General features: G+C 42.9%; 2 protein-coding genes across 9 annotated transcripts; one reads left to right on the top strand and one right to left on the bottom strand.

The window, feature by feature from the left end:
* Positions 1-11,631: 11,631 nt before the first annotated feature.
* On the bottom strand, positions 11,632-48,559 carry cngb1a (cyclic nucleotide gated channel subunit beta 1a). 6 transcript variants are annotated; one of them, XM_012923129.5, is made up of 40 exons: positions 48,375-48,553; positions 45,840-45,966; positions 45,244-45,283; positions 45,094-45,145; positions 42,973-43,075; positions 41,771-41,790; positions 41,641-41,655; positions 41,241-41,340; positions 40,719-40,743; positions 40,562-40,634; positions 39,885-39,979; positions 39,283-39,340; positions 38,903-38,932; positions 38,655-38,715; positions 38,529-38,556; positions 36,012-36,145; positions 34,972-35,069; positions 34,680-34,817; positions 34,450-34,491; positions 32,758-32,877; positions 30,920-30,934; positions 29,846-30,059; positions 27,638-27,674; positions 26,328-26,469; positions 24,108-24,209; positions 23,872-24,020; positions 23,396-23,623; positions 22,034-22,242; positions 21,895-21,945; positions 20,850-20,936; positions 20,706-20,770; positions 17,907-18,029; positions 17,139-17,280; positions 16,885-17,044; positions 16,695-16,792; positions 16,455-16,538; positions 16,251-16,369; positions 15,775-15,921; positions 14,642-14,834; positions 11,632-13,368 (listed from the first exon to the last, which is right to left on the bottom strand). In XM_012923129.5, exons 2-40 carry the CDS (start codon positions 45,963-45,965, stop codon positions 13,108-13,110), a joined length of 3,984 nt encoding a protein of 1,327 aa, XP_012778583.3. In that variant the 5' UTR covers position 45,966; positions 48,375-48,553; the 3' UTR covers positions 11,632-13,107. The 6 variants fall into 6 exon arrangements, with proteins under 6 accessions (XP_012778583.3, XP_076741606.1, XP_012778584.3 ...); XM_076885491.1 differs by lacking the exon at positions 41,641-41,655 and having other exon boundaries at positions 48,375-48,559; XM_012923130.5 differs by lacking the exon at positions 30,920-30,934 and having other exon boundaries at positions 48,375-48,554.
* Positions 48,560-52,744: 4,185 nt separating this feature from the next.
* LOC101477800 (annexin A2) lies at positions 52,745-62,046 on the top strand. Of its 3 annotated transcripts, XM_004565760.6 has the most exons (14): positions 52,765-52,894; positions 53,318-53,474; positions 55,629-55,690; positions 56,230-56,323; positions 57,900-57,994; positions 59,055-59,168; positions 59,296-59,386; positions 59,493-59,572; positions 60,064-60,123; positions 60,577-60,670; positions 61,025-61,120; positions 61,318-61,376; positions 61,469-61,591; positions 61,700-62,046. In XM_004565760.6, exons 3-14 carry the CDS (start codon positions 55,640-55,642, stop codon positions 61,757-61,759), a joined length of 1,017 nt encoding a protein of 338 aa, XP_004565817.2. In that variant the 5' UTR covers positions 52,765-52,894; positions 53,318-53,474; positions 55,629-55,639; the 3' UTR covers positions 61,760-62,046. The 3 variants fall into 3 exon arrangements, with proteins under 3 accessions (XP_004565819.1, XP_004565817.2, XP_012778570.1); XM_004565762.6 differs by lacking the exon at positions 53,318-53,474 and having other exon boundaries at positions 52,745-52,894; XM_012923116.5 differs by lacking the exons at positions 52,765-52,894; positions 53,318-53,474 and adding an exon at positions 55,399-55,550.
* The last annotated feature ends 9,395 nt before the right edge of the window (positions 62,047-71,441 follow it).

Below are 71,441 nucleotides of genomic sequence, written 5' to 3'. Positions count from 1 at the left end.
GCTTTCTGTTTTATTGGAATCCCACTGAGCAGGAAATGAAGTCCCCAGACCCAATCACACGTACAGCAGAGATGCCCCAAGGCATCATGGGAGATCTGACTCAGCTGCTCCGCCTGCTGGACTCAGCCCGGCTACAGCCGTCTGGTTTTAATCACACGCCTTACATAACACAGTCACATCTGTATACACATCTTTGTGAGCACTGCCGCTGACATAATTCTCAGGCCACGTGGCTGATCTGCTTAGGGGGACCCGGCATCCAAAAACAAGTCCTGCAGAGTGACTTCATTTACTAAACGAGACGTTAGCAACATTTTCAACGGTGAATAACAAACAAATACAAACTCAAAGACTGAAAGAAAGCACAAATGTCTTTCAGATTCTCAGTTTTTCAAAATAAACTGTTTAAACTTTGCAGTAGAAAAACTCAAGTCGCTGAATCTGACAGTGTGCACTTTGCAAACCAGCAGTAGGAGAGTGGCTCTGGCTCAGGATGTCAAACAGATCATTGACCAATCAGAAGGCTGGTGGATGATCCCTCCAGTCTGCATGTTGAAGCATTCACAGGCAGGACATAGCGCTGTTCGATACGACGATATGAAAACGTTTATCGTTTCATGTTATACGCGACCGTTTGTTTCGTGGTGTCAGAAAATAAACTGTTTACAGAATATTGCTTCATGGTTTTGATGGTCACTGTAGCAGCTTGGTCATTTCTTAAACTTCGCTCTAAGATTTAAATAACCACATTACAGACAGACAAGCAACTGTTTTTACGCGTTGTCGTTAGCAACAATGACAGTAAGACTATCGTGTGGCTCCGGAGTCCGCTTGTTTATTTTCCATATAAACCCTTCACAATAAAGCTCAAGATCCTGTTGAGACTTTTCAAAATAAACTGAAATGACAGAAAAATACATTATTCTCAATCATCAAATTTCAGAATATGCATCAAACAAATGACCTCAAATACAAACATGACGTGACTATAAATGGCGCTTACAGTCACCACGTGGATGCACGCACAGAGAATCCCAGCATAGCCAGTGACGACGAGGCAGAACCAGGGAGCTCCAAACAGAAGGACCAGTCCAAGCAAATCGAGGACCTTATTCCTAAACGAGGGGCTGCCTCTGTAGCACGGACATGGGTTGGTTATGAAATGTCTGACACGGACCAGAAAACTGTACTCCGTAAATTACGCCGCAAACCGGCCCCCACCACAGACTCAAACACGACAAACCTCTTCAACCACCGACGCAAGAATCACGTGAAAGAGTTTGTAGAGAGTTTACGGATGAAAGCAAAAACGAGCTGTCAGGTGCTCCAAATAAACCTCAGACTCAAACGTTAAAACGGGCGTTGCCCCGACGCACGCCATGTAATAAATACAAAGAAAATGACGGCGGTTACAACTTCTGTCTAAAAACGTATTGCTTTAGGCATCAGACAAAACACTCGACTCCAGGTACACGACGCACAGCTGAAAACACTTCACACAGGTCGAGCTGCCCGAGATCCACAGAATTTACCGAAAATGTAAAATTTGTGCGATATATATCGTTATCGGGATAAGAAGTGTTATATCGGGATATGAGATTTTGGTCATAGTGCAGAGCAAGACACCCCAATGCATACAGAGTGATGGAGTCACATAAAGTTAGAAATGACAAGAAAAAACAAACAAACAACTACTACATTTTTGAATCTGGACTCCGTCTTGCTCAACAAAAAGTCCTCAAAATGTCTCAAATTTATTCAAGTCCCCACTAAGACACACAAACAAGAGGGGGAGTGTGTGAGTGCACACACTCCCCCTCTCATGCTGGGTTCAGTCTCTCAGCGTGAAGTCAAGATGACATAATAACTATCATCATCATCGTTGTCATCACCATACTTGAAAAGACGTTACACATTAAGCACCACACCCTCCCTGCAGGCCTGCGGGCGTCTCACAGCAGCGTCACATCTGACGAGTAAATCGAGTCCACGAACAAGTCAAACGGCAGTAAACTAAATTTCCTCACACAACAGAAGAGCTCGTGCTGCCTTCACGACTCCTCTGTGATCTCTGCTGTCAGAAATCAGATTTAGAACCAAACCGAAGCAGCGACGGCAGAAACCAATAGAAAGACACCAAACAGGAGCAAACGTGAGCTTTCATTTAAGTCATCTTCCTGATAAAGCAGATGTGCTAACAGCTGCTGAGACGAGGCGTTCGCTGGTATCCGGTTTAACTGAGCATCACACTAGCTCTGACTCCAGCTGCTCAACTTTACAGGAACCAGCTTCAGCCGCTCGGCTCATTAAAGGTTAACCGGCTGTTTGCTGAGTTCAGAGTCTGAAGTGTAAAATCACTGCTGACCTGCCAACATGTTCACTGACACATCTGCAGCTCCCGCCTTTATCCCGCTACCCCAAAAAGACGACATCTGACCAACTCCTCTGTGCCCTCAATGACGAGTTTTGACACCTCTGTGTATATCAATAAAGTTGTGCTTTGATGACCATTAGAATCGTTTCCAGATGTTTTGATGGGTAGCTGCACGGGCAGAGCTCACCGTCACCAACTTCTGATGCACGCCCAATCATTTCGTCCTGTAAGCAGCCTGAATATGAAAGACACACAAGCTGTGAGGCCGGGCGAGTTCAGGCAACAAAGTAAAACATAAAAACAGATTTAAGAAGGAAAATGACGAGCTCTTTTTTTTGGCTCTGACGGGCGCCGTAAAAGGATCCACGCAGAGACGGTCGCTCTGAAACGTGGAAGTTAGGCTGATGCAGGAAGTCGGCGTAAACACACGTGAGCCTGCAGAGGCCGTCCTGGGAACGGTGCAGTAAACAAGGTGCAACTCCCTGTTACCTGGAAGCTACAAAACCCAACAAAGCTTTGTGGTCACTCTTGTCTGAATTGTGGCAGCACAGTGACGCAGCACACCTGGCGAAGCTTTCACAATCGACCTTTTGTAGGCCACGCTTCGGTCGTAGCCGGCTGGATAAAAGCGGTGCTGTGTGTACGCTGCAGACTAAAAACACGTCACGTCAGACGTGACGGGGAATCGAACACTAAGAACAGAAAAACAGTTTTCTGAAGAACGTGTGCTGAAAGACGCCCGACAACAAAACTGTTTAATTTGTTCCTTTTCCTGCTTTTACGTGAAATATTTGGAGCTGTTGGTGAAATTAAAAGAGACCGGTCATAGTCGGGCTCCTGTGGTGACACTGTGTGGGGTTCCTGCTTCTCCTGCTCTCATGTTAAAGGACATTTTCTCAGTTATCACAGGAGAAACCGGAAAGCTCCAGAGAGAGAAAGAAGCTCCGAACTCTGGAAACCTGGAAGTTTAAGGGTTAAAGAAGGAGTCTGTCCACGCCAGTGAAGTGTGACGAGGCTTCTTCGGAGAGGAGACTGTATTTATAGAAGGTTTTGTGCTGCGGTGGTCAGCGTGTGCAGACACACCCTGCAGGCCAACCTCCTCCATCACTGCAGGAACAGGAAGCGTCTGACTCCAGAGGAAAAACTTCAGCAGCTTCTCGTGCAGTTCGCTTCAGGCCACACACACACACACACACACACACACACACACACACACACACACACACACACACACACACACACACACACACACACACACACACACACACACACACACAGCTGAAAAGTTTCCAGCATCTTTCCTGAGCCGAGCTCTCGGCCCGATTCAAAGCGCCGCAACGGCGAATGTTTGACTTCAGGTTTAAACAGTTTATTCAGCTGAAAGAAACCCGCAAAAGACCAGGAAGCAAGACCAACACGCTGAAGCAACTCCTGCAACCACGGCAACCAAAGCAACAACAGCAACGACCACAGAGTGGTAACAGTCAGCTGACTCGGCGTTTACAGGTGCTCAGATGTGAAAACGTGACACCTTTATTGGTTCTGCTTTCTAAGACTTAACTGTGAACATCAATGATGAAGATCCAGAACATTTCTCATTGATGCGTCTCAGCAAAAACGATAATCGATCATTTTTAACAGAAGTCAGAAGACTCCTGCTCTCCAGAAATAAATGTAAATAGATCACCATCCCACCCCAGGCCGACCTGATGGTCCTAAACGTGAGGTTGTAGGTCTACTGTTCTCCTCAGAAGTTCTTTAAACGCGTCACTATATTTAAAAATGAATTAAAGTTGTTCTGACTTATGACCATTTTGCTCATTCTTGCTCCAGTTATTGATGGATATCAGATAAAAGAAGGCAAATTTATTCCCTCCGTCTGTAAACTGCCTTAAATGTGACTGTTTCTCCTGCTGCTGTTTAAATGCAACTTTCAGTAAATAAACTCCTCGCTGTTCCTCCTCCGCTCTGCACAGCTGCTGCTCAAGGACACGAAACCACAGCAACGACAAACCGAACCAAATATTCATTTTTATTTTTCTGCTCCGATGATCGTTTAGATCAAGTTTGAAAATAAGTTTAAGATCTTTGAAGGAGAAAATCCAGATATTTGTTCTCCTGCATCTCTCCCTCTTCAGCGTTTGTACACTCACAGACTAAACCTGCGATCTGCTGATCAAAGCTAACAGCAGGGCAGACGATTAATCGATTAGTCGATGAGGTGGACACCGTCTGTGTCATTTCCACGAGCATGCATCTGCTGCCACTCTGAGAATAAACTCTAAAAACAAACCGGACGCGAAGCAGAAGTTTTCTGTGATGTGGACAAAGTGTCCGAGAACACGTGCGTGCAAATATTTCACTTTTCTGACTTTTTACTGAAACTCCGATGAGCTGAAAACGTGTTTTCCCAGCAGTAAAGCAGAGAGCTGCTGCTTTCTGCTCCTGTGAGGTAAAGAAGCTGCTGCTGACAGAAACTTGGTCGTCTGCTGATGGTGAAGCTGAGCTCTGATCAGCGGGATTGCGTAAACGCAGGTTTCGGACCTCTGTGCTGCAGGTCAAACTGAACCCCTGCCATCGATCAGGGCATGAACTGATGGAGCGGTATTGACAGCCGGCGGGCCTGTCGTCATCATCACCATGGAAACTAACACGTGGAGAGCTGGCCAGGTGAGGCCGCGGGGCTTTTGTCCGCGTAAAAACCGCTGAGAAAGAAAAGAGCTTTGAAGCGGTGGAAGCTGCTGGACGGCCGGATGAAAAGAGGCAGAAACAGGCGGGCCGAGCCGGGTCAGACCCGGGTCATGTGAAGGACAGCACCCAGAACCCAGACTCTGAACAGCTGACAGCCCGACGGAAGGAAAAGTTTAGAGGAAGCAGACTTCTCCTTACCTCCCGGTCCCGAGCAGCGCCTCCTCTCCCTCCTTCTCCTCCTCTTCTCCCGCTCCTTCCTCGCAGTGAAGTCTTCTGCAGACTCGGGCAGACTCTCCAGCAACCAGACGCGGATTCAAAGTGAAACCTGCGGATCTCCGAGGCCCCGAATCCGTGTGCGCCTCCTGCCCTGCGCCGCTGGAAACTCCGGACTGCTTGCTTGGTGCTGCTGCCTTCACGGACTGTGGGATATGCGGTGACTCTGTGGTTGCGTGTGTGTTTGAGCGCGCATGGGCGGAGTGGAAAAAATGGCACTTTTATAGACGGAGGGCGGGTCTGACTGTGAGACTGTCAGTGAAAAACAGGCTAAGATCTGGCACACACACGTCATCAGCTCAGATGAGCTCTTTAAAATTTAGATTTTTCTTTATTTCATGATTATTCTTTTTTGTTTTCTAAAACATCAGCATGACCCGCACATGTGTCAGTATGTATCACTGCAAAGAGTCAAACAGGTGACAACATGTCAGTAATATGACTGATACAGACATCTTTACAGACAGTACAAAGTGGCCAGTGTGTCACGTTGACCCACTGCAGCTGAAACTGTTTACATAACAGAAGCTCTCATCTTGGTGTTTTTGGGCAAATGTGACATATTTTTACATAAAACCTGCAAAGAGAGCGCGAGACATGTTTTCACTTTGTGAGATAAAACCACAACAATAAGACTTCAGACTTTATATAAATGCATCTATTTATGCAGTATTTGCAGATGCAGGTGAGCGGCACATTAAGGGAAGCTTGAAGAAAGGAAGAAATAACAGGTGTGGGGGTGTGACTTAATCCGGACTTTGGACCTCAGTGCCACCCTCCTGAATGCATCACTGTAAATGTACACACCAGCACAATGTTTGGACACACCTTCTCATTGAATGGTTTTTCTTTATTTTTACTTCTCTCTAAAATGTAAACACAAACTGAAAAAAATGACAACTAACTCTAAATATGTTTTAGATTTTAGTTTCCTGTAGCCGCCCTTTGCTTTGTTGGCAGCGCTGCAAACCTCGCTGCCTTCTCTCAGTGAGCTTCATGATGTAGTCACCTGAATGGTTTCACTTCACAGGTGAGCCTGTCAGGGTTCATTTGTGGAATTTCTTAATCTGGTTGGGACCATCAGTTGTGTTGTGCAGAAGTCAGGTTGGTTCACAGCTCACAGCCCTACTTGACAACTGTTAGAATTCATATTATGGCAAGAACCAATCAGCTAAGTAAAGAGAAACGACAGCCCATCATTACTTTAAGAACTGAAGGTCAGTCAGTCCAGAAAACTTTGAATGTGTCCCCAAAAACCATCAAGCACTACGAGGAAACTGGTTCACATGAGGACCGCCCCAGGAAGGGAAGACCAGGAGTCACCTCTGCTGCTGAGGATAAATAGAATTTTATATATAATTCTAAATGCAAAAAAGTCAAATTTAGAAAGTGTTTCTAACTTCTTCACTTGAAAAAAAGTGACACAGTGATCTTCATCCTTCATCTTGGTGAAGGAAGCAGATTTAAAGATTTAGGATTCTCGTTTAAATCGGGCTTTTCCTGCTTGCTCATAGGAGGATGTTTGAGTTTGGGGGTCTTCTCTGTATTATTAGCATCTTAACCTTACAATATAAAGCACCTTGAGGTGATTGTTGTTGTGATTTGATGATGTGTAAATGAAACTGAACTGAACTGGCACTATGTTAACCATTTGAAAAAAGATGCAGGAACCTGCCCTGCAACGGTGCGCTGCATAGTGCTGCTCCTCTGGCTCAGTGCTGCCATGGGGTTTATGAGGAGGCCAGGTTTACCTTCATGCAGAAATCCCCAAATCAATATGAAGGAGAACAGGAGAACGTTCATTCTGAACATCTGGATGTGTCGCTTCCTGTCCATGCAAGTAAACGGAAAGGACCTGAGGTCACGCAGAGCTTCATCTTTAAGCCTCGGAGAAAGAAATGCATCGTGTGTGCACCGAAACAAGCAGCTGGTCCTCAGACTGTCGCCACAGCAGAAACCTGTCATTACCAAGGTGAGCGCACAGTTATCCATGAGGCAGAGCGAGCAGCAAACTGACCCACGTGTTCTCTGGATCCAGCAGCAGTTTATCTAACAGCCCAAACAGGCACAGGGAGAAGATGCAAACAGCAGCGTGACGCCTCCTCCTGAATATTCTGTTTTATCAGACTAACCTTTAAAATGTTGTCAGCGGCTATTTCAGTCGCTGCTTTGTGTAAAAATCTTTCAGCATCTGTCAGCAGGCACATCTGTTGCTGAGCTGCAGGTTTCAAGATTCACAGGAAAACTGATGAACACATGAAAATGCTCTCCAATGCACCTCCCACCAGTTTCATCCAGCAACTGGAAGCCTCCCAGTCTGTTCTGCTGCTGCTGCATTTCATTTTACTGGTGGTGGAAGTTTCATCATATCCCACAGACGTCTGTGTGGCTTCAGACTTTTGGTGATTTTCCACCTCAGGCTTCGTGGAAAAAGACGGCGACGTGGAGGCTGGAGGCCTGTGGGTCTGTTATAGGGCTGAGTCTCAAACACTGCAGCCAATCAGGACGTGCGAGGATGACCCGCAGGTCTCTGCTGTGAGAAAAATTCCATATTCTCTGAGGTTATGAAACCATTACTCAGTCAGAGCTGAACATGTGAAGCGCATGTGTTTGGGCTGAGAGTCATTTCCACTTCCTGTCCTCGTCTCCTCACTGATATCCATCAGGAAGCTTCAAAAATCACTTAGAAATAGTTGCCGCGATCCAGCAAGAAGTCTGAAATCTAAAATCGTCTTATTTTAATCAAAGCACAATTAAACCTTTGAACTAACTCAGCGTTTTCTGTCTAAAGAAGCCAAAGACTTCACACAACACCCACGTTTAAAGGAAGCTTTTTATGTTTGTATTGTTCATTTGTTCACTTTGGTTTGAGGACGTGCAGGTTTGTTTGTTTCAGTTTCATTTTCAGCTTCTTCACGTTTGATCAAACTAACAGAAACTAAAACTGACATGTTAGATTTTGGTAAATGGCCTGTATTTGTATAGCGCTTTACTTATTCCCTAAGGACTCCAAAGTACTTTACACTACATTCAGTCATCCACACATCCACACACTGGTGATGGCAGCTACATTGTAGCCACAGCCACCCTGGGGCGCACTGACAGAGGCGAGGCTGCCGGATACTGGCGCCACCGGGCCCTCTGACCACCACCAGTAGGCAGTAGGTGAAGTGTCTCGCCCAAGGACACAACGACTGAGACTGTCAGAACCGGCAACCTTCCAATTACAAGACGAACTGCCAACTCTTGAGCCACGATCGCCCATTTTACTTTGCAAGTATAGTTTATATTCTATTTCTACTAAGAAAGTATTTTTTTCACATCTGGTTTTAGTTTTTAGTTTAGTTTCAGTTAAGAGAGTTTATGTTTACCCATGGACCCTGAAGGCAGCACCTCTTACCTCACACAAACACGTGAAACACATCAAGGCCTCAAACAGTGAAGCAGTTAAAGACAGCAGCCTCTTTAAAGGTAAACTGAAGGGTTTCATAGTTTTTCCATCAGTGCTGAAAACAAGGAAACGCAGAGATCGTTAATCGACTCGAGATCACAAACCGAAACCCCCCAAATACCTTCCTGTTTTCTAAAACAACAGTTTGCATCCATGCAGTGTTTATAAGAGACACACAGCCTCTGAGTGACGACCTAGACCTGCATTGTTTGCAACAGCCAGCAGGGGGCTACAATAACACAGAGAAAACCTCAACAATCACGCAACCCCTCTATGAGCAAGCACATGGCCACAGTGGGAAGCAAAAACTCCCCTTTAACAGGAAGAAACCTGGTAATCATCTGCTGTGGCTGGTCAGGAGTGAGAGGAGGACGTCTATGAGACAAGGAGCCTCACCTCAGCTCAGTGAACACTTACCTGATGACTTTGGTCTCAGTGCCTTCAGGTTTGTAGAAGCTATCTGCATTTCTACACCTGTGGTCATGGAAGTGATGGAACACATCCGGATGGTTGAGTGACAGAGTGCGAGCTTTAAAGGACCGACACTTGGAAGCAAAGTCCATGCTGATATTAAGCAGTCAGACTTGGTGTCACGAGGTTCATTTCCAGTCTTTGGGATGACCATTCTCAGAGGAATGCTTTTGTTTGCTTAAACCTCTTAATCCCAATCTATGAATCATTCAAGCATAAAAAGGCTCCCAACTGAAGGGATGAATTGGTGTTGTGTCGACACGTAACAGACAAGTTAGCAAAGAACCTGTTTGAGCTTCAGGCTCTTTGTTACGAGCCGCCTGTCACAGAAACACATCACTGACGGCTAATAAGTTTCTTAATTATTTTGTGGACAAGGTTGCTAGTTTGAGACCTCCGACTCTACCTATTGCTGACCCAGCCATGCATGGTTCTTGCTCAAGTTTGTTCTCTGCTTTTCTACCAATTGTTTTATCTGATTCAGAGAAACTTGTGCTGAATGCTAAACCGTGTGGCTCTCCAAATGACGTTGTTCCTCCCCGTTTTCTTAAAAAGGTATTTCCTATCATCAGACCACACATTCTGAACATTATTAATACTAGTCTTTTGTCTGGTCAGGTACCTAGGTAATTTAAGCATGCAGTCATGCATCCTTTACTTAAGACAGTTCAGTCATGTCAAATTTTAGACCCATCTCTAAGCTTCCCTTTCTTAGTAAGATTCTGGAAAGGATTGTTTATACTCAGTTGATGGACTACTTGAATGACTCTAAATTGTCAGAAATCTTTCAGTCCGGCTTTAAGCCATTCCACAGTACGGAGACAGCCCTCGTAAAAGTTATGAATGACTTCCTGATAGCAACAGACTGTGGTAAATATGCAGTGCTGGTCTTGTTGGACATGACCGCTGCATTTGACACAGTGGATCACGATTTGCTGATCTCCAGCTTGCAGCACTGTGTGGGAATTTCTGGTTTGGCACTTTTGTGGTTAAAGTCCTATCTCTTATGTAGGACCTTTTGTGTTAAGTTGGGGTCGGCTTCATCCTCTGTGGCCCCTCTGCTTTGGGGTGTGCCACAGCGATCTATTCTTGGGCCGTTATTGTTTTCGTTGTACCTTTTGCCTCTTGGCGCGATTTTCCGAAAGCATAAAGTGCCATTCCATCTATACGCAGATGACTGCCAGCTCTACTTACCTTTTAGTCATTCTGATAGTCTCCCAACTGGACCTCTGCTTGACTGCCTTACTGATGTCAAAGCATGGATGGCAAAAAACGTTTTAAATTTTAATGATCGGAAGACAGAAGCAATTTTATTCGGCCCAAATCGTTCTTCTCATACTCTGGATGTTGATCTTGCAGCTTTGACTTCCCAACTAAGGAGTTTGATCACAAATCTCGGAGTTAAAATTCTGCACTTCTGTACAATCAGCATTTTATCAACTCAGACGTTTATCAAAGGTTAAGCCCTTTCTTTCCAAGCGTGACTTGGAAAGTGTTATTCATGCCTTTATTACCTCACGTTTAGATTATTGCAATTCTCTTTTAATAGGGGTTGGGCAGGGCACTTTGTCACGCTTGCAATTAGTGCAAAATGCTGCAGCACGATTTTTAACTGGCAGAAGGAAATTTGATCACATCACTCCGATTTTGGCCTCTTTACACTCGCTTCCTATTGAATTTAGGATCCGTTTTAAAGTCCTTTTATTGGTTTTTAAATCTCTAAATGGTCTGGCACCTGTTTATTTGTCTGATTTGTTGAAGCCCCACGTCCCCACTCGTTCCCTTCGGTCAGCTGAGCAGTTGCTGCTTTCGGTCCCAAAGTCACGGCTGAAACTTAGAGGAGACCGAGCGTTCTCTGTTGCTGCGCCGATGCTTTGGAATAACCTTCCTCTCCATATTAGACAGGCTGCATCAGTGCCAGTTTTAAGTCTTTGTTAAAAACCTATTTTTATTCCCTGGCTTTTAACTCTGTGGATAACTGATTCATTATTATTTTTTATTTTATTGCTATGTCTGGTTTTATTACTATGTGCATATTGGCAGCAGCTTCATTTTCAGCATAACAATGCCGTAAAAGCACACCTGGTCTATCGGTCATGGGTCGGCCTCCCCAGAGTCGGACCTCAGCGTTACTGAAGCAGTGTGGGATCATCCTGACAGAGAACAGAAGGAAAGGCAGAAACACCCAAAGAAGAGCTTTGAACATCCTTCAAGAAGCCCTGAGAATAAAGGTGCTACACCAAATATTCGCTTTAAGCTCACCGGAGTCGCGCAAACTCTGATTTTGCCTTTATTTCCATGTGTGTTTGCATGTTTCCCTACAAAATATGAAGAAATGAAATGTGCAGCAATCTTAGCTGAAACACAGACGCTCGTTATAATCATTTTATTTACAAACTGGTTTTTAATTCTTACAGTGACGTCGTTGCTTCAGTACAAATACAATAAAACCTGAATTCTGAGCCAAAGCAGCACTGTCACATGTTTCTTCTTCTACTCTCGACAATCAGCAGTAATCACGAAGCTTCCTGTGCTGCATTGTTTCTGTTTTCCCGCCTTTTTCTCGGCTCGGCCGACACAGTTTCCTGCGCTTCCTGAAGCTTTTCCTGTCCTGTATAAACACTGCAGCAGCTCTGTGGGCAGGAGCTTCTACCCCCAGGCTCTTTATCCTATCATAAAGCTCAGCAGCGCCCTCCAGCAGCTACAGCTAAAATGACTGTAGGCTTTATTGTATTAAAGCTTGCCTCATGATTTCATTTTTAATTGCTTATTTTAGATTTTTCATGTGCGGTTTTTGTTATGAACAGAAGCTTGTTTCAGTACATTTTTTACATCATAAATTCAAAATTTCAGGTTCAGTATCCCCAAATTTTATCTTACTTAGTCAAACTTTTTGGGCAAATTTTGGTTCATAAATGGCAGAAAATCTTTTTTTCTATGATAGAAACAAGCTTCCAGAGTTCAAACAGTGAACCATTTGTTCTAACTATGATATTTTTTACTGTGTTATAGGAAAAGCAACATGTTCAGACATTAAAATATATGCTGCACTTTTGTGCGTGCTGATGAAGACCTCATGACTCAGAGGTCCAAACTGACCCGCTAACCCTGAACCGTCATCCTGGTGACCCTGAATGACCTGGAAGCTGCCGGCTAAAATCATTGGATGTCCTCAGAGCTCAGCTGATGTCAGACAGCGTTATCGAGCAGCTCTCGGTGGAAAATCAATCAGCGGCTGTCAGATCTCTCACACGCCACAAATACATGTTCAGTCTGTTTTTACATGAAGAAGACGCAGCTCACGCCTTTCTTCTTCTTCTTCCCGCTGCTTCCTGTAGTTCCCAACACATGCCTCTAAAATCAGCTGAGGGAGGGCCCCAGAAAGTCAGTGGTTAAGAAGCTGCAGGACAGAAACCGGGGATTCTGGGAAAATGAGTTTCTTTAATCATTTCTGTTACAGACACACTCCTCCTGCGTGGTGAAACAGCGCCCCTCTGGGTTCTAATGGCTGGTACATGTAAGTCAGTTCGTGTGGCCAAAGACGGTACTGCAGCCAGACAGTAACCTCCGTGAGATCAAAGTTCTCTGAAGCTCTGAGACCTGAAAAAACCTGAATTAAGGTGGGAGGAAGGAAGAAAAGAAGGAAGTATTCTTTCCGTCCTTGCTTTATTTCCTGCTTCCTTTCATTTACATCATTCTTCTCCTTCCTTCCTGTCATGTGACAGTTTAGATGAAATGTGTTTTTCTGTGACAATAAAATCCACCACAGAAGAAGAAGCATGTCCTACACCTGAGAGTGTCCTGTTTCCTCCTTGGAGCAGGTGGAGGGCAGCAGCTTCCTGTCAGCTCACTCCTTTGACGGCTCCTCTTCCTTCTCCTTCGTCTCCTCCTTCTCCTCCTTCTCCTCCTCCCCCCCTCTCTCTCCTGCCTTCATCTCCACGGTGAGAAGCTCCTCCCCTTTGTGCCGCGGCGTCATCCTGATGATGACCGAGCTGTCGGCTGTTTCTGCCACCGTTTCCTCTCCGTCTTCCGGAGCTGGACTCAGGGGTACCGGAGACCGGCGGTGCATTGGAGAAGGGGGCGGGATTGGAGAAATGGAGGGAGGAGCCTGAAGAACAAAGAAGGAAAGGACAGGATGAAAGATGGAGGACAAAATGACTTTCCTTTGCTGCTGGTCTCTAAGGGCGTCTCCAAAACACACAGGAAAAATCCAAATCCTGAAAAACCCACGATTAATTTTTGATCCCTTTTATCTTCCTTCCTTTCCATCTTTCCTTTCCAGTCTTTCTTTTTACTTCCTTCATGCTTTTCTTTATTCCTTCTTTCCTTTCCAACTTTCATTCTCCTGTCCTTCCACCCTTCCTTTCTTCCTTCCATCTTTTCTTTCTTCCTACCCACTCTTCTTTTCTTCTTTTTACCTTCCATCCTTCCTCACTTTCTTCCTTTCTAACTGCTCCTTTCCTTTATTTCCTCTTTCCTTCACAAACATCCTTCCTTCCTCTTTTCCTTCCTCCCTTCTTTCCTTGCTTTCTTTTCTTTCCACCTTTCCTTTCTTCACTTCTTTATTATTTCCTTTCTTCCTTGCACCGTTACTTCCTTCCTCACCTCCTCCTTGCTTTCTTTCATCATTTCTACTTTTTTTCTAAAATTCCTTACCGCCCCCCACTGTTCCTTCCTTCCCTCCTAGTTTGTGCTGTCTCCCAGGTGCTTTGCTCCTCTACAGAACTCCATGGCTAACATTAGCTAACATTAGCTGACATGAGCTAACATTAGCTAACGTTAGCTACCTCTACCTAAGAAATGGAGTCTGCTAATTTGAGAAAACTCTATGTGGGCACAAAAATAAAAGCTGATCCAGGTTCTGAGAGCGTTTAACGTTATCAAGTAAGTTAAGGTCAAGCAGTTTTAGTGATTGAGGTGAATGTTTCCCGAAAACAAACGAGCAAATTAGCTTTTATATGAACATTTCTATCAAGGGATGATGTTCTAAATCTGTTTCTTACCAATCAGCACGCATTAGGACATGAATCGTTTCATTTCAGTTTTGACACATTACTGATATTCCTAATATGGCAGTGGACGCAGTAGCCCCTCCCACCTGCTGATCAAACCTTCTGTCTATGAAGAAGACCCAGTCAGAATAAAGCTGGTTTAAAGAGGAGGAGTTAAACAGCTCATTTCAGACAAGGGATAACGTGAGGGCCTCCACAACAGTGCAGCATCAGATTAAGGTGGCTTATTATAAACTGTGAATCATTCAAAGCTGCTCTGGTGGAGTCACTGAATAAAGCACTGAAAAGAACCTTTCAGTCTCCTCACTTTATCTATCTATCCTTCCTTCCCTGCAGCTGCACAGAGGTGATGTGGTGATGCTGGCCTACCTGTGCCTCTCCCGCCTCAGACGGTCTGTATACTTTCTTCAGCTTGGCGAAGGTTCCCTCGATGCCTGCCTGCTCCGTCACCTTCAGGGCGGCCTTGAACATTTCTGGTGTGTCCGGTCGTGGCGGGATGACTGTCTTTGCACCTTTACCCTCCTCCTTCTCCTCCGGCTTCTTGTCCTTCGTCAGCATCTTCCTGCACAAAGACAAACACAGGGCGGCAGTCCAGACAAGCTCAGAAACTGAAAACCTTGCTCCTACATCTCCAAACCTCCACAATCTGACATTCAGCAGCTCCGGCGGCTGCCGCGGCTCCGGCCGGTCTGCTTCAGCGCCATGGCCTGACTGAGCAGATAAAGGAAGGTGGATCACCTCAATGAGCTGACCCGATTCTCAAACACAAACTAGAGCGAGCGCCGTGAGTTGATTAGAGGTGAGTCTAATCCTGTCCCGGACAGAGAGATCAGACAAACGAGAGGAAGGCGAGCTGAGGAAGCAGCAGAAACAATCAGCCTCCTATTAACTGATGGTTGTTATTAGCAAGTGGGGCTGCTTTACTGACATGCTGGATCCGCCTCCAGCCGGATGGTGACCAGAGTCCGGCTGGTTAAAGTACAAATCTGTCCTCAGGTATTCATCTGTAAACTGTGGTAACATAAGTGTGTCTCTACAGACTCTGCAAGGTCATGAATGCAGTGAATCAGTATTTATTAATAATAGTGTTCCTACTGTGACAGGACAACAGGACCTAACCCTTCCAGCTCAGTGTGAGAGTCTTTACTGCTGTTTATAAAACAGAGCTGGTGGGACGCAAACACTAACCTCGTTGTCTCTCCACCCGACGGCCGTGGTTTGGACAACGTGTTGCAGGTTAGCAGGTTCTGTAATAGTTCTCCACCTTAACTTCCCAATAAACCCTGACAATATGCTTTAAAAATGCCAAGAAGGTTTCTTGGGGTTACGATGGCAGCCATAAACCAGAAGGTTGTAGCTGAAGTCTTTGCTGCTGCGAGAGTAAAGATGCTGACTCGAAGACGAGCTGGTTGTGTTTAAATGTCGTAATTCGGTGTGAAAGGACTCGCATTTGGATTAAAATAATTAAACTGCGTTCCGCTCTAACAGGGTCTCGGTCTTACTTGGCCTTCTTGCGCAGCAGTTTTTCGGACTCGGGGTAATGCACCAGGATCTCTGCCAGGTCATTCTTATCCAGGATGAACAAATTGGCAAATCCGTGGGCCTTCACGTTGGCTGTGCGCCGGTTTCCTCCGCCTCCCGCCAGCAGACTGACCAATCAGAGACCACAGAGAGTTTTTTCAAAACATCCTTTATTATGATTATTGATCATGAAAAACTAATCTACTGACATGATTTCACTTTTTTGAAACATTTAACACCCTGTTGGGTAAATTTCATTCTCCCTCTGTGGTATGAAAGTTGTCTTATTTTTATCATTTTAACAAAACATAATCACAGTATGATGATATATCTATAATATATTTCAGTCTGGCGTGCTGCCCAGCCGCACATCCTGAGAACGATTGAACGTCTTTATTTGCAGCCGCCACGTGCAGGTTTTTAATTGTTTAACAGGATGACGGGAAGCAGCTCTGACCTGATCTCTCCAAACACCGAGCCGGCTCTGATGGTGACGAACACCGTCTCCAGGTCAGGACCGCCCACCACCTGAACCTCGCCCTGCTTGATGATGTACATCTCCCTGCCGATCTCCCCCTGAAACACAAACACACACACACACACAGTCTGTGTCACCATCAGCTCAGTAACACCTCTGCCGGCTCGACAGGTGCGTTCTTACCTTTTTACAAACAAAGTCTCCGGGCAGGTACACGACAGACTTGAGCCTCATTAGCATGTCAAACACCATCTGCCTGTCACAGCCCTGAGACACACACACACACACACACACACACACACACACACACACACACACACACACACACACACACACACACACACACACACACACACACACACACACACATTTATGCATTCATGTGTATAAAAATGTTTTTATTTTTTATTCGCCGTTTCTGACCTGAAACAGGGCGACTTTACTGACGATGGCGTAGTTAACGTCCACGGCGATGTCCATCCTCATCTTATCGGGAAGCTGGATCAGAAGCTCCTGCTCATCTGCACACGGGACACCACAATGCTCACTGTTACTTTGAACTCGAGGCGTTCAGGGACCAGGTCTCAGACAGCTTCTCTCAGACATTTCTTACCCAGCATGCCCTGGCTCTTCCAGGTGTAGTCGTACCAGGTCTTGATGCGGTTCTGGACCTCGCGAGGGATGTTGTAGGAGGTCATGTACTTAACCGTGCTGTCCATACAGGCACGGTAGTAGTTCTCCCCGGCAGTCGCCGCTCCAACTACATCCCTCATCTGACACATTGCACCAAAAACCAAAGGGGGCGGAACCACGTTAGGTCATGGATGGCCAAAAAGAAGCAGAGCTGTAAATGGTGGTTTTACCGACCTGACCGATCATGATGGAGAAAGCAAAGACGCCAACAAAGTAATTAATGAGTTGGAAGCAGATTTCAAAGACAGTGGTTGGGTCGGGCAGTCCTCCAATGGTGATCAGCGTCTTCACGGCAAAGTAGTAACAGCGGATGTACCTGCAGGAATGAAAACAGTCCATCGATTCATGAAGAGCTTCAGCTTTAGTTTAGTGGAAATGCACTTTTAAGATATTCTAACCTGATTTGAAGAACCTAGAACATTTTAAAATTCAAACTTCTACTGGGTTTTGATTCCTTCAAGGATTTCAGCAAAATGCAACATAAAGCTGACGAATCTGTGATAGTTAAAATTTAATTATATGGGTAAATTCAATCAATAACCCAGCCACAGCTGTGAGGCCAAACTAACCATCACCTGTGGATCAGAGACACAGTATAACACATTCACATCAGAAATTTCCTGTCAATTACAGTGAATAAAAGGTTTTGTTACAATAAGTCGGTGACCCTGATGTTAGTAGATCTGTCCACTGATGTCTGAGCTACAACTATAACCAAATCAGACATAGTGAAAATGAAGCACGATCACACTGCTCCAGTTTTACAGATGACGTAACTGCCATACAGTCTGTTTGCCCTGTTGAAGAGCAAACAGTTATGGCTCTTCTATATTCAGATTTCCTCTTTCTTCCTCATTCTGACATCCAGAAACAGACAGAATCAGTCTCACATCGTTAACATTGAACCCTTCTTATTGCAAAAATATAAATCTGAATTCTTACGCGTTGCCTTTTCCATTGTAGACCCACTTGGTGGATCCCAGTCCTTCATAATCGGAGCCCCAGTAGAAGAGGCAGGCGTTGATGTGCAGGGAGTACAGCAGGTACATTGAGGTTCGGATCACCCTGACATACAGCGGCAGAAACAAAAATAACATCAAAAATTCAAGAACAGCAACAAGAAAGAGATCTACTGAAATAAATTATATTTAACCTGGGCGTTCCTCAAGGATCCAAACTGGGGCCACTACGAATGCATTTAGGCTTTTTGCAGATGGTACACTGTTTTTGTTGCTCTGGGTAAAAACTCTTTTGGCCATTTTTTGGTGCCTAAATGACAAAACCTTCTCCCATCAAAATAAAACTAAAATGATGACCATTCTTATCAGCTGAAAAAACTGCACCATGTCCCTGAACCCTGCCACTGAAAACTAAACTAAAGTAAAAGAATAAAATAGTTTTTCTGGGTGTGTATTTTATATTTTTATGCTGTTAAATGTAATATTTTACCATTTTTATGTTGCTATTTTCATATTTTCTATGATCTCTGAGGTAAATATTTCTTACAGGGCAGAGTCAAAAAAACATTTATCCTGATCGGAGAAAAGAAGTTTAACGAGGTTTGTGACATCATCACTTGTCAGTTTAGATGTGTGAAGATTCATATAGAGCTAGAGACAAGACTGGCAACCTTCTGGGAACCTCCGGTAATCAGAGATGGGCAGTAATCTGATTACTTTTTTCAAGTCACGAGTAAAGTAAGGGATTACTATTGCAAAAACGGTAAATAGATTACCGTTACTTTCCCGTAGGAACGCTGCGTTGCTGCGTTACTAAAACCATGATTTTTTTTGCGAGAATGTCTCATGACAGTGACGTAAGCGAGTGCGACGTTCGTGACAACAGCTGTGTGCAGGTCAACAGTGGATCATATATCGAGTGCAGGAGAGAGTATGAGCGTGCAGCGTTTAAAGCGTGGAAGTACTGACCTTACTTTGAGTTTGATTCCATAAAAAGTGACAAAAACATTAGTGTCCGTTGCTCACTGTGTGGGAAGAAAACTTCTTTTTACAGCGAAAAAAACCCCCAAACTTCCAACAAGCACCGAGTAGCTACGACGTAATGGGAAACTCACAGAGGAACTCGCGGATTAATAATAATAATGGATTGCATTTATATTGGGACCCCTCAAAGCGCTTTACAATACCACTATTCTTTCACTCTCACATTCACACACTGGTGGAGGCAGCTACAGTTGTAGCCACAGCTGCCCTGGGGCAGACTGACAGAGGCGAGGCTGCCATATCGCGCCATCGGCCCCTCTGGCCAACACCAGTAGGTGGTAGGTGAAGTGTCTTGCCCAAGGACACAACGACCGAGACTGTCAGCCGGGGCTCGAACCAGCAACCTTCCGATTACAAGACGAACACCCAACTCTTGAGCCACGATCACCCCCCCCGGATTCTTCAACTGACCGCTGCAGCTCACCTGCACCAGGGTAAACCTCCGCCTACCCCACTCCTGCTTTACAGGTGAAAATAGAGCAACAGGACCGCTGAGTCTTTGATTTGATTTATTTTCTGCAGTGTTTTACTTACTTACTTTGAAAGTAAACACAAAAAATATTTTATTTTATGTGCTGGAATGTGCAGAAAATAGGTTTAAATGTTAAACAAATTTCTTCCAGTCAGAGAATGTTGCATATAATTAAATTTTTGCTTGATGCATAAAGTTAAAAGATTAAAACTAATAAAACAAGTTTTAAAAAGAGACTTTTCCATTTGATTACATTTTGTATGATGGATTATGCAGAAAAAGTAGAATTGGGCTGAAAGATCTATCGCTCTATCACCTATTCAGGTTGTAAATCGTGTTTTTAAAAAGTAACTAAGTAATTAATTACTTTTGAAAATAAGTAATCAGTAAAGTAACGGGATTACTTTTTGGGGGAAGTAATCAGTAATTAGTTACTGATTACTTTTTTCAAGTAACTTAACTTAGTAACAAATATAGAATGTGCTTCCCTGACTGGTTTGTGAATAGTTCCTGGTGTTTCCTGGTTATTGCTCACAGTAGGACTGCATGTGTCTGATTGTACACATCTTGGCATTATGGGCTTGGAGGCAAACGTTCTCCATTTCTTGCACTTTTTCAAGTTTCACTGCAGCTAAGAATTCAGTTAGTGTTTACAGACAATTCAGAGTCTTCCATCAAATAACAGACGACCGCAGCAATCCTATGGACGGTTTTGGTGCATCGCACTCTTTGGGACTGATGACATCCAGCAACAGCCAGCAACCACTCACCAGCCAGTCAGGGAATATGCTTTCGGTAAAGACAAAAGGCTGCTGGATGGACTGCAAGCCTGTGTGACTGAGACCTAAACGACTGATAAACCTGCTGAAGGTAAACGGGACAAACTACACCCTCAGCAATGAAGTGAAACACTTCCAGGGTGACCATCGTGCCTGTTACGTGGAGAAATTGAGGGCTTATGTTTACTTACTGCCTCCGGGCGTGTTTGATGCTGTGATGACGATTTCATTATGTCATCAACAACGCCTCAAATTATACGGGACAAGATCTGAAGACCTACAAATTTTGGGTGCGTCTTGGTATTTTGTGCCAGGATGGGTTCAAACATCAAACACAGGAACAGGAACAGGTGGACACCGGTCACTGCTGAGGTCTTTAAAACATTTTCTTTACATTTTCACCTTCACACCTCCAACCTGAACAGTGATCCTGAGTGATGTTATGTCCAGGACAAACAGTGGAGAGTGAGGCTGGAGACCTTCTCACCTATAGATGTACGCTTTCTTCATCACAGATTCCATTCTGTCGTTGAACTCAGAGAAAACCATGTACTGAGAGAGGAAAACAGAGGTCAGCTGTTCATCCCGACCACAAAGATCAGCTGTGAACAAAGCAGAAAAACCTTCTGACCTTCAGCAGGCGAGGGAACCTCAGCAGAGAGTTGACTCCAGTGAAATAGTAAAATACCTCCAAAGGAAACAGGCTGATGATGTCCATCTGCAAAGCACACAGCAAACACTCACCAGGGGGAAACCAAAGGGTTAAAGAAGTTCTAGAGATCTGAATCAATCCATACTTTATATTCAGAGAACCTGAATATAAAGTACGGAGACAGCTGAGGTTGTGCTGAGTTTAAAAAACTATGTGCACAATGTAAAGACGCAAAAATATCAAAGATGCAGACTCGTTTGTTTTGTTAGGATTCATGAATCTATAGGATTATAACATCTTTTTTCCAGCAGCGTACACATATTTTAGCATCCACATTATGACCATTACCAGATACATCAGCCATCACTAGAAGCCAGATTTTATAAACCGGTTTATATTTATACATCTTATAAACCCACTGGTCCTGTTTTTAAGACTTGTCCATTGGCATCTTAGATTTTTGAAGCCAGACCTCATAAATGTGCTTTATCACTTTTCCCCTGTAATGTGACCATGATTCACAAAATAAAGATCAACTTTAATGTACTAATATTTAAAACTAGAGACTGAGACTATAAACTGTGTTTACTGAGGTCAGACTTTACATTCGCCCCCTGCTGGACGTTAGAGAGAATGCAGGCTTCCACAGAGAGTTATGGTTTTTATATACAACAGCAGATCCTAAACTTCAGATGAATGCAGCAGTTTTAGAAATATGAAAATCTTTTCTATCCCAGCCGAAGCTTTAGTGACAGCTGTGTTTCTTTATTATTATTTTTGATCTCATCATTTTAGTTTTTCCTGCTATTTGAAAAAAGAGAGTTCCGGGTTGAGAAAAGGTCAAAGGGAGAATAACGTTTGTTATTTTAAGTGATTTGATTTGTTTTTTAAAAAGGGAATATTAAAATGTAAACCCAATTAAAACATAATTTTTTTTAAATTATTCATTGTATTTTCTAACTTCCTGTGGCCCGCTTGCAGTACCTTTACCATCCACCAGGTGGCCCTGGCCCAAAGTTCTCACCTTAAATCTCTCTGTGGTCATGTAGTGCTCCCTCATGTCCTTCTTGTCGCACTGTGGAAAAGAAGTTCCAGATCAAAGGTGTTTGTGAGAGTTTATGAGATAAAATCAAAGTTTTATTTATCGTTTCATTTCTGCTGACCACGATGTCTCCTCCGCGGACGAACTGCAACCTGGGCTGGAAGACGAGGATATCAATGATGTAGATGAAGTCAAAGGTGTAGTCGGCCAGCAGCCACAGGTGGATGTTTTCGGGGGTTTGGTAAGGAAACGCCCAGCGGACGGGGATCAGCCATACGTTCCAGTTCCACGCCGCCACCACGAAGAACAGCCAGATGACGTAGATCAGGTCTATGGGGCAGAAATCCACAGTCAAACGTCTCTCTGACCTCCGTACATGACGGAAAAAGAAGAACCCATAAAAAAACCCTGGTAGCAGAGAGCTGACTATCATTTAACTTCATGTTCTTACTGCAGCGCCACCTGTTTGTGGTGACCTGAACTTCAGATAACCAAGAACCTGATCTTTGTGTAGCGCATCGTAAATTCGTCCCCCCCGGTGACAGTCTGACCCGGGGGGATGACCTCACCTGACGCGTCATGTTTCATCTCAAACCAGCTCAGAAACTTTTTGGCCACCAGCGTGACCTTTGCTCACCAGATTTCACTTCCTCTGACTTCGTCCACGTCCCACAAATAAAAATCAAGTTCAATCAAATTTCGATCCAACCTTAAAACTTTATGGTCAGTGCGTCAAGTGTGACATCATCAGATCCCTGTGACCCCTGATACAGGCACTTACGGTGTTCTGGCCTCTCTGCACCTTCTGAGGTGTCTCCTCCACAGGATACATGAGAGACTGCACAGCTTGTGTTTTACACTTTGCTCCAGAAGGTGCCCTGATGCTGCTGCAGCATCGCCCTCTCACTCGTCTGGGACCCTCTGAGCTCCTCACTGATCTATCTCTGAAAAGATATTAAAGACCGAGCTGCACCTGCTGGGCCAGAGTTTGAAGATCCAGAGGTGCACGACAAGGTGAAAGGACACCAAAGCAAGGTGCGCACTGCCATTCAACGGGGAAACAATCTACTTCTTTGTCTCTTGGCTCCTCCCTTTAGGGGCCACCACACCAGCTCTGTCACACCAACCCCCTGCAGTCCTCCTTCACTACATCCATGAACCTCCACTGAGGTCTTCCTGGCAGCTCCGTCTTCATCCTCCACCCTCCCTCCTCTGCACATGTCCAAACCATCTGAGCCTCTCTGAGCTGTCCCCCTGATGGACGCTCGCTCCCAATAAACATCTGAACATCTTCAGCTCGGCTTCCCGTGTTTGTGTCTGTGCCAACGAATCACAGCAGGTCTCACTGCCATCCTGTAAACCTCCCCTTCCCTTCTGTCACAAATTACCCCTGAAACTCATCTCCACCCAACTCCAGAAGCTGAAGCAGTGGGTGAATATGGCTGTCCTGAAAAGTGCGGTGATGGAGAACTCGATTTCTCACCGGTGAACGGGTCGATGCTCGAGGGGAAGCGGTACTCCAGGATGGCTCGGAGCCAGCCAGGCATCTGGGGAAGTTTGGGCAGATTGGGAATTTTGACCTCATATCCCAGAAGCTCAAATTTAAACTCCTTTTCCTCCTCCTTTTCCTCTTCTCCTCCTCCTGCTGTGTCTTTCTTCTCCTCTCCCGGGGGAGGCGGGGGAGGAGGGGGAGGCGGAGCTTTGCTTGGAGCTGTAGGGATCAGACAGGAAGCGCGAGAACATCATTTTGATGGTTTTACACTGATGCAGCTGAAAATCATTCAGTATTTGATGCAAACTGTTTAATCTCATCATTTATTCAAATCCTTCATGCACGAATATTGTTAAACTCATACAATCACTGAGCAAACCACTGCAGCGGCGTTTTGATGCAGGATTTGGTTCTATCTTATCAAAGCTTCTGACTCGACCTGACTCGTGAAACCGGTTTCTACGTACAGGCTGCGGGACTTTCTTCCTCCGATTCGTCCGGGTCGATCAGCCGTTCTTTCTGCCGCTCCGTCCGACCTTTGAACAGTCTGACGAGCTCGTTGAGGCGGTCCTGGACCACCACGCTGCCGACGCTGGTCGCCGACAGCGGACGTGTCCTGCAGGAGGAAGAACGGGAAGGTAAACATGGTGGACAGACAGATGGAAGCAGGGAGCTCATTGTGAGTCTGTGGGGTTTCTCTCACTCGTCGTCTGCAGACAGGTGGTCTCCCTGAGTGGACCAGACTTTCAAACCGACCCTCAGCAGCTCGGGATCGTCCTCGTCTGCAGACACATCACCTGCAACACTACAGACATCAACACGGACACGTGGAGAGGAAACAATAAGATGTTCCAGCCTGCATTTAGTCCAGATTCAGAATGGCAGAACACATTAAAGCTGTCAGAGACTGATGCTCTTACTGAGGTTAAAGGAAGTCCCTCCATCCAGAACACAGCACGATAAAAAATGCCTCTAAAACGTTAGTGAGCTCAACAAATCAACAACAGCACCAATCACAATACTGAAGAGAGCTCAGTCAAATCAGAAACTGTGAATCATTTTCAACATTTCCAGGAGACGCTTGGTGTTTCAAGGCCCACAGAGAACCCGAAGCTCTTGTGAGTTCAAACACAGACTTCAGACTTGCTTTTATCTTCATCAGACAGGGACCAGACGGGAGTCCTGGACAGAAATTTGTCTGCTCTTTCAACAGAGAGCCAATCGGGATTAAAATTTGCAATATTAGTGGGCGTGGCCTCTGTGACAGAGGGGGATGGTGAACCCTGAACTGGACCTCTGCACCGTGTTTGTGCTGTTGGAGCCTTTTGCAAAATAATTTTACTCCTTAGACTTCCCCTACACACAATATGTTTACTTTTTGTGTCATAGAGGGTTAAAACGGCAAAAAATTTTGCCAGTGGGATTAAATGGGTTAATGACATCATGTGACCAATAATATGGCTGCTTTGAGGTCACAGTACTATTGTACTATAGTGAGAGAAGTTCACCAAAAGCGCAGGTGTCCATATGATGCTCACATACCGTCTGTGGAGACAGACAATCTTAAAGATGTGTTTATCGTGGTACAACAGAACATCGCATTGGCCCCTGAATCAACTGATGGTTGTCTAACTTGTGTAGTAGAAGCAGAAAAAAAGCTCTTTAAACTGTTGTTAACTGGTCTCAGTGATCAATGACAATAAAGTCAAGACTCTCCACTGACTCATTCAGATAGTAGCCTTAGAATAACTGCCCCAATAACCACCCAAGACGTTACTCACACGGCTGCTGAGCGGCGAGACCAGCTTCTAATTTCGACCAGATTAACAAGTCAGCTTCATTAATGGTTTCAAACACAGTTTCAGATTCACAAAGCTTTTATTCGAGCTCTGTACTCCCCTACATTTACACTGTCAGACTCTCTGAAGCTAATCTTCAGTTGTGGCCACACATCTGAAAGCATATTGATTTGCTCTCCTGATATTTAGACTGAACCACTGTGAAAAGTGATTCTAATTTAATTCTTTGGGTTAAAAACTGCTTTAAAGATTTTGGCTTCGTGTAGCTCTGTTTTATTTTTATTCCACCGAGACGTCATCTGAACATACGACTTACCTCAAAGACCATCGGAGGCCGATACTGCGCAGGAAGATTTGGGATGAAGACCCTTCAAGCAGAGCAACCGTGCATTGCTCTGCTTGTCAATACTGACAAAGTTGTGTATATTGTAGTGTGTATTGACCAGCAGTGTTTGTCACTACTGGTCATTTACAAATATTCTTTGCTCCCATTGGTGCCTGCTTTCATTAAAGTTGCGAGAATATTGACTTGGGACCCGCCCACTGCGTGTTTATTCCGTCTCTTGTTGCTACACGTCGAGGAATTTCATTGATATCTGAAGATTTCTGGTTATCTTTGAGATCAGCAGATACAAAAATACCACCTACTGGCCAATCGGATCTCTGGAAAAGCACGTCTCCATTCCTGTAAAATTCCTTGGATGTTTGTGTGCTGAAGGTTAACTGGGTTAACTTATGGAGCTGAAGACCACCTTCAGGTGACCTCTGACCCTGACAGTGATAACATGGGTATGTCAAACGTCCTTTGGTGTGCAGGCCTCTGAACATGGAGATATGAATCAGTTCAAACAGTTTCAGAAAGGATGGAGCTAAAGAAAGATTTAAGGAAACCATTTACATTGATTTTAACTCAGAGTTGTGTTTTTAATCATATTTGGAGCTGTTAGATGTTTCGCTCAGCAACTTTTAGCAGGACAAGAACAACCATGAAAGGATGCAAAGTTGGACATGAAGACAGGATAACACAGACATTAAACATGGATTCTTTCATACATTTACATGTCTTAGCGTGGTAACAGCGCCCCCTGAAGGCCGTGAGCAGCAGCATACACGTTGTGTGTTACCTGAGCTCTGGGGCTGTGAGATTGTTCGGTTCTGGTTCTGGGGTGGTGATAATCTGGGGGATGTTCAGACCTTTCCCTTCCATCACATCCATCGCCTCCACCTTCAGCTCTGAAGCTTCAGCCAAACGTTTACTGCAGTTTTCTGAGGACCAGAAAATAAATGCAGTTGGACCTCAGGCAACGTCTTCCTACACGAATCAACTCGCCCTCAACTGAACCGCATTTCAGGTCGACGTGTTAAACTGCTGTTTCCAAAGCACCAGCGCAACTTTAAACTTCTGCTTTCATTTATTTGTAGATGATAAAATGCTGATTGTTGCCTCTGGACACATCCAGAGGAAAAAAAAAGAAAGAACTGATGAGGTTTTATGGTAAGAAAAATGTGTATTTAAATAAATATATAAATTTTTATACGTTTACGGGCCAAGTGTGTTCTCCAGTTTACAGATGTGTGGTGTTTACAAGAGTTATTCATCACGCTGCTTCATGAAAATCCATCACCAGGGGCAACAACGTGGCAGATAAAAAACTCTTCAGTAACAAATCCCATCACACAGACTATCGCGAGGTAAACATGGAGATTCTGTTGCCCAGTTTTGTTGGTGATTCAGCTCTAAACGACTCATTAAAAACAGCAAAGGGACAAGCACACAGCCTACAGCAGCTCAGACATCCACCTCCTCCTGATTACCTGTGGCGCGCTTAGTTGGCAGCTGATGGTGAAGCACATCAGAGCTGCAGAGCATGATAGGAGTGAGGATGAGGGGGAAATAGGACGTTCGGAGGCACTGGAAGTGTGTTTGTTTGGTTTGGCACTTCAAAGGTTTCGATCTACACAGATTATCTAGTCTATAATCTATAAGGTGTCTCTAGGAGTCTGCTGGAGGGGGGTGGGGGTTACGGCTGCTAAGGATCCTGGGACTTGGAGTTAAGGCCCCTGAAGCGGCTGTAGATGCTCATACAGCACTGCTGCGCCTGCTTGGTGAGCTGCAACAGCTCCTGGGTCAGCTGGGTGAGCTCTGGCGGTGGTGCCGGCACGGACAGCGTGGGAGGGGTGAGGTTATGGTTACGCATCAGCTTTGTGCAGCTCTCCAGGCACTCGGCAGCATGAGGGAATCGAAGCAGAAAGCTCTTTATCGGAGAGCAAATGTCAGGAACTAGACAGAGAAACAGCAGTGAGAAGGGTTAGCGTTAGGGTCCTAAAACCGGACCAGTGAAGGTAACGAAGGGCAAAGAAATCCATGAAGAGAGCAGTCGGAACAAGAGAAACAAGAAGACCGAACAGATAAAACCTGATTTTTCAGTCTCACCTCCACATCCACCTTCTTCTGCTTCTGCTGTGCTGGTCTGAGAATTAAGAAGAAAACAATTATTAAAAACAAGATATAACTGTCAATCCGCCCTGCAGTCACAGGAACATGACATGGTTGAAATTTCCTTAGAAAACCAGTGAGTGATTCTCAAGTAGAGATGCTCTTTTCCAACTGTTTCCAAGGAACCACAGGAATTGGATTTCTCACCGACGTCCACACGAACTAATGACCTTTAACACCAACAGACTGATCTCCACGACAGCTTAGCCAGCTCGGTCCTCTGATGGAGACCACTCAATACACTGAAAGCTCAGGACAAAGTCAAGCAGCTGGAACTCCTTTCTGACATTTTAGGTGAAATATCTGGGATAATCAGAAGAAATTAATCAGAGATTAACTCTTCGAAGTACGTATAATTCAGGTTGTAGAGTGCTGGTTTAGGAAGTGAGAACATACCAAAAAAATTAAGACCAATAAATAACAATGCCAGTGGTATCTGGCACCAGGTCAGCAGATCTTTCAAGTCCAGAACTTTTTCTAATGTGTCCTCCAATAATAAGTTCTTCAAGTTCCTAGATTGTCTCTTTGACTTTCACCAGGTTCTTCCTCTTGCTCTCTGGGAAAGAAGCCACAAAGATTCAGAGCCACTTTGACTCGGTCTTTTGTACATTCCTCCTTACATTCCTCAGGTTCTCAGCTACACCTCCCTCTGTACTCTTCCACCTTCAAGCTCATGGAGGGACACCGATTCATTCCCAACCAGTCGAGAGACAATCTCTCCAGCTTGTGTTGGTTCTACCTCACATGGGGTCTCCTCCTGGTTCGACATGCAGCAGGCATGCAGGAGACATCCTGGGCAAATGATGAACCACTGCAGGTGGCTCCTTTTCAGTGTGTAGGAGTCATGGCTCTACTCTAAATGAGTTCCTCCCCTTCCGTCCAGAGTCCCTTCAGGAGAAGCTCTTTTCCACAGGATGTGTCCTCGATCTCATTCTTTGGGTCACTACCTCATGACTAGGGATGTGTACCGGTATCCGGTGCCATGATGGCACCGGTTCTGACATAAACGGTAGTAACCAGACCGAAAAGCAGCGCACATTTCAGTGCTTTATTTCGGTCCTTTTTTTTTTTTACTGAGATGTCACACACTTTGGATTCTAGCCAATCATTTTACCTTTGCGAGCGTAGTAGGCAGGCCCAGGTACGTCCGTTCTTTTAGAGCAGAGCTACAGATTAAAAATGCCCAAGGCGAAGCGGTCAAAGTCTGGCTGTACTTCACAGCAAAAGATGCAAACTCAGCAGCAACAAGTGCTTTAAGCTGATACTGTGATACTGTCAAAGGAGGTAACACCTCAAATCTGATGAAACACCTGGCGACGCATAGCATTTTTTTAAAAGCCGAGAAATGCGCCGTATTTGATAGCTTGCTGCGAGACCTCACACCGAGCACATCTACTGCGGGTGTGGTGCCTGTTATCGGACCCGGAGTTAGCAATATCCCCCAAGAACCCAAAGAGGAGAGTCCTGGCCCCTAGCCCTGCCAGTGTAGCAGACATGATGAGGATGATGATGCAGCAGCAGCCGTTCTTCTCTGCGTGAGTAGCTTAATGTTGTTCGTGTGTAATTTACGTTGAGTAGGCTAACCACGTTATTACATTAATGCATGTAAGGTGAACTAGCAAACACAGACGTAGTTACATGCGGCTGTCTTCTTGTTTGATGGCAGATACTCCCTTCACCCTGGCCAAAAAGGCTAAAATGACCAAAGAAAAATTGGGAAACAGTTAAACATGAGAGGTTTAGGACAAAGTTTGTGTTTTTTCCATTGTTTAAGCACTGCTTCCAGCCAAGAGTGATACCATATATGCCCCATAGCTGCAGAAAAGGCTAACATTGTTATCTTTTTACAAAAAGACAGCTAAACGAGGTTTTTGGACAAAGTGTGTGTTCTCCATTCTTTAAGCACCAGTTCGAGCACCAGTTCGAGCACCGTTTAAGCACCAGCACCATTTCAAAAGTACCGGTTTGGTACTGGTATCGGATAAAACCTAAATGATACCCATCCCTACTCATGACCAAAGGTGAGGGTAGGAAACTAGATCAAACAGCCCTTCTGTCAATCTACCGCTCACCTGTCAACATACTCGAACTCTTCTGCTTGGATCAAACTACCATCTACTGAAGCAGAATCCAGGAGACCATCACCTGATCCGTGGTAGTGGGTGGAGTTTCTGGAGGCAGTGGCTCAGGTTGTTGGGAGACTGGTTCTGCATCTGTTGAAGGAGTGGCTTCCTCTGGTGCTTCAGATTCAGTGGGTGGAGTTGGGGGCTTGTGGGTTTTGTCTGGAGCAGGCTCCACCTTTTCCACTTGAGTTGTTGCTTTGATTTCATCTTCAGCTGGGCAGACGTCTACCATGCACCTGGTGAAGAAGAGCAGCCGTCATTAACATCATAGAAGAGCGAACCAGACCTGCACAAAAGCTGCAGAGCTGATCCTTCCACTGACATCATCTGCACTGACAAGCAACAATTCACAGCAACGTTCATGTCAGAGTTTACAGTGTGAGGTGAATATCTCAGTGAGTTTCCTATGAGAAGCACGTGGGCACAGGAAAACTTACAATTGCAATGTAAGTGGCTTCTGTTTGAGGTATAATCTACTGTGGAAGGATCTGATAGGGAAATACTGACATTTGTACTCTTGGGTCCTGTTTTTCTAAATTATGAGACAAAATGTTTGCAACTGGTCAAACATTCAGGCATAAGGTTGTACCCTGAACCCCATGGGGCAAATATCTGAGGTGAGATCTTTTCTCATTTTTGCCGTTCACTGGATAACGTTGTTATTATGGGTAAGTGTGTACAGAGGACACGAATCGCATTTAAACACATCAAATTCTTTCTAGAAATGGTGAGCCAGTTTAGTTTGGTTTATTTTGTTAATTGTTGGCGGTTATATTAGAAATAACAGGATGCTGTCAGCATTATTTGGGAACATCAATATAATCGATTACAATACCTGCCCTGTTCAAGCAACACTGCTAAAGAAGACAACACTGGGCTGTGTCTGGGCCTGTTAGTATTTTTTTGTTCTAAGTAATCAAGGTAATCGATTATACAAAGCAAAATGTGCCCTCTTGGCTGTATCTTGGACTGAATCTTCAACTATAGTTAACCATAATGAAGCCACCAGAAGCAGGTGAAACACAGTAGCTGGCTGACAAAAACAGAACTGCTTTATTCTGTGTGGTTATACCGCCTATAAAAAAATCCAACCTACCTTTTGAGATCTGCCCTGATTCACAGAAGAAAAGTAGGCAAGACGCAGCAGAAAATAAAAGGTAAATGTAATCACTGGAAAAACTGAAAGAAGCAACTTCTACAGGAGTAGTGCATAGTAAACGTCTGGGCATAAAAACTATTTGAACCAAAGTCCTGCCCTGATTTCTGGATAACCATAAACTCTGAAAGCCCCTCTATACATACAACAAAGGAAACATCTAACGACAGAAAGTTAGTTGTTGGAGACCAAAGAGAGCTTTACCAGGAGACTCCACGTGAACCCATCATGCCAGTTTGCTGAAGTCAGGCCTTTGTCAGCGTAACGAAACAAGTACAACATGCAGTGAAAATGTGTTGCGTCCGAGCTGCAGACGTAGCCACACCATTCCAGGGCATTCGTGGCGATCGTGGCTCAAGAGTTGGGAGTTCGCCTTGTAATCGGAAGGTTGCCGGTTCGAGCCCCGGCTCGGACAGTCTCGGTCGTTGTGTCCTTGGGCGAGACACTTCACCCGTTGCCTACTGGTGGTGGTCAGAGGGCCCGGTGGCACCAGTGTCCGGCAGCCTCGCCTCTGTTAGTGCGCCCCAGGGTGGCTGTGGTTACAATGTAGCTGCCATCACCAGTGTGTGAATGGGTGGATGACTGGATGTGTAAAGCGCTTTGGGGTCCTTAGGGACTAGAAAAGCGCTATACAAATACAGGCCATTTACCATTCCTTTGGACCTAGCCAGGACCCTTACTGGATACTCGGAAGGAATCAAACTTACCACTACACTATCCAGCTGCCAAAAGCTTGCCCATTGTCTGCTTACCAAACCCCAGGATTAAACCAGGGACCTTTAGATCTACGGTGTAACGCTCTCCCAACTGAGCTACTTCAGCTGGCTGTGTCTGACATTCACCGTTAACAACAGGAATCAGCTTCTTAGGTTAAACCTGTGGTGTGAGGTTGTGTTGTTCAAAGTCTGGCCTGCTGTGCTTTTTGGGGCCGAGCTGTTATGACAGCTGGCTACGCTGGTGCAGATTAGGTTTGAACTTTTTATAAATATGCATTTATGTACAGGTGTCACTGATGTGACACATTTAAAATGTTTTCACAGAAGCACTGTATGGCCAAAACACATGTAGGAAATTAAACAATGTGTAGGCTGGACGTCATCAGTGACCCATCATAGGAAGGGCTGGATTTTGTTTTAACTACATGGCAAATTTTAAAAAAAGTCTCTAACATTCATCTTGGGTATACAGTTTAATTCAATTCAATTTTATTTCTGTAGCACCAAATCACAATACCAGTTACCTCAAGGCGCTGAAAGTTTAGTTTAACAACCGAATGACAACTTGAAGATTTGAAATGACCATTTCTCGTTAGGTCTTATTCATTGGCGCTAGAAAGGAGCCAAATAAAACCGGGTAGTGTTTTATTTGGCCAACCAACTCCTGCAAATACATTGGACTCTTTAGTACCCAGGCAACATTAGTGCTATGGAAAAGTAAACGAGCTGTGAACCAAGTTTGAGGAAAAAGCTATGGGAGAACTGACTGCGCGGCCCTCTGGTTTTATCCTTCAGGATGTTCTCCAAGTGACAAAACTGATTTCAGCTCTTAGTGCAGCGAGTCAAGTTCGAACAAACACCTGTTAAAAAGAAGAGATACCAGCCAGGAACGGGGCAGGACTTCAGTTTGCTCTAAAAAGATGTAAAAGGTTTAAAGCTTCATAAATCTGATAATGCCAGCAGGCACATCAGCCTCTTAGTGCACACTTGTGTGTGCAAACTATTTGAGTATCTTTTAGTTTCTTACTCTACAAGCAGACCAAATTCTATGACCAAACTTACTGATCAGATTTAGTCTCTTCCTCAACAGTGGTCTTGATTTTATCTTCCTCTGTCACTTTATTTTCCTCAGGACTCTGATTCTCTGTGCTGTCTTCACTGTCCTCCTGCAGGTTTTGTAACCTGAACAGCGTGCAGCAAATGTTAAATAAGATGGAGAGTCCCAGTCAGACACCTGAGACAGCTGAGCTCATCTTTCAACCATTCTGAAGCTAAAGGCGGTAGCGACAGAGCTAAGCAGAGAGCAGCGAAGGTGCATGAAGATGAAGCCTGCTGTTAAACTAAAAAGGCTAGACCAGCAGAAACTGTCCACAAACTACACTACTGTTATCCATGGACACATGGATATGCACACAGCAAACCTTTGGAGGCCTTATGTTGAAAATGTTGATAAAATATTTCATAACTCTACAAGAACAGAAACAAGTCGCACAGAGCGACAGCAGCGATCTCAAATCAATTTTCTATCAATTTAAAGAAAAACAGGCTGAATCCAACAATAACGCTTCCTATTCCAACAGCCTGTTCTTTGAATGGGACCTGAATGTATAGTATTTTTACGATTTCGTGCTCTAATTGTTTTAGATGTTCTCATAATTATAACATATAGAAGTTGGAATTTTTCAAGGTTTTATTTTTTTTGACATTTAATAACTAGTCGACTGGTTTGCGGAACCTGACTGATGTGGAAGGTCAGTGTTCAGGGAAGGATCTTACAGATGGCGTGACATAAAAACAGCTGTTATGAATGACACACCGACATCAGGGGTCTGTATGACCTGTATGTCCTGTACAGTGACATTGATGCCATACACCTTGGCTTTGTGTTGTTACATGACTTACTGTTGGCTAAGGTCAGTACAGTATAATGTTACATGTAGTACTAGTTAGTGTTAGCAGTTGTTTTTAACTTAGATGTAGCCAACTAGCCAATAAGCATTTACATTCCAGCGATTTTCTCAAGTAGTAACTTGAGGACACTACGGTTAGCTAGCTAGCTAACTTAGCTTACATAGCTATCTACAGAAATATGTTAGCTGTGTTATTAGCTAAATATAACACTATTAGCTAAATATGTTAGCTAATGTTAGCTGATAAAGTAACTTAGAAAAAACTAATTTATCTGCACAAACAGCCCTGGGAGTGAGGTGTGTGAGGTAGCTTACAAATCTTTAAGACTAACAAGTAAGCTAGTGTTTGCTTATATTAGCCAAGATTGACAGCTTTCAATCAAAGAGCCCCCATCAATAAAATGCTCTGCTGACGATAATCCTCATTTCCCCACACTTCAATTTGGCTAGACAGCATTCATTAGATGAAAAAGATTTTTTTCTAGTTATTGTTATCTAATGTTGCTAGCTAATGTGGCATCCTTTGATTTGAGTGCAATCAAAGATGAGAGAAACCAGCCTGTTGTTAAAGGCATCAAAGAGAGCTGGGAAATTTCTCTTTTCATGAAAGCGTACATGTTGCTGATAGGAGTTCAGCAGTAGCATGTAAGTTATTTAACACACTGTTCAACCCAACACTTGGAATATAAAGTGCTATGTGGATTGTGTTTGAGATAAGAACATTGTCTCACCTGTCCCATCACTTTCAGGTGATATAAAAGCTGCAGCAGCCTAAGCTAGGAGCACAAAAGCAGCATGTAAGACCCACAGCATTGTTATTTGGGCTTCACCAAAGGAAACTTACTCTGGATCATCCTCATTTTCTTCTTCCAGGATATTGGGCAGCCTGTTCAAAGCAAACAGGAGCAATTCGAGGTTTCAGGTCACGTTGGACTGTTTTCTGTTTACCATACTACTGCTCAGATGTTTGAGATACAACAAGGATCTTTTTTGATAAATCCCAATAAGCTCATAGGTTAGAGCACTTTGCCATGGCGCTGCTCATGCGTGATGTTTTGAATTGATGTTACTTACTGTTCATTGGACTCTGGTAGTGTTTCTATTACAATCTTAGCTGAATGCTCCACCTCGAGCTGGCGGACTGCCTCCTCCGCTGCCTTTCTGGCCATCTCCTCGGCCACACGAGCTGCCTCCAGACGCTCCTGCTGCAGCCTGTAACAAGATCAATCAATAGTCATGGATAGAAGAATTTATGTGACTTAAATAACAAAGACATCTTGCTAAAATTGCTCCCCAAGAACGCCCAAGAGACATCATCATCATCATCATCCTTATTGCACATATGAGACAAAAGACTGAGGCTAACCTTTCCTCCATGTGAGCTAGGACTGCCTCTCCAGCCTCCTTTTTGATGCTGTCAATCAGTGGACTCAACTCATCCACCTGTGATTCTGCATCTCCAGTCTGCAACCAGCCATGATTTTAGTTACTTAGCAACAGTTCACTCGAGCAGTCATCAGTCACCTAATGAACTCTGGTAGCACCATGATAACATTTACACAAGGCCTTTGTTAGTATTACCTTATCCTTCCCCATAGTGCTGAGACTGGAGTCTGATTCTGAAAACATTGTCAGACATAAACCGGTCCATGGCGCAAAAAAGGTTGGGGACTGCTGTCATATATCACACTATTTACCACAGTGTTTACAGTTCTCCTGCCATTTCACTTTTGCCATGGTACTGGAATACTGGTATCCTGGGTCTGCAAAACATACTATGATACAACCAGTACTACAGTGGTATTTGAAGTGCTGCAGTACCTAAAGTGCTTACTAAATAACTTATTCTGGTAGTACCAGTTTCCCACTGAAAGTGTTAATTCAAAAATGACCGTGGTAACATTTAGATGGCCACAGTACCAGCACTGGTATTAACACTTATCCTTCCAAATGCCACTGGGGTTATTGGACCCTTGTTCTTAAGGACAAAAGTTTATACACCATCTACAATCTTTACTACAGTGGTAATAGAAGTGCTGCCATTACTTTGGTGCTACCATAGTAGAGTGCCCTGTAGTTACTGTGAAACCATAATACCAAACATGGTACCATATAAATAGACACAGTGCCTACACTGGTACTACCATGTTGATTGTCCCATGGCATTGGGATACTGATATCCTGAAGGACATGTACTGGTAACTGAAGTGCTGTCATGCCTTTCTGGGACTACGACTGCAGAGCTGCTACCATACCATTCTTCCACATGGGTTAGTACCATGTTAGTACCATGTTACCTGTGGCAGAACTACAATTTGATTTAAAATACTTATGTTCATAGTGAGCATATTACACTGGTGTGGCTCAGAGCTGTGTGTTACAATCATGCGGTCAGGTCAGGCTCACCTCCTTTTTGGATGGCTTCACATCCTCTTTCTTCTCCAGCTGTGGCTCTTCCTTCACCTCCGGCTTTGTTTCCTTGACTTCTTCCTGTTCAATGTCCTCCAGCACCAGGTCTGTGTTCTTCTGTATGATACTGACTGAATGGCACATGGCAGGAAGAACAGGGCTGAAGACTTTCTCTATATTTATGTGTTTAGAAGTCTCCAAGAAGGTGCAGTAAAAGCTGGAGTATTCATTTAAAAGGTTGTAATAAGAAACATACATCAATCTAGTAATCCTAACAGATGGCTAGTATGAAACTTTTGCTTTAAAAAGGTTAAAGTAAAGAAATGGACTGTGTTTGGGGTAATTCAGGTAATTCATACTGAGTAACTGCATTTTCATTCGTTTTAGATGTGCGGGTTTAATTATTAGAACGTCTAGATTTTCAAACGGCTCCTTTTGATCCATATTGTGAAGTATTTAAGCACCTGCTACTTAACTGGCATGTCTGAAATAAATATTTTAATTGAAGAATTTAGAAATAAATGTGCTTTGAGTCCTAAAAAAGCTTAAGTTGCTAGAAATGATTAGATTTTTGAACAGTTGATAACTGATTGATTGGTTGGTTGATTGATAGGTCTATTGCCCTTTTCAGGTTTATAACAACAACACAACAGACACCTTTTTTCCAAATAATGTCTTTATTATAATAAATATTAAGCAAAAGGCTTCCTTTGTAGTCGTCTGCAATGATTTAGCAAAAACCTTCAAAGGGGACCAGTTGTGCTTTACCTCAGTTTCTGGCTGGTATCATTTTAATATGAATAAACATATTTATGTTTATTTGTATTCAAAGTTTCAAAGACTACGCAGAAGTCACTTGCTACAGGAACAGCACCCTCATGACGTACAGGCAGTACATCTCAAAAACACAAGGTGCTGCCCCTCTGTAGGCTTCCATAAGTCAGGCAATCAGAAGGCATTGGGCTTTTAGAGATGGGTACCTTGAAGAGACGGGAGCTAAAGCAGCTAGTTTCAGACAGGAAACTACATAAAGGGGCAATATACGATAAATAAGAATTATTTTCACCTGAGAATCTTGCCAAGTTACTCTGGTTAAGTTCCAGGATTAAAAGATTAAAGAGCTGGAAATGAGAACAACTGGTCCCCTTTACCAAGCAAGCAGTTGACGTGGACTACCAGCAATCCAGAGTTCCCAGTATGAAGGGGCACCAAAGGCTTGGACTTTAAACAGAGCATAGCAATAAAGACTTCCTAATCATAACTGGTGTTCATTAAAGGGGACATATTCTGCTTTTTGTTTGTTTTCCTTCAAATATCTCCTGTTCAGATGGTGGAAGTTCATATTAAACATGGGCAAAGAGTGAGATTAACCCTAATATGGTCATCTCAGACACGGATGCCCCGCCCACCTTATAAAGGGCAGCTTATCATAAGAAAGGGGGAGGAGCTAACATAATGTTTTAGACAAAGAAAGAACTTTGTGAATGAACAACGACCCGGTGTGAGACAAAGGATTATTTTGGACTTTGAATCATGCAAAGCTACTCTGTTAGAGTCAAACAATCAAAACAGGGAGCAGAAGCAGAATGAGTCCCCTTGAATAAAATCATACAATTGTGCCCCTTTTCTAAGTTTAAGTTCCGCACGATGGCTGTGCAAAACAAAAGCAGTGCAGCTTTGTGAGCGCTACAGGACTGAATCTTGCCGTAGCTGTGCGCAAACAGCTCTGAGTGTCCGTCAGTCAGTTAAAGTGTCTGCTGCTGTCAGTGTCAGTGTGAGCGACTCTGTCCCGCTCTTCCTTCTCCTTTTATTTTAAGGGGCTCTGTCCGCCTTTCCCCCCTGAAACAGAAGGAGAAGAGCAGCCCAGTTACAGTCTGCCTCATCACTGACACCAACCCCTGACCTACCACTAACCAATCAATCAATTCGCCAGTGCACGTGTCACAGAATAATATAAATGGGGTCTTCTAAAAAAATAGATGTAGTAAGAAAATTACTTTTTAATTGACTTAAATCTGTAGCTCGGTTTAGGGTGTTTGTCATCGAAAAGTTTGGTTGTAACAATGAAACGCGAGAAATTTCCCACCTCACTTCTATTAAATCAGTAAATGTTTTTATATAGAACTTTAGTATATTTAATGAAGGCATCCAAACAACCAAATGCATTTTACACCCACTCCAAGAGTCACAGTGTAAGGATGAACCAGGTTTTCAGTCAGCATGATTTCTATAACCAACTTTCAGCCAACTTCAGAAAGTCTATATTGGGATCTTCATGTGTCAGTGGTGGCTGCTCAAAACAAGCTACAGCATATAAAAAGTCTCCTTTTCACGTGCATTTATATCGGATCATCGAGCTGCGTTTCCTGTTGTATTGTTCCCTTTGGGATGGATGGATGTAAATTATCTGTATCTCAGTATTTTCTGTCCAAGCTGCTCATCGTACAATTGGCCACTAATAAACTCACAACTGAGTGTGATGCAACTCTGATGTTGGTTTGTTGTTGTACTTACTGGTCTGCACCTCGTCATTTCCTGCATCCTGTATGAAGGAAACAGATGACACCTTCAGGTCACCTGACCTAACTGGAATTTTATGGCATGTTTGCGAGAGCTGAGCGTCGTGTAACAGCAACTCACCGACTTCTGCACGGGCTGAGGCAACATGCGACCGATCCCATTGACGATCCAGCCCATCATGCTGGAAGAACAACAAGAAGAGTTGACTACAGTCAACATCCGCATAGAATCATGGAGGTATGGTTTGTTTGGTTTTCAGGACCAAACCTGACGCTGAACTGCTTTTCTTCTGTCTGGACTAACGCTAGCTTCCCTGCTAACAAGGACAAAATACTTTTCTATCTCAACATAAACATGTTTCCACTTACTTTGGTGGCTCCTCGGCTTCCTTGGTGGACCTGTGAGGACAAAAGTAGGAGAGACCTGAGCTTCCAGCTTTGAAAAATCAAGCAAAGCTGCCTTAAACCTGCATTCTTCCTAATAACCAGCAGGGGGCGACTCCTCTGGCATGATTTTGTAGAAGGCTGTGAGAAAATGTACTTCCTGCTCACCTGATCTCTGAGCTAAGTAACACCTTCCGGTGAGTTTATGGTCTCAATCACTAGTTTTAAATCTTACCGAATGAAACATGATGCTCATTTTGTAAATTATGGTCCAATTTAGAGTAAAATAGATCATTCCGCAGGGCCTGATTCCCTTTTAAAGACTTTAAAACAGGACACAACACTGTGACAAAGGTTTGACTCACTTCTCGGTCTCTGGGGCTGGTTTGGGGACAGGTGGAGGAGCTGGAGGCGGAGCTTCAGCTGTTTAAAAGGGGAGGAGCAAATCATATTAGCACAATTTTACAAAACGGCACCACTGAATCCTAAAGTTTTACATGTCCAAGAAAAGGCATCTGGCAGAAAGAGGCTAAGTAGAATTACAGATGTTGGACGCAGCTTACACTGCTGTTAGCAACTGCATTTATAGTTAAAAAAAAATCAGAAAGCTGTCATCAGTTCGTAAAGATTTTCTTGCTGAATAATATCTAAACATGTATTTCCATAAAATGCTGATTCTATTGGTTTTTGTGAAGGTTATCTACAACTATGCTGACCTCTGTGTTTTCAACCAGGACCAAATATCACAAAAGTACAGCCAGTCGAAGGTGATTAAATGTCCAAATGTTTGTTTTAGAAAGAATAAGTACTCTCTTTTCTCCAGCTGTCAGCAGAACATGATGTTTCAGGTGAGCTCAACCAAGCAAAGCAGTTCAAATCAAACATTTACCACCACAACATGAAAGAAAATCTCTGAGCTAAATAGGTCTATAATGATGATTTGTGGCTGAATGAGAAGTAAAGATACCTTGAGCTGGAGCTTCAGCCTCCGTTTTTGAGCGAACATGGATCTCTGGCTGAGGAACCACCTTCTCGATGCCCTGTTTGATCCAGTCTATCATGCTGTGAGTAAGAACACAGGCAGATTGAAATATCACATGAACAGTTAGCTCCTGTGAGGTGGCTGAGTTCTGTTTCTTTGTGTTAACCTTCTGTTTATGTCTTGTTTGTCTCATTTTCTCCTCTGTCTATCTCAAGTTTTACTTCTTGTTTTGCTTAATTATCTTCACCTGAGTCTCATTTACCCATCCATCTCTCACCTCTAACATCTGATGCAGCGGTCCACAACCTTTTATGCCAGACAATATTTTCACGGACCGGCCTTTAAGGTGTCAAAGATAAATACAACAAAATAAAACCAGAACCAGTACCACAAAAAAGAAGATTTATTCATAACACAAGGAAAAGACCTGGGGAAACAGAGTTAACAATAAAGACATTTAAAAAATAAAATTAAAAAACGATAAAAATCTTGAAAACCATGAATTTCACACCTGAGCCTCAGCCCTAGTGGCCCGGTACCAAATGGCCCGGGGGTTGGGGACCGCTGATCTAATGTATAAATAGTTCTGTCCGCCCCTGCATCTTAATAAAACACAGACGCTTATTTAAAGGAAAGATAATGTTGTAAAACAGGACGCTGACCTCGGTGGCTTGTTTTCAGTTTTGTCATCTCGGTCCAGTTTCACCTCCACCACAGTAACCGGAGGCTCTGCAGCTGAAAGACAAGGAAAGTGATGATTGACTGAGCAGCAGCTAAAATCCAGTCCGTGTCTGCAAACATATTCAGGTCTGTTCTCACCTGGAGCAGGTGCAGCCTGACGCACCTGAGGAGAAACAAGCATGTAACCAAGGCAGGAATATTTTTGGTAAAAGCTAAAAATATGATCATGGAGATGGAAACACTGCAGAATCTGTAATCAATGATTTCCCAATGTTTAAGATTACTTTTAGCTTTCCACACACTGTTGGGGTTTCAGATTGTGTTCAGGATTTCTTTAAATGATTGTGGTGGATGTTGGACTTTAGCAGAACTTTTAAAAAAAGAACTATTAATGATCTAAACACTCCAGAGTCAGATGTGTGTTTTTGTTTAAAATAAAATTGAAATCAGAGATGTAAATTAGCTTTAATAACTTTAGCTGACAGTCGATGGCCGGGTTTGGTCAGATACTTAAAACAAACACTATTTACAACAACAGTGAGACCTTCAAAATATGCTGACTGCTTAGGTGCAATTAAGGACTGGCCAGGAGTAACTTGGCCGAGACATGAACAGCTTTCAGATGAAGCTGCTGGAGTCCATCAGTCAGTGCTGGCGTACCTCTGCCGGCTGCTCAGCTGTGGGCGGCTCTTTGCTCTTCAACTCAGGCTGAGGAACAACCTTCTCCAGACCCTGAGATATCCAGGCAATCATCCCTTTGCTAAGGAAGAAACATGCATTAATAACTGTGAGAGGGATTTTACGGGACACTAGGAGGCGCTGCAGAAGATCCAGCGAAGCTTAATGAAGGATTAAACAGGAGCTCGCTATCTGGCATCTGATCTATTGGTGCTTTTCGTAAAGAATCTCGATCTCTGGCATCCTGCCTTTGATAAGCTGCTCACTATTTGGCATTCCGCTCATTGATAGGCTTTTCAAGCTGCTCACTATTTGGCAATATGCCTGCTGATCGGCTTATGAATCAGATTAGTATTTAGTTTTTATTATGGTGGTTACTCACTCGTCTTCGGGTTTACTGTCAGGGCAGAAAATGCAAAGTCCATTACTGAGTCTAACAGTTCTGACGTTTCCGGCTTCTACACAAATATCACGAGACTGAACACAGAGCTGTTTCACACACAGCTGTTTACCTGGCTGGTTCAACTTCCTCCTGTGAGTAGGCAGCATGAGTGAAAAGAGAAGGAAACACTATGAGAACAATAAAAGAGCTGGACCTGAAAGAACTGCTGGATCCAGCTGCAGCAGATGTTCAAATCGATCAGACCAAGACTCGTAAAAACATCAGCGTTTTCTGAATCACAAACTAACTTCTCAAACTGGCCCTACGAGCGCTTTCAGAGAGACATCAAGCAGGTGTGGGGTTCAGATGAAGCTTTCAGGAAGGACTACAGGTATAATCCTGGGAAACTGTTATGGTGAGATTGTTAGCCAATTATAAAGATAGTGAGCATTCAGGGTCAGGTCAGGTCTGGACACTAGAAGAGTCGATCATGCTTGGAGAATATAAGTCAGCAGAAGAAATGGGCAAAGAGATCAGTTTCTGACTGTAAGTGGTCTCTTTGTGTCTCTGCTTCTGTTTATTTTTGTCTTTTTGTGACTCCTATTATTAAAAGAAGGAACAGTTTATGTTCTGGAAGGTTCACAGCACACTTAAACCACTAGTGAGATTTTAAAAAGTATCATTATTATGCAAGACTTCCGTTTGCTGATTTCTCCTCTGCTTTTAACAAGATGCAGCCTCATATTTGTGCGAGAGCGCGAGTCTGTCCAGGTCCTTGTTAACGGACAAATGTCCAGTGGGATTGTGTGAAGCTCTGGTTCACCTCAGGGCTTTGTTCTGGCACATCTTCTTTTTATTATGTACACCGACATCTGCAGGACGTCTTATGAGAACAGAGCACTGTGATCCCGTTTTACCTGAATTTGTAAAGTGGTGTGATGATAACTATCTGGAGTTAAATGTGTCAATAACAAAGAAAATGATTATGTAGTTGATCATTTTTAGACATTTCTCCTTGTATTCTAGTTTTTATCTTACTTTTAATGTATTTATTTATTTATTGACCTCATTGTTGTCGATCTCTACCTTGACATGCAACAGTGTTTGTGACTAGTGGCTCTGTGTGTGTAAGCTGCGATCAATTTTCTGTTTTTTGAAAATCTAAATCTGAAAAACTGAAAAACTGACTAAGGGCTAAAATCAGGACTGCCACCTTGTAAACCAACAGAGATTTCATCTGATGTTTATGAAACCTCACAGACTTATCTTTTTGAAAAATGTAGCTTGAGTCTGACTCTGCGTCAGACCCAGGGTCGTTTATCAGGACCTCACCTTGGCAGTGGAGTTTGCTCGGCTCATTTTCGGTGAGACTGCGGGTTGAGGCAAAGCGCCGCTGATCCACGTCAGCATGCCGCTCTGAGACCCAGCTGCTGGGCTGAGGATGTAAACGTTTAAATTCAGGCTTTTTATTCACTCTCCTGGAACAAAGCAAAGATTTTTTTTCCCTTCTAAAGTAACACTGAACCGAAATATAATCAGGGCTCAAAATCAAAAATGCTACTGAAATTATGCAGATTGTTTAAAGGCTGAAAAACATAAAGAGATATTTAATCTTTAGTGTGTACAAGGAAAATGTCCCTGGTTACTTCCCTCACTGGAGTCAGAGGTAAGAAAAAAGGTACTAAAATCATTAAGAAGGGAAAAGTCTCTTAGCAAGCTAATGGTGCATTCTCCAGGGGAGTATTATCACAGATAAAATTAAACTATGAGACATTCACAGTGAAGAATCCATCATTAACATCATGTTTCCATCGTGTAGTACTGTATTTTTGGACCATAAGGCACACCGGATTATAAGGAGCAAAACAAAACACTTTACTCAACTAGTTCTTCTTGCTTCCTCCACTTCTGTACCAATGATTCATTAATATTGAATTCTCTCACAGCTGCTCTATTCCCATGTTATTGCAGTATATTAAAGACTAACTCGTATTGTGGATGGATTATCTCAGTTGTTCTCCTGACTGAAGTTTGGCATTTGTCCCTAATGATCGGGAACCCTCACGTTAACTTTTACTGAATGGAAAAAAGTTAGTGTTTATCCACCAGCTTCACGGTGTTTATGTTATGCTAACATAGCTGTGCCGCTAGCCACCACGTAGCACATCATTATATACCAGCTAGCCCAACTTCAGTAACCCTACAAATGTCACTACTGTTTAGTTTTCTGTCTTCATTTATGTTGGAAGTGATAGCAGAGCTGTACGTTTGAATTGTTTCAGAAATCTCTCAGTCAGAACATGCTATATCATGCTCAGGTGGAAGCTAGCGAGCTAACTTCCTGCTAACTTCTAACTCTGTTAAATTTAATAAATCCTGTTTTCATGGATGCCTGGATTTTAAACTTAATTGTTACACCTGGTAAAGCAGCAACGCTGATCATTTTATTACAGATGAAAGAATTTAGACAGTTTGTAACTCTCAGTGATGCTGCAGTGTTCGTTTGACTTTGGGACCTGAAGCGGACGGAGTTTTGGATCCAGATTACTCTGCGAGGCTCCTGACTATGGCAGCCGTAATGCTCCAACAATCCATCAAGCGGTGCGGCTTCATAGCTTACCAAAGTCGTACTAAAACATTTTTTTGAAAGATTTTTGAGTGCCGTGTAGCACATAAAATCAGTTCGAGGTCAGTAAGCACAACCAGAATTCTTATATAAGGCGCACCGGATTATAAGGGGCACTGTTGATTTTTGAGAAAATTAAAGGATTTTAAGTGCGCCTTATAGGCCGAAAAATACGGTAACTGTTAATAAAGTCTAACAGCTGAATGAAACAGGAATTTTAGAGCTATTAGTACTCATTAGTAAATCTGTATAATATTAGGTTTTAGGATTAATAAAACCTTTAAGTTAGGTTTTACTGAAAAATAATAATAAAAATAAAAACAATAAAAAAAACATTTTATAAAATGTCATAAATATCCAGCTATTTTTTCTATAGAAGTATTAAGAAAATTCAGAGGAAAATTAGTTTTTCAGTTATCTTTGAAGGACTAGGTTAGCATTAGATTTCAGCTAATTTAGCAGCAGTTTAGGCTAATGTAGCTATCAGCCATAGCTTGAACTGGGAACTCAGAGTTGTATATTTATCAGTTGTACCATAATGTTTGTTATAATACTGTTCATGTGTACTTTTCCAAACAAATAAACTCATTTGGAAAAATATTTGTCCTTATAAATAAAACCAGTGTGTGTTGGGATTTGCTGGAAATACAGTTGTAACTTGCGTATAAATAACAACTAATTTTTATGCAACTATGAGGAAAGGTTTCAGGAAATAAGGAGGAAAATATGAGCTGCACTGCTGGCTCCTTTTGTATAGTTTAGGTTTAACATTGTGTTTAAGTTTAAACATTGTGTCTTGTGTGGTATATTTGCAGGTTATAACTTACCCATTCTCCGCTCCTGTCTGAGGTTCCTGCATTGGTTTTTCAGCTTTTGGTGCTGTCAGTCAAACATTGATATATGTTTAATATTTTTAAAAAACAAAGATGCCGACTGAGCTACACAAAGTTAAACGATTTGCATGTGAATGATCTTACTTTCACTTTTGACTTCATCTTGAAACTTCACTTTCTTCTCCTGTTTAACACACAAAGTCATCTTATATATATTTAACTAAAATAATGCATAAAAAGTAACAGTGCAAATACTACTTCTGGATAAAAGTATTAGTATCATGATGGACATTTAGCACACACACTTCAACACCATAGTTTACAGAATCATGATAGTCCATATGGATTTGACAGTGACCGTAGTGAATTTCCTGTTCATTTTCTCTGATCAGTTTCAGAAAAAAGAGTTTTAAGCCTTGAAACAAGCCAATTAGCTCCAAGCTGAATCAAGATTATTAAAAAAAATATTTGATTTTGATGATGAGTTTCAGGTTCAAATAATGGGTCTCAACATTTCCATAGTAACGGTAACCTCCGCCAATCACCAACATTGTTGTTTCAGTTTAATATTAGACATTGTTAATAACATGTGTTTTTGTTAAAGTGTGGCGGTACCACACAGACTTGTGGTTTCCAGAACAGCACAAAAATTTGAGTTATTAAGGCAAACAACCCATTCTGCCTCACAATGCTCCGTAAACATGACACAATAAAACATTTTTTAGTTGGGCAAAGCTTACAGTAACTGGAGGCGGAGCAGCTGCAGGGGGCGGGGCAGGAGCAGGGGGCGGGGCAGCATCCTTCTGTTCTTCTGATTTTTTGGGCTCAGGCGGCTGGGGAACAACTTTGACCACCCAGCTCAACATCCTCAAAGAAGAAGAACAGACACTGTCAGCCATTACAGTGTGAACCTATTACTAAATATTATCGTCTTCTTCATGTCAGGGCAGGCTCTGTGTTTACAATCACTACGGAAACGCCTGTGGATATGAGGACACATGGAAACCAAACACAATTAGCTTCCCGCTGCACTTAATGGTGTTTAGATCATGTCTGGCTGAGTGTCAGTCCGAATTAGATCAGACCGATGCTGACCCTAATCCTCCACAGGAGGCCTGGCAGCACAAAACGGCTTTTCACTGCAGCCATACGTTCATTTACACTGGTCTCCAGTTTGGCACTTTTACTTTCTAATTGGGGTATGTGCCAATTAACCAGTTGGGAAGCTGACTAATTTGTTAGTCAGTTTTCCTTTTTTCCAGTTCTAAAAAAGGAAAGCCAACATGGAAAGATGTGAACATGTTATATTTATATTCTAAAACACTGCATTTGATAATGAAATACAACAACATTACCATAAATTTAACACTGAAGTATATTGTGTTTACGTTATTAGTCTCTATCTGGCTTGTTTTCAACCACAGAACAAAGTTGACGCGTTAACTGGTAAAGCTGCATGATTATTGTGATAAAATGCAACGTTAGCATTATGCAATGTGTTTTTAGGGTACAGATGTTACCATTTTAGGGCTGTCCCACAAAAACCACCGACTGACTCATGACGACCTGGCATCAGGATCAAGGCGCAGCAATGTGAAAGTATGTTGCGTGCATTGAAATAATGGACTCATCTAACAGCCTGAAGTCTCTTTGTTTTTCTGGAGTTTAAAGGTTGGTCGACTAAAAATGTCTTTTTCAGTGTTTAGTTGGACTAAGTCACACTAAAGAATCAGCTGTTTATTTTTTATATTTATATTTAGTTTTAATATATTTAGCTAGGTTAGCTAGCCTGGTTTCATATGCTACAATTAGCATCTTGATTACCGTCGCAAAGCTAATCAAGCCGGGTTGTATTAGCAGATAACATCACAGACTCACCTTTTTTTTTTTTTTTTAAATATACGCAAGTCTAGCTTTAAAAAGTAAAACTTAAGGATTCATCTGTCTGTGTCTTCATGGTGTCTGTGTCTCTCTCACTTTTTGTTTTTGTCTATAAAGTAGCTGCTAAGCTAGTTGGCTCTTTCGCCAGGTGAGCGAATCAGCTGGTTTAGGAAAGCAGTAGAGCTTTTCGAATTGACTGGTTATTCTTTTTAGACTTTCAGATAACTGCCAAAAGAGAGAGCTTCCTAACTGATCGAACCCTCAGGTTAAACCAGATTTATCAAAACTAATCTGGACCATTGTTTTCATCCTGTAAAGTAACTAAGTATATTTTTTAAGTTACTTTCATTTTATGCTTCTTTATGCATCATCACCTCCTTATTTATGAGGTAAATATTCTACCTTTTGTTGCATAATGATGCGTTACACAAACCGTAAACTTAACCAACGAACCATATAAAGAGATATTATTATATTTCAGGAGTGTAATATTTAAAAACAGAACACTTACACATTGAATTAGTGCATAAATGATATTTTTACTTTTGCACTTTATATTTTGGGTTAATTAATACTTTCACATAAGTATATTTTTAATATAGGCTGATTTTTTGGATTTTAAAATTAGTGTAGTGCCACTTTTTACTAAAAGATTCGATTTTTGTTTCCACACACTGCAGCTCATTATTTGTGTTAAGTCAGTTTTAACTCTGTCATCCCAAATTACAAATTGCTCTCAAAGGATTTCAGAGTCACCAACACCCTCCAGCTTCAGTTCAGGTAAAGAAAAACTCACAGAAGAGCACCTCTGGTGAGTTTACAGCAGACATAACTCGGAGTTTTAAACCATTTTGACTTCATGAGCTCAAAGTTACTTAAATATACCCCTCACCCGGTTCAATTTTGCGACTTTGGGAGCTCTCCTGTTGATGCTTATGCTAAAATGTTAAAAAAGAAAAACATCTTTTGAAAATTCAACAGAAACCACGTTTAATTAATCTCTGCCTCAGTTAGACCTCCACAAGACCCAAAACTGGGGATCAATATCAAACAAATGAGTGTGTGTTAGCAGAAGTTCACGGCATCAGCAGCAATCAAGTTTATCAAATTTACAGGACAACCTGATAAAACCACAGACCAAGAAGAAAACAATAGTTATGGTTCAGCCTTGTGTCTCCTGCCCTGATTCGTTGGTTCAGGAAGCTCAAATTGAACTATAAGTATAAACAAATTTAAAGAGTACAAATCACCAGCTACTACCATTCGAAACCAGGGCATGCACCTGAACTGTAAGCGAAACAAGGCACCTAATCGACTTTATTTCATTGTTCTCAAAGCTACGCAGCATCCATGGAGGTGTCAGTGGTCAAAGTGTTGGGCGTCTCTTGTCCTACCTGAGTTGCTCAGTTGGGGTCCAGCAGCATCCCACAGAGCTGCGGGGAATAAGCCGTGTAGACCTGCAGGGATCTGAACACTGTGGGAGGATTACGCAGGAACTCTGCTAACAAGATTACTAAGCCGATGAAAGGCAGAGCAGGGCAAGACATGGAATCAGGTTACACTTTCAGAAGCTGAACCATGAAGGGAACCACAGTCCTCAAACCAAACCACAATGGTTTATCAATAAAGTTCAGATCTATCCAGCAATCGGACACCAAATAAATAACTGAAAAACAATCTTCCGATGGAAACCTTGGGTACCATCGATGTAAACATTATCCCCGACCAAGAACATCCCCTCTGTGCAAATGGCAACAGCCGACCCCTAGTCAGTCACTCTTTGCTAAGGAAGAGCTCACTGAGCAACAAAGAGCCCGAAGTGCTGATGGGACTGGGGATGATCAGTCTATGTTCCTGCCTCACCTATGGCCACGAGAAACAAGCTTCCTCTGGGCTTAGAGGGCTGAGGAGGTGCAGACCTGCTACTCCTCTATATCGAAAGGAGCCAGTTAAGGCGGCTTGACCATCTGACTGGGACACGTCCTGAATGACTCCTAGTTGAGGTGTTTTGGGCATAGAACAGACAAGGGGCAGAAAATGAAAAAGCTTTCTTTTGAGGTTCTGTTTTTAATGAAACGATCCACTGATTTATTTCTCTGTTATTAGAATCCCACCTGCTCCATATGACTGAATCTACGTCAGGGAAAAAGCTTCCAGGTCCAACGGTGACTAACATGTCAAGTTCAGTACCATCTCTGTCGCTGACTTGTTGTAATAAAGCTGTTAATAACTCTAATTTACAGGTTTGATTCCACAAGTCAGAGGCCTCGTTTGTCCTCAGAGCCGTGGACGTTTCACTGCCTTTTTTGTCTCTGGTTTGGATAAAGGTGGTTTGGTAAGGGCCTGGTTTTGGTTCTGGAGCTTGTTTACAGCTCTGAGCTGCAGCACACTGTGGCGACTCCGTGTTAAAGCTGTTAATGTGGCCCTGAGGATTAGCTGCTAACGAGGTTAAGTCCAGTGTCAGCAAAACAGAGGATCGGATGAGGCACTGCAGATACCTGAGCACCATCTCAGAGTGCACCTTAAATAAGGGTCGGACATTTTTCTGTCCTTCCTTCCGTCTTCTCTGCTTCTTTTGCTTTTCCCGTCTCCATTCTGTTTTTAATGTAATCTTCTCTTCTGTCCTTCCCTTGTCTCCTTTCCTGCACCCGGCAGATGTTTGACCTTCAGTTCTGCTGCATCATAAAAATTTCATCCTGTTTGCTTCATTTTTCTTTGTGTTGTGTCATGAAGTGTAATAACAGTCACACAATGAGCCTTTATGCTCTGCAGTGGACTCGGGTGAACTGGGCCTTTGCTGCCCTCTTGTGGATGATCTGTGTCGTCCTCAGTTCCACACACGGAGCAGACCTGGCTCTCGTTTCTCAGCTCTCATATCTCTGACGACATTGAGTTTCTGATTGTGTTATCAGCGCCACGCAGACAGCCCTCATTTTCTTTTTCTGCCCCTCAGAGTTCAGCTCGTCCCTTCGAGGGCAGCTTGAACTCAGCTTGCATTCCTCTGCATTACACCACTGTGTAAAGCTCCTCACCTCCCAGCAAGTAAACACCCTTCATCAGGACTCTTCACTTTTAGAGAACAGCTTTCAAAGGAGGAATCACATGTTTACATTTTTCTAGAACAAGTAATATTCAGAGACGTTGTTTATCCAAACAAAATATATCTGCAGCCAAAAAAAGGGGAGTTTTACACCTGCACAGATTACTGTAGATAAAACGCACGCAGCGGTATGAAACCTTTAAAGAAAGAAATCTTTTGCACAACTTATTCAGAGAAGCTAATCTCACTCATGACCCCATACTGCACACCTCGTTTTTATAGCCCCAATACACAGAAGCCAAACCCTGTACCATGAATCCAGTCCAGCATTCCCAGGATATCTTTTTCTTATCTGACTTGTCACATCCCAACAACATTGTCAGGATCATCAGGGTGGTTCAGTAAATCATCCCAGGGTTTCCCAATCAAGCACTGACTCATGGCTTTGAGTCTGGATTTTATCCAGCAGCTGTGGAGAAAGCCGAGGGTGGTGTCATCACCGTGCAGGTCAACCTGCCTGTGCTATGCACAAAATTACAAGCCATACAGATTTCAACAGAAAGGGATAAACTAAAAGGATCGACCACAGACTGTGAAACTGCTTACAGCATGAAGCTCTGTGGGCTTTGTGTCTGTTTTTTCTTTTATTAACTTTTCTCACATAAAAGCTTTTTATAAAAGAGAAGCAGATAAAAAGGAAGAGAAAACTTTAGCTTCTTTTTCAGGTGTTACTCTGGTGTCATTAACGAGGTCTACAATCAAGAGTTTATAACGAGGTGCAAGCCACGGATTACACTCAAGAACAGGAAGTCGAAAAAATCTAGAAGAGCCAACACAGCGCTGAAAAAAAAATTGTTTGGTGGAGGAAACCAAGATGAACTTTTACCAGGATAATGAGAAGAGAAAAGTATGCAGAAGGAGAGAAACACCTCATGATCTAGAAGCATCCATATCATGTGTCTAACATGGTGGAGGGGTGAGAGAAGGAAGAGAGACAGAGATTAATAACAGGTATGATTCAGTGCAGAGAGGTCTATTAACACATAGTGAGTGAAGAAGAAACACCCAGTGCATCATGGGAATCTTCCAGCACCTTAGACCTATTGCAGCATAATTCAGGTAACCCTGAATCCTCCCTGAATCCTGGTCACCTTTTCCAGCTGTTAACTGTTCTCCAGGAGGGTTTCCTGCTGATCCTGCTCCAGCTGTGACCGTCTGTGGTAACGATGAATGTGCCTGTTTCTGTTCATGCAGGGAAGATTAAAACTGTTGGGATCAGAAAGGCTGACTCATGGATGACTGCTGAATGAGTGTGACGACTCGCTCAGCATCACCATAGCAGCTCGTTTAGACAATCTAACCTGTCAAGGCCCCGATTTCTCTGGCCACCATCACCCCCTCCCTCCACAGGGAGGTCACTTCCTGCTGGGACACACCTGAGACCATGTGGCCCTGTTACGATCAATAAAACTCCGTCACTGTCCCGCTCCACCCCGCCGCACCTGCTTTATCACACACTGTCTGGATAAATATTAGCAGGGCTGAACCACGCTGTCTCACTCGGGCCGTAGAAACTGTCAGTGAACCTGTCGATAAACTTCAGAAGAGGACAGAAAAGGGAAGTGTCACTGCTGAAGAGTGATCATGACATACAGTCTCTTAAATCTGATCTGACACCACTGTAAAAAAAACTCATAATTAAAAGTGTGCAAGTATAAATTGATTTTGTTTTTAAAGGCGACCCATTCTGCTCAGTTTGAGTTTAGTATTTTTATTGTGGGAGTGCATCAGAGCAGCTTTGCATAATAACACGATAAAAAAAAAAGATTTTAAAAAAATCTTTAAGTTCCTTAATTCATCATCTCCATGAAACAAGCTGTTTTATCTCCTGTCTCTTCAAGGTCCATCAATCAGAAGATAGATGGACCCTGGATGTTTTAGAAGCATGCACATGAGTTAGAGGTCACTACTGGACCTTGAGTACTGCTCTTCTTGTTCCTCCTTGCACAAAGAAGATGATACCTGTGCTGCTGGGCTGAGAGACACAGCAAACCTACTTCTGATGACACTTGGATGTGGATGTGCCATCACAGAGGAGCAGGACTACCTGCACAGCCTGAGTGGGCTGGCTGGTAGCCCTGGTAGGATTCAAAATCCTACGTCACCTTGTTCTCAAGTTAGTGCATTCAGAAGACTTTTAGAAAACCTGACCTCTGACCTTGAGGTTTTTAGCAGATGCATCTATGGTATCAATCTGAAAATCCTAGGTGACTTCCTTCTCGAGTTATTGCATTTAAAGCTTAGGTGTTCACATCTTCTGCCCACCAGCCCGACGGGGTGACGACAAAGATAACAAGCTAAAGTCGGTGACCTCCTGTGGACCCCGCTCTGCCACGACACTTGAGAAAGGCAGACTGACTCTGTGGTTATATAACCAACTTGTTAGGCCCATCGGATGATATAAAACTAGCAGCCTGACTTCACCTGACTGATCACCGAGCAGAAACCTTTCTGAATCGCCCTCATTCACTTTGCTTTGTTTCATGAACTTGACTCACAGACGATGCAGGAAGGAGTTAAATCATGAGCTCAGATTGAATTTAAGAAAAAATTTGTATCTAACTTTTAAAGCCTCCCACCAGCCAGCCAGCCAATAAGAATCGAGTGTTTTCTCGGCCCCTGGCGAGGCGATTTGAGCCTCGCTGAGGAATTTCTGCCCATGTGTCCAGCCTGATGTGTAAAACTCAGTGAGTCATGCAGGCAGTCAGAAGGCAGAGTGTGTGTGTGTGCGTGTGTGTGTGAGTCAGCCTGTATTTAAACACCACACCCAGCCTCGTCCTGGCTCATAACGGAGCTGCTGCTGCGTCTCTAAAGGTAAGAAATCAGAGTGAGCGGGGATATCGGGATATCAGAGAGCTTTAGCAGCAGGAACGATTTACGACTTTTCTTCTTTTTTCTACTTCAAAGAGTCAAAAAAGAACGAATCGTGTTTGTTTCCTTACTTAGCAATGACTGGAGGCTTTTATTTTGAAGCCTAGAGGATGGAGAAGTAGTTTCACTTACTTTTAAAGTATTTTTTAACCAAACATTCAGAAACAAAACCATCAATTCAAGTGTTTGTTTGTAATTTTTTAAGCAGCATGAGCAGTTTTTACAAACGCTTCCTCTAAAATCCGCCAAAATAAGAGTGAAATGAGTGAAACCTAAAGCCACCGGTGATTAATGCTGGACAGAGAAGCTGCAAACAACAGTGATTTTATAAAGCTGAAGTGCTTTGTTGATGTAAAATGTCTGCAGGGTTATAAAGCTCAAAGTCCGCTGCAGATGGAGTCGTTCTGTCGTGCATGGAGCCGAGCCGCCGCCTCGGAGCGATAAATGAGGACTGGCTGCAGTTCGCTGTGCTTTCATGTCGCCTTTCATTCTTCAAGCTGCTCAACTTATGTTAGCAACTAAAGTGAGTGCGTGGGCTCATTTCTGACTCTGAGTTTGGTTCAACAGGTAGTTTTAGGTTTTTCCAGATGTTTGGAAGTAAAAACAGCTTCACAGGGAAACATCGCTGTGACCATCATCTCCACACTGCTCTTTATCTATGACAGATGTACCCTCAGGCTCAGGGAAGCTCTTATTTTACACTTGGGTCGTAGAAACTACAGCTTGTTTTACAACAATATAAACCTGTAAAATATCTAAAAATCTGAGCTATATCTGTTGTATCTAAGGTGAAAACAACATTTCTCCCAGGACATTTACTTTTTCTGCAGCCCCAAAGAGCCCCAATCATTTTGGACCAGCTCAAGAGCACCCCCTATGGGACAGGCTTTCCAGACAGTGGGAGCTCCTGAAGACTAAATTAAGCTGGTAAACTTAAAGACACAGGAGTGAAAAAGGGTTAAAATGATATGGACTTTAAACATGACAGCAGTCCTACATACAGTACAGTAAAGAGACTACAGTATCAGAGAGAAAACCCACCAATCAGAGAGGAAGAAACCTCCAACGTAACCAGGCTGATGAAGCGGTAACCATCTGCAACGACTGGCTGAGGGTGAGGGGAGAAAAAGAGGAAACCATGAATAACAAACAAGAAAAAACTAACTGAGGGACAGAAAAGACCAAAATCTAAAGAACACAAATAAGGAGAAGTTCTCAGCGTATCACTGGAAGTCCCCCTGAGCCTATCGCTCCACTAAGCAGAGGTTCAGGGCCATCGGGGTCAGCTGATCCAGCTCTAACTATACGCTTTATCAAAAAGGAAAGCTTAAAACTAGCGGCATTGTTTTCTCTATCCAAACTGGGAGCTGGTTTCCAGCTGAAGGCTCTCCCAGTCTGAGAGCAAAGTGCTCTTTTGGGGTGATAGGTCACTATGAGGTCATTAAGATAAGATGGGGCCTGATTATTTAAGACCTTGTATGTGAGGAGCAGGATTTTGAATTCTGGATTTAACAGGAAGCCAAAACAGGAGAAATCTGCTCTCTCTTTCTAGTCCCTGTCAGGACTCTTGCTGCAGCATTTTGGATCAGCTGAAGGCTTTTCAGGGACTTTTGAGTATTTGAGGATAATAATGATTGATCAACTAGTTTTGGATGTTGAGTTGAAGGAGACTCTGGAAATATAATTATGACTCTGTAAACAACCATAATATTGTTTCTTCATGTAAAGATGCTTTTGCCATGTTGGGCCATTAGACACCAGCAGAAACAGAAATCACTACGAGTTTTAGAAATACTAAAAAAACTATACAAATATTTACAAACCACCCCCAAATTTCAATGCACTGATCGGTAAAACACTGCCCCCTGGTGGTGAATGTCTTAGTTACATATGGCGATGAGATCTACAAAAAGTACCTTTAATAAATACATTTTTGTGTGAAGTGATAGAAAAAAAACTTATTATTATTATTGGTGTCTCTTAGACGCTGCTATAGAAAACTGGGAAAGTAGAAATTGTCAGATTGTTGTAAATTAATTTCTCTTCAACTATTAATCTGGTTGGTTCCCTGAGGAGGTTAATCGGGACGTGTTCTCTCTGTGCTCCGTGATTTATTTTGATATGTGGAATTCCTCTTTGAACGGCAGCAAGCAGACGACGGGACGAGCCGAGACTTCAGGACTGTTTGTAGCAGCTGCGAGATGAAATGCTGGCAGAGTCTGTAAGAGGGTCAAAGGTGGAGGAAACTCTGCAGTAATCACTTTACAGCTTCAGCTTCACCGTGTTACACAACGCACTCGAGATTCCTGCAGATCTGTTTGATTCATGCTCCTTATCTGCACACACGCCCTCCGCTGGCACGTCCCGCTCAATAAATCAAACACCCCTCCAGCGTATGAGTGTTTACAGCCTGCTGGAGTCTGAAGGCCATTGTTGGTCTGTTTTTAGACAGTCAGAGGAGGAAACCCAGTGTTTCCACTCAAAGGTTAAAGAGGACATATCACAGCTCCAGAGACTCCTCCAGAGAAGCTCGACTGCCAGCAGGCTGCAGACTTTCTGATCCTGAACCTTCTCTCACTGCCTTTTTCTTAACTATCAAGTAAGCGATAACAGAAACTGTACGACTGCAGAAAATGATGTAAACTCACCTTTAAGCTGCTTGAACTGTGTGTTGCAGGTGAATCCATCATGGCGCTGGTGTCTGAGTTTCTGGGTCAGCTGACGCTGTCGTACAGTGGGGTGAGTCACCGATAACACAGCAATCACCATAAATGACTTTGATATATCAGGTTATTCCTCCAATTACTGATGAACCCAACTGTGCCCTAATTAGAGCAGCATTACATCACACTACTGGTACTGTACCATAACACAGGTCTCAGGTACTGGAGGCATTTCTGTGTTATTCAATGTTTTCTGCACACCTGAAAAAATCCAAACAAAAACAAAGCAGTGAACTGACATATTTTCACCACCTCAGATTCATTAAATTAACACAAGAATAATGAAGTCAACAATAAACAGAGAACAAGAGTCGTTCTCCACCTGGAGTTCATCTGTACAGTTAGAAAGCAGATAAACTGATGACTGATCAGTGCTTCATTCAGAATTACTCCAACCTCAGAAAGCTGCCTGATGGAGAACTCCTCCCGTACCCCTGCGTGTGTCTCTAACAGTCTGTTGGGCATTACGAGGTTAAATCACAGCATCAGCGTCTCGTCCGGTGCTTTCTGTCAAGCAGCTAACAGGAGCTAATGGTCAGTTTCTGTCCTCTGTAGGAACCAGAGGCCAAATACCCCACCGTGGTGCCGGCCCGAGACTTCGACCCGGCCCGTGATGCTGCCAGGATCGACACGGCCATTAAAACCAAAGGTGAGCGAGTCCAGGAAAACTTCCTCCCTGATATTTCCCTGCCAAGCCCACCGGTCAGGAAGTTTCCACTGAGTTATGTAACTGTGATCCCACCACTTCTCTCTCCGAGTTTAACTGTTCAACTGTGCACAGGAAACACAGTGTCCACGACTCGGACATCACCGACACTGCAGCAACAGAGTTTTCTGATGGTGTTTCAGCTTCTTAACCGGTTTTTAGCAATTAACGGATTACAAAAAGAGGAAAAGATATCGGTATAGCCAACAGTCAGGGGTTCAGAGCTTTGCTCAAGCGGATACTAGCTACTGTTTTACTGGTATTGTAATGGGCCTAATGGTTTATTAATGCTATGGTAACGAGTTTTAAGGAGATTTCACCATAACCAACCATGAGAAGAAAAAAAGTAGGCACTTTAAATCATGACCTTAAAGCTGCACATTTTATATATCTATTTATTTAAAAGTTATTTTAAAAAGTGGTTTTTGGTTGTTGTTGTTTTTTAAGTTATTTAAATAAAAACCTTTATTTTGAAAAGTTTTTTTTTGCTAGCTTAATGCTAGCTTTCCTGCAAACATAAATCAACTTAAAGCTATCTCAGGAAAATGGTGTCTAGAATAGATCTGAGTGACTAATTCAACCAAACTGATCTAGTAACTTAGCTGCTCATTTTCAGATTAGTTTATCAGCTAACGTTAGCTAGCTTGCCAAATTTATTCAGCAGCTAATATGACCCATAATGCTAATTGGTGCAAATTCATGCACAATGTGAAACGGTAGTGATTTTAATGATCAATAAATGTGTACAGGTAGAAAGCAAAATGCATAATGTATAATATGTAGCTTCTACAGTAACATCCAACATGCCTACAGCTATAACTGAGCCACACATCATGAATCAGACACAGGTAGCCTCATCACGTCCACGTCAGCTTCGGAGTCATTACACTGTCAATATGCTCATTACAGTAAATGCAAAGGAGTGTTTGTCTTGTTAATAACAAATTTGTTCTGAGGTTAATTATTGTAGTATTTACAAAAACAGCAAAAAGGTTGAGCAACAAAAAAAAAATCCTGATGGAAAGAGGAAGGAAGAACACGGGGACATAAAATCCGAACAAATAAAAGCTCCCAGCACTCTGAATCACAGGGTAACACATCTGTTCACATCTGTCCTCTTCAAAGTACAACATAATTTCATCTGCCTGGAAAGTGACTCACTCAGACGCTGCAGAGGACTTGCTGAGCGAGGCTCGGCCTCCATTTTCCAGCTTCCTTTGTGAGAGCTGCTGGAAAAGCAGGATGTCCCTCGGCAGAGAGACTTCCAGCATCAGAACAAAAGAAACTGCTGGAGATAATCAGAGGAACAGTTTATCAGGGTCAAAGTCACTTGTAATGATGACGGATACCTGAACCGTCACCATTCTCACTGGCCCTGTGAGAATGTGTGATCTCTGATTCTTTAGAAAAATAATAAAGACATGTATGCAATCAACAGGCGAAAGTTGTTTTGACGTCTGTATATGGTATTTGGTAGTTGAAAACAGTAAGTAACTTAGTTTCTTTGACAAATTTGCAGGTGTGGACGAACAGACCATCATCGACATCCTGACGAGACGGAGCTGCGAGCAGCGCAGAGAGATCGCCTTTGAATACGAACGATTTGCCAAGAAGGTCAGAGATGCTTCGCTGTTAACGAACAAAAATGAACCTTTAACGTTACTTTCATTATTTCAATCAATCAATATACAGAAACTAATCAGGGCCATCAGTTAATCACATTTTAATTTAAATCTTGGCTTCCAGTGATTATTAAAACCAGATAACTGAGGTCAAATTATTTCTGTTGCATTTTGTTCGTTGTGAGTGAAAATGTTATATAATCATTGACCAAATAGCTTAGAATTTTTAAGGGTAGTCTTATAGAATAATTAAAAAATAATCACCAAAATGTTTCTGGTAATTTCCCTAAATATGAAAAATAAACGTAAAAATTTGTTGTTTTTTTCCCAGTTTTTACTCAGTAACGTTTAAATATAAATTAAACAATAAATCATTCAAAATAAATCGACCCTGATTGATTGATAATAACAATGATCTTGGATAATAACTTATAAGGATAAAAATAAGGAAATAAAAGAAACATCAAAAAGAAATTTGCTAAACATGATCTAGAGATTATCGCACAGATCAATCAGCTGGATGATGTAATTTACATTCATTTTAATATAAAAACAAATCACGACTGCCACTACTTTTAATTTTTGGCAAACTTATAATTTCATAAATTATCTTCAGAGTTTTTCATGAACCGACAAACTTTTGGTGGACAACAAAAGTCAGCAACACTGAGATTATTTTTTAAATCTTGTTTTAATAAATGGGATATTATTATTATCATGAATAAAATAGCGATTTCTGTAATGACAGGAAAATAACTGTACACAAACCAAACTTGCATAAACCTGAAGTCCACAGACAACCCTCCATTTGGAGCCTGATGTAAACCCAAAGGCCGTGAAGCAGCCATGGTGGTAATCCAGCCAACAGCTAACATCTCATGCTTCGAATCATGAGCCAAAAATAGAACCTTTACTCTGAAGGTCGATGGAAAATGAAGGAAACTGACAAACAGAAAAGGCAGTGAGAAATACAACAGATCCTGAACTTTTTGCTTTTGTACAAATGATTATTTCTAAAGTGATTTTTAACCCTGTGTCTGTGGTTGTGTCAGGATCTGGTCAGTGCCCTGAAGGGGGCGCTATCCGGTTCTCTGGAGGCTCTGATTTTGGGTCTGATGAAAAGCACCGCTCAGTATGACGCCTCGGAGCTCAAAGCCTCCATGAAGGTCAGTGTCACGCTAAAGACCAAATGAACATGGCTCACCGGGTATCTGAACGTTCCAGAAAAGACTCACTCTGATAGCTGAGAGCTGCTGTTGGATGTTTCACGCAGTTTGGGGTTTTTTCATGCAGGGACTGGGGACCGACGAGGAGACCTTAATCGAGATCGTCTGCTCCAGGAACAATGAAGAACTAGCTGAGATCAAGAGGGTTTACAGAGACAGTGAGTCACGTTTCAGGAACCTGAAAATACTAAATAAATATATAACAGAGGTTTTCATGAGCTAAAGGCAAAAAGTGAGAGAATGTGACTTTGACTTTCTCTGCAGTGTTTAAGAAGGACTTAGAGAAAGACGTCGCAGGAGACACGTCGGGAAACTTTGCTAAACTGCTGCTGGCTCTGGTTCAGGTAGGACTTCATTTATCTTAACAAAGCAGGAAATATAAGAACTCTGACAGGTTCCCATAAAATCCTAAAAATGATGTTTCACATACAACACAGGAAATGTTATTGTGAGTATCGGGTCTGTGTTTAACTGCAATAACACATCTGACTTCATTTTGACTTTAGTGGATTTGGTAAAAATATTTCAGAGAACTAAATATTTTCTAAGAACAGTTAAATATTCAGACAGATATGAAAAAACCTACAGAAACTACTTTCACAATATTTAATAATAAGTTGATAGACTTTGTCAGACAGTGTCAGTTACACTGGTTTCTCACCGACACTCTGAAAACACGAATGCTTTTCTAGGATATTTATAGTTTTGATGCTTGGATAAGAAAATGAGCTTTGATTTATTTTAGTCGACAAAAACCTGTTTTTATAATAATAATAATGGATACTTTATTGATCCCCATGGGGAAATTTTATTTAATCTGTTGTTTTTTTCACAGACGAGACGAGATGAACCTTCGAATGTCGTCGACTATGAAAAGATTGATGAGGATGCCAGAGTAGGTCAAAATATACTTTTTTTTCTTTAAAGGTACTTTTTGTAAATTCACGTGACTTAAAAATGCTTTGAAACCTTCTAAGAGTTAAAGTTATCAAAAGAATATGAAAAAACAAAAGAAAGTGACCGTTATTGAACGTGGTAGAAGAGTAATCATTGTTACAGCGATGGCGTGAAATAAACGGGGGTGGACCAAAAATAATGATGAAACTTTGAAGCAACGTGTCTGAAAACATCTCGGTGCCCCCTGGTGGTGAAAGTTAAAACTCACAGGACATGATTACAAAAAGCACCTTTAAAGACTTGAAACGAGGTTTGGTGTCCTCTGAGGGGATAATCTATTCAGAGGTATAACTGTTAGTTTTGTACATGTGCTTTTTCTCTTTTTTATGTAAACCTGACCTTTTTTTTCACAATTTCTTCATTAAACCGTCCTCCTGTGTGAACCTCCCAGGCTCTGTATGAAGCCGGAGTGAAGAGGAAGGGAACCGACGTGGTGACCTGGATCGAAATCATGTCTCAGAGAAGCGTCCCCCACCTGCAGAAAGGTGAACTGCATCCTCAACACTGATGCAACAAAGCTTTATTTATACAGACAGCACATTACAGTGCTAATGTAAAACTCAGTCAATAACTAAGAGCAATAAAAACAAAACAAAAAGGCAAACGACACCAACAATAGGCCAGAAAACACGAGAACTATAAATATAAGCAGGACAGATGAAATGAAATACTAAACAACAGGAAATGTAATGAAACCTACAAAATAAGACCCATGAAACCAACAAATGTACAAATAATATGGAATTATAGTTGTATACTTGAAAGAAACCAGTGCTGTGAAAAAGCATAGCTTGTGTTTGAAGCAAAGTCTCACGTTTAATGTGTGTGTTGTGTGTCAGTGTTTGAGAGGTATAAGAGCTACAGCCCCTACGACATGAAGGAGAGCATCAGGAAGGAGGTGAAGGGGGATCTGGAGAAATCCTTCCTCACTCTGGGTACGTCTAAGAAACATCAAATATTCAAGTCACAGATTTAGACCCGGTTTAACGGGGAAACCGAGCACGAGGGCAAGTCTCGTTTTCATTTTCAGCCACACGTTAAAAGAAATAGACGCCATCAGAACAAAGTAAGAGTGAAATTCTACTTCACGGTGACAGGACACATTAAGCAGGTGTGTATCGTTTGTCCACAGTGGAGTGCTTTGAAAACAGGCAGCTGTACTTCGCCAGCAGACTCAACGAAGCCATGAAGGTGAGTTTCCCACGTTTCTGTCCAACGTTTCCACCTGGAACTAAACATAACACCTCCTCCTTCTCCGTCCATGCTGACATTTTGTGTCTCAGAGTAAAGGAGCGAAGGAGAAGGTGGTGACCAGGATCATCGTTTCTCGCTGTGAAGTCGACCTGATCAAGATCAGAACAGAGTTCAAGAAGCATTTCAAGAGGTCGCTGTACCAGACCATCACTGTGAGTCCTACAATATCCCACACACACGGAGGGCATCGAACACACCACGGAGAGGGCATGTTTGTGTTTATTGCCGATGGATAATTTTGTGTGTGCGTTTGTGTTTAGGAGCACACTAAAGGAGACTACCAGAAAGCTCTGCTCAGTCTGTGCGGAGGAGACGACTGAAACTACATTTCCCAGAGGGCCGCAGGGCCTTCAACCATCAGATGAAATCCTTCACGGTGCTCAGATTAACCCTCTCAGGCTCAAATTAAGTTTTTGTTGCTAATGCACAAAAGAATACCTGCAGTGGTACTTCTGAGTAAAAAAACTCATAAAATATGTATGTGGGGTAATCGGGTTGTTAGTTTTTAACTGTTGCAAATCGGCAACGCCTGCCTCGAGAGGGTTAAACATGTTTGTCTCTGTGATCGACGTCAGTTTGTGGAATAAAAAAACGGGAAAAGAAATGATTTGTCTTTGTGTTGTTTGAGTGAAAGAACACCAGGGGGCAGCAGAGGCATGTTTAACACTGCGCAGGCCGCAGTACAGGAAACCACGAAGGATCAAACTCCGTGTTAAACACACACAGATGGCCTCGTTTACAAGAATCACATTGAGAATAAAATCTAAAAAAAATAAAAGTTTAACTAAAAACGCCAAAAATAAAAAACAGAAAATTATTTTTTCTAATAAAAATTAGAAAAAAAATGACTTCCTTTTAAGTCCATCTCTTAGTTCTCAAATCAGGTTATGGATTAAACTGTTCTTATACTCTGACATGCTGATTTTTTGTCACTGAAATAAAGACATCAGATAATTACTGCCATTTTATTTTTTTAAAAATTCCATTTGACTCTTTTTCTGGAAAGGGGACCAAAGTGTATGACCTTTATTCTGGAGCCACGTTTATCAGATCTGATTTATGCAGTTATTCATATTCAGGTTTTATAGACAATAAAATTACAGTCACTGCTTTTCGTCTTCGTGTAAATCAGCGCTGGCTCGTTCGTGGTTGTCTGCCGTGTGGAGAGACTTGATGTGCAGCAGGTTTAAGTTAACCACTGAGCCATAAACATCCTGAATGATTCTTTAACTCACAGAGCAGGATAACTCTGAGCTGTTTTCGCTGTTATTATGCGGTTTGGTCCACGAACACGTTGGTTTGGATTCTGTCAGGCTGCCGCGCTGAAAATAAAATCCGAAGCTGGCTCTCCTGACGATTGATCAGTGTTTGTAGGATCAAAGTCTGTATTTGATGTCAAAATATTGGTTATTAATTAGTCCCCGGCAGACTGACGTAGACACATATTTGTGGTGTGTGTTTGTGTTTGTACGGCTCCGCTGCTCCTGCGGCTTGTTTTTCCTTTAATCGTTCGTAGGTTTTCTGTTGTTTGTTTGCTGCTAATTTTTTAATTAAAGATGCTGATTTTACCTCGAGCAACACTCGCCGATTTGCATTTGTGGAGCTGAGGAAAAAAAGCTTTTGCTGTGTAAAGAGAGAGGAAGAAGAGGAGGAAGAAAGAGAGAGCAGAGAGCTGAGAAAAAGATTTGAATCTCCATGTTCACTGTGAAGAAATCTGACCTGAACTAAGAAGTCAAACAGTTCAACTTCCAACTTCCATTCCAAGGAATATAATTTAGCATCTAAGCTATAATGATATTCTTTTTTTGTTTATGCACCTATAGCTGCAGTTCCTCTAATGTCCACTGGAAGCTCCAGCAGTGAGTCAGTGTCCACAGACTGCAATGTTAAAATGTCATAATTAGCAGAAATCTCCGAATTATGATTCCTGGACCTCTGCACTGTGTTTGTGCTGTTGGAGCCTTTGGGGACCAATAATATGGCTGCTGTGAGGTCACCGTACTGTCCGAGAAGGCGGAGCATGATGTCACTGAGCATTAACAAGCTCTCAGACAGTCTGTGGTTGCTAACCAAGCTTGCTAGCATTAGCTCCATTAGATCTAAAAACCAAGATGGCGGACATACAAATTATAAAGGCTTTTTATAGGTTTTGCTGTTACGGTTTGTGTGTTTTATTAATATGCTCGGACATTTTATCAGAGCCTCTGGCGTCTCACATTCATGCACACGGAGTCACTTTCTTTAAGAGTAATTAATAATTTAATAGCATGACCTGTTTCTAACCAGCAGGTGATGCTGGTGTGAGAATGATCAAATTTAAGTGAATAGTAAACTGCTTGTAGAGGCTACGCTTGAAGCCACTGAGGTGTTTGAGGCGGCGTTGACGCGATGCCACCGTTATGAATGAAACTACAGAGGAAGTCCAATAACTCCAGCCGCACTTATCTGGTCCGTTTAACACATTTATTGCTCACCATCGGTTGCATTAGTTGTTCGACAGTTTCTCTTAGCGTCCAACATGAATCACAACTGTCACAAACTCGTTGCTCCTTCCAACCAACAACACTTGACGCTAATGAAATCTGCCTACCTTAAATATCAGTGTTTACAAACACTAAAAGTGACCCCTAGTGCCACACATAAGGTAATAAATGCAAAAATGACTCTTACGCTGCTTTTAATTAAGGCACACCTTTCCTCCCACAGGTAAATGTGGAGGAAAAGGTGGTTTAGGGATTCTTAGGCAGCACCTGGCTGAGAATCCCAAGGTTTTAATGCTTTCTTCAGTACTGCAGTGGGGGTTGTTGAACGTTCACTGGCTCATCACAGTCAGAGCTGCTAACACAGATTCTCCAACCTGTGAACAGCCACGAGCTACAGTAACAGCTCACAGGTGTCACTTTCCACTCTTAGATCACCTCTTCGTTCAGACGTGGATCAAAGTCGTGGGGAGATTTTGTGATAATGAAGTCGGCAGCAGCTCTACAGACTGAGTGTCGCTCTGCTGACCTCTGCGAGCATTATTTGTTTAGAGCCCGGCTAATCCTCGATTGTCACGCTCCTCTAATCCCATCGCTGGCCTTCCTTCTGAATCCCACCGCCTCCCCCCTTTCTCCTCACACACAGACTTCAGAAATCACCACGACCGCCACTCCAGCATGAACCAAATGTCAGCCTCAAATTATAGCCGCCGCTCTACCATAGGTCACAGCTCATCAAATGTATGTGGAGGACTGAGGAGGGGAAACTAGCAGAGGAGGCGGGGTTAATAAAAAACAAACAACCTGTGCTGAGATTAAAGAAAGATGGTGACCATGTTTAACCACTTCTGTTTCTACCTCTGACCTTTAATTTTGGTCCAGAGTGAAAAATTAAAAGTAAAAACTCTTAGACCAACACACCTTCTACCTTTACTGTCCAACAGCGGCTGTCCTGTGGCGATGGTTGGGTTAACGGGTAAACTAGAAACAGGAGGCAGAACTAAAAGATCAGCAAACAGCAAAACAACGAAACTAAAAGTAAAACTCAGTCTAAGGGAGCTCTGGCTAAAATCATCAAGATTCTGTCCACTTTCACTCGCCTACTCTTAAACAGGAAGTGGTTATTCGTTGTTGGTAACCTAAACTACAACAGGAAAATCCACCTGTTAGCCTTAACGTGGAGATTTGTAGATAATAGTGCGATGTGGAGGACAACCTGTCTGTGACAAGATCATCAGACAAGATCAAGTGTACCAAAGCAGAGACGGAGTGAAAGTGGACATCTTTGGTCTTTCAACATAAAACTCAGACGGGGCAGTACAAAATAAACGCCGCTTAGACTGCTTGGCTAACATAAACTAATGTAAATCTATCTATCATCTGCTTATAACCCGGTGATGTCATGTTCTGGACTGACACAAGACGGCGTTAAACATCTCGAGTCAGTGCAGTGGACGGTATCATTATACATGTGGTGTTTCATGTGCATTTTAAAGATACGTTGTGTAGTTGAAAACTTTGACGACATTTTACCGACGAGTGTTTTCGATGTGTGCAGCTGGTTTTAATGTTTAATGTTTCTTTTACTCATCTTTCCTTTTCCCAGGCTCTACCCTTAACAGGAAACTGTACTCAGTGTAAATATGTACTTTGCCTGGTTAACTCACTGCACCATCGTGTGGTACAAACTGGTATTACATGAAAGTACAGCCCCTGCTCTGATTCAGCTCAAGCCAATATCTCTTAAACACATTCAAAGATGACGTAAAGTCATGAGGTCATAGCCATTGTTCCTTCATCTTCTAATTATATAATTAGATAATTGTTCAGATGACAGTCTTCAGATAATTTCTGAAAGAAAAATGTATTTGAATTTATTCTGTTTAAATATTTATTTTTGATATTTTTCTTGTATGTCTGTGGAAGCAGCTGAATGAATAATGTTTGAATGATGATTTGAGGTGTTTTCAATCATCTGTTTTTCAGTCATAACCCTGATTCACAAGGAGCCGCTCTCTGCTGGGGGGCGGGTTTACCTCGGACTCCCCTCGGTCGTGGTCCCGCCGCAGGTTTGGTTTTAATGGTGGCGTTGCTCTCGGCTGCTTCGTCTCAGACCGGTCTCTCCTGGATTTCTTTTTTATTGTCACTGAGCAACCAAAATGTTCCCAGATTAGAAAAAAAAAAAGGTGGACACCTGAGTCGTTCTTCCAGCTGTGAACGTGGATAATTTACAGGAAGAAGCAATTACAGAAGATTTGAGAGATAAAAAGACAAACGATTCATGCATAATGCAGAGCAGCAGATTTCACTGAAACCATTTAGTGTCTTTTCAGCTCGAATCAAAGCTTCAAGTCCTGAATTCTGATGAGCGCACCAGGCGGCCGCGATCTGGAAAATGAACAATTAAGAAGCGCGTTGCTAATTAAGCGCAGAGATCAAGCGCCTTTCTCTCCCCGCCCTCGAGGAGCTTCTTCCACCGGGCCCACTTTGATCAAAGTGAGGCCCCGAGCGGCGATCGAGCCCCGCGACGGCGCGTTTCCCCCGCTGGCTAAACGCGGATTAGCACTCAGAAGAGAGAGGAGCAAAAACCGACAGAGGCAGAAAACACAACAAATATTTCCTGCTGAAGGATCCATGAAAGCCGCGGCTTGTTGAATCATCATGAGTGAAAACAAAGAGGCCCGCTGCTCTCTGCAACTCTGCTCTCCGAAGCCAAATGCAAATGGAGCAGCTGTAAAAGTTTGATTCGCGCATGTTTAATGTTCCTCATTCCTTTTCTTCTGCTCTTGTTCTTGGGGAACATGCAAAGTTTATCAGCAGGGCCTGCGTCCCGGCTTTCATGTCGGGCCTCAGCACGTCGACGGCGCCGCTGACAGAGATTGAGGAGTCAGGTAGGAGCAGAGTTCGCCTGCAGGGCCGCGTGACGCCCGTGTCTGCTAATCGGCGCTGACGTGCTCCTGATGGCAGCCCTTCATTAGAAGCTCCTTTAAAGGAGCTCCGACCTTCTGCGGGACCCGGCGCCCGCCTGTGTTGGCCTTTGATTCCCGCGCCTCCGCCGCTTTCAGCTCGTCATAATGACAGCGCCGCTGACAGCTCCTCGTCACGCGCCTCTTGTCGTCTTTTGTGGGAAGTTTTGCAACAATTAGCATAAATATTTGATCTCCTTCCGCCCTGATGCTGCTGCTGCTGCTGAAATGGGATCCGGCTGAAAGGCTGCCGGAAAACGGCAAACCTTTGTAAAGTGTACTTTTCTCCCCGTTAACATACAAAGATGAAGCGAGGGAGGCAAACAGCCAAACATATGTACCCTTTGTGGAATCTTTTATTGAACATATTTGGGAGCAAAGAGAGCAGAGTTTGATTACGAGGCAAATGCAAATCTCCCCACACTTGTACGCGTTATGTATTTCACACCAACTTATTTACATTCTAGATGGAAAGCAATCGGCTGGAAGTTTACCGAGGGAATCGCGGCTCCCCTGCCGACAGAGAGTCAAGAAACTTTCAGGTAAGTAGTGCAGAAAACTCACAGAGCAACTTTTCCGTCAGTTGTTGGCGGCGAGAAAACGAAGGCAGGAATGTGATAAGGCCACATTATGTTGTGCCAATTAATTTCTGTGTCTGCGAGCGCCCGCAGCCACCAGCAGCAAAATTAAATATATACTCACATGTGATTTCAAAGGGGGTGGAAACCCGGTGCCCACTGTGGAAGACTTTACTTAAGCTGGAGGAAGAGCATCATTAAAATTAAAGGCAGGCACAGAATTTTACCAGTCGCCGCCGCCGGCTACCGCTCAGCACTTCAAAACAAACCGCGCGGCCCGCCGACTCCAGTCAAACGCTCTTCGTTCACTATTTGATGCCGTCTGTTGGATCGGAGCTGATTATCTCCCCAGTGAAACATTCACCGAAAGAAAACGAGAAGAAAAAGGCGAAAACTCGAGAGAAACACGCAGCCTGAGATACGACCGGAGGCCCCGATTTGTTTGGACTAATCCAGTTTATTGAGGCTCATCGTGTGACCCAGAGAAATCCCACGAGTGCAGAAACCAGAACGTCGGTGTCCCGCCACGAGGCAGGAGCAATACTCCAGAATCATAGACTGGATATAAAAGATGGCTGTAGCCTGTAGGAATTGGCATTTTAACCAAATACACAGAGTGATATACACCGTGAGCGGTTCTGTGTATTTTTAACAATTACCCAGCTCACTATTAGTAGCTACAGCCACCTGTCAGTCACAGGCCACGCCCCTAATAATCCCTAAAACGATATGCCTTAAAACAGTTTAAACTGGTGTGTTATTAACTGCTCCCTAAACGTAAACATATTCATGATATAAGGTTATAACATGAGTCTATGGGGTCTGACTCACTGCTGGAGCCTCTGGTGGACATTAGAGGAACTGCAGCTTTTAGCACTCGAGCTTGCTGCCACCACACAGATAAAACTTGTGAAGCCCTGCCATGCATAACAGTGTGAATGGTTGATATGATTCCAGCTTTGGCTGTTGATTGGTTCTTTGGGGAAAGTGGTGGAACAACAACCGCCTTCACAGAGTCATCGATCGATTTCATCTCAGGACTCTTAGAGTGGCACGATGGAGGCTGGTGATCAGTAACAACAAACCAAAAAATATACTGTAAGACAAGGAAGAGTTTTACAAACTATTTTGATCTAACAAATAGATTATTTATATTTCTAAATCATGACCATCCCCAGTAGTCACTGTGACGTCAACCAACGGTTTGAGACATCCTGCTTTAAAAACCCAGCACGAGCATTTTTCCATCTTGGCCTTTTGATGTGATGAGTGATTACTGGTGACTACAACCAGAGACACCGCCCCCGCTGGACATTAAAAGAATGCAGGTTTATGACACTTACATTAGGAATCACACAGTAACTTCAGCACTGTTGACTGTTTCTGGTCTTCTTTAATGTTTCATTATTAAAACCTTTGAACAGAAGTGTTGGTAACGATCAGTCCCGAAGGCCTCCCTGTGTCCGTGGGCCTTCTTCTTCATGGATTATGAAACACGGTGTCGCTATCTGACAAATGCAGAATGTAAAGTTAAACAAAGGCATCATCATCACAGCATGATGGCTAACGGGAGTGTCACCGTGCGGCCACTTTAAAGAAGAAACGGGTAATGATGTGATTCAGAGCTGAGCTTTGATCCGACTCTGTTGGCAGTTTTCACCTCCTCGTCACAGTTCTCACTTTTGTTTTGTATATACTTTGTATGTCCAGCCCATCTCCACAGAAGATGGCGATTCTCTCCCACGTGCTCGCTCTTCAGTCTCTGAGAAACAGCTTTTCACTCCAAGACCCTCATCGTCATCTGTCACTGAACTTCCTAACAAAGCCGTCATGTAAATGGACTCAGTCAGCTGTGTCCTCCATCTCTGATCCTCCTCTCCTATATATATATCATCAGCATAATAACCCTCATCCACCCTCACCCGCCCCTGGGTGACCACAGGACTCCACCCACCTTCAGGCACTGGCAGCACCACTGGGATTTATTACCAAAGGCATGGAGGGGATCCAGCACAGGCTTCATTACAGGATGTCACTAACCCACGTCGACGACGTAAGATTCTGACATCTCGGCCAGCTCTGCTTCTTTGATTTAAGATTAGTTTATTTGGTGTAGTGTTGAGGAAAAAGGTCAGAGGACTCGCAGCAGCTCATCCATTATTTCTTACCAAATTTAAATTTCGCGGTACAAAGAAAAAAACACAGGGTATACTAAACTATTCTGTTAAAAAACAGCATGTAAATAACGGAACTAACCACAGTGTTTACCAGACTTTATTTCGGGGTTTTTTAGCTCTACAATCTTGATGGTTTACGAGACTCTCCTGGTCTCGCCGCCTGCTGGGACGCCATCTCGTCCCTGGCGCTCTTCAGGCTGAGCCAGGCCCCAATGAGTTATTATTACATCCTGAGAATATGCAAATTGAGGCAGAGCGACGGTGTGTATTTTTGATGGAAGAATACAAATCACTCCAGACATGACACTTTTTTAATTTTCCTGATGAATGTAAGTCCTCAGAAAGAGGAAGGATTGATGACGGGGCGTAATGAACTCTTTAGCACGTGGAAGCTCGCAGGCTTTTCATTACACCGTCCTGAGCGAAGACGCTCGGGATCCACGGATCTGTCCTGACCGGCTCACCGATGAACCTCGGGTCCAGGTCCAGGTCTGCACGGGGAGAAGAGTCTGTTTATATACACACATGTGATCGTGTTTTTACGAGCTCCATCAGTGCGCGGGGAGAGAAAAGGCGATGTATGTATCTTTGTGTCAACTGTTGCCTCTTCTTCCTCATCTCCCTCCCTCTCACTCTATCCCAGCATCCTCCTCTGTCACGCCAACCCTCTGCATGTCCTCTGTCACTACATCCATGAATCTTCTCAGAGGTCTTCTTTTTCTCCTGGCTGGCAGCTCCATCTTCATCATCCTTTTTTTTTTATCTACTCTCCCTCTCTGCACATGTCCAAACCATCTCAGCCTTGCCTCCATAACTTTGACTCCCACACTCAGAACAGCAAAGATTATAAACTGTATTTGAATCAGAGACTTTGCAAACATAATTGTACATCACCTAAATAAGAATAATATCTTGTATTTAAATAGGAATTTAATAACAATAAATATACTTTTACAGCTCGTAAAAACACAGAAACAGACAAATAAATATTCTCTAAAGCATTTAAAACTTAAATACTGACAAATGAGACCCACGCAGCATTTTTCACATCCTGACATAACGGTCAGAATAATTAGTGAAGTTGAGATTTGTCTATGTTTTCTTTAAAGGTATAGTGTGCACCGTCTTTATTACTAGATGTCAGTAGATTGCAGTAACTGAGCTCTGTTTTCTATCCCCCCCCAATTCAAGCATAACCCTACAGTGTCGCCTAGAGGACAAACATGTTTCAGTCAGCCAAGAGAAATCAAAAACATTTAGACTGCACCCCGAAATGACCGCGACACCAGACTTTTTCCCCATCCGTGTCAGTCTGCTGTTTACCTCAGCTGTCAATGCCGGGTGAGAAGTTTTCACTTGGCTGTAAAACTGTGTGAAAGGAGTGCGATATGAGTCGATGTGTCAGTGATGTTTGCTGAGGATATGCTGAACTGCTGGTAAGCTCTGCTGTTAGCCTCTGTTAGTAACTTTGTTGGACTCTGATGCTTGTATGTAATCAAACTGCTGTTTATGAGAGGGAAAGTTAGCCTAACGTTAGCTGGCATAATGTTGATTTACTTTTGGGCGGGCAATAACAATAATGATAATGTGCAATAAACATTCACTCATTCTTTTATTTATTTTTGCTCATATCTTTCTTGCACTTAAAAAACCCCCAAACAATTTAAGTTACTGTGTTTCGTGTTTAGTTGTGCCTAGTGCCTGCTGTTGTACTAGGCATCACTGTGCAATGACAATAAACTGTTGTCTTATCTCTATAACCAGCTTTTGTTGTTTGTTTAGCTCTTGTAGGCTGTTCAGA

The sequence above is a fragment of the Maylandia zebra genome, linkage group LG1 (assembly GCF_041146795.1).
Source record: "Maylandia zebra isolate NMK-2024a linkage group LG1, Mzebra_GT3a, whole genome shotgun sequence".
NCBI lineage: Eukaryota > Metazoa > Chordata > Actinopteri > Cichliformes > Cichlidae > Maylandia > Maylandia zebra.
This window is presented reverse-complemented; position numbering and strand designations above follow the sequence as displayed.

Excerpts from the sequence above, each read along its gene's own strand:
- cngb1a (XM_012923129.5), bottom strand. The coding sequence starts at position 45,965 with ATGTTGAGCTGGGTGGTCAAAGTTGTTCCCCAGCCGCCTGAGCCCAAA. Across the intron at positions 26,470-27,637 it reads AGAAGAAGGTGGATGTGGAG|AAAACTGCAGTAAACGTTTG; the intron begins GTGAGACTGAAA and ends TCTGGTCCTCAG. Across the intron at positions 16,793-16,884 it reads GAAGAGCCAGGGCATGCTGG|ATGAGCAGGAGCTTCTGATC; the intron begins GTAAGAAATGTC and ends TCCCGTGTGCAG.
- LOC101477800 (XM_004565762.6), top strand. The coding sequence starts at position 55,640 with ATGGCGCTGGTGTCTGAGTTTCTGGGTCAGCTGACGCTGTCGTACAGT. Across the intron at positions 55,691-56,229 it reads TGACGCTGTCGTACAGTGGG|GAACCAGAGGCCAAATACCC; the intron begins GTGAGTCACCGA and ends TGTCCTCTGTAG. Across the intron at positions 59,169-59,295 it reads AGCTCAAAGCCTCCATGAAG|GGACTGGGGACCGACGAGGA; the intron begins GTCAGTGTCACG and ends TTTTTCATGCAG.